The sequence below is a fragment of the Xiphophorus couchianus genome, chromosome 9, assembly GCF_001444195.1.
Source record: "Xiphophorus couchianus chromosome 9, X_couchianus-1.0, whole genome shotgun sequence".
NCBI classification, from domain to species: Eukaryota; Metazoa; Chordata; class Actinopteri; order Cyprinodontiformes; family Poeciliidae; genus Xiphophorus; species Xiphophorus couchianus.
In genome coordinates, this window is record NC_040236.1 from 4,974,268 (window position 1) to 5,046,356 (window position 72,089).

Sequence of the window (72,089 nt, forward strand, 5' to 3'; positions counted from 1 at the left end):
CATGGCTATAAAAGCAGGTTTGTAACTGAAACGGTTTTGCAACGATTGGTGGCAAAAAGGTCATCAAGCTTTTGTAATAACAAACCTCAGTTCTGACTCACTCTCTTTTAATTTAATTAAAAATTGTTTTAAATTAGCCACATTGAAGGTTTTTTAAATTTTTTTTATCATGAATGGCCTGTTGAAGGTCAAGCCATGGCATCTGAATCACATTTAAAGCTGAACTTTAACTATGTCACTCTAAAAACTCACATTCTCTCTCGCTCAGATTTTTTTGAGTTGACTTGGTGGTGTGCTTAAGGTCACAGAATGATTGTCTGACATTACAGAATATTCTTTTAGAGAGCAGAAGACATTATTCTCTCAATTATGGCAAGTTGTTCAGGTCCTGGTGCAGCAAAGCAGCCACAAAACCTTACAGTACCTCCACTATGTTTTCCTTTAGTTCTGTTCGGTTCTAAAATGCAGCTTTACTTTTAAATCAGATGTAACAGGATCAACACCTCTTCATAAATTAATCATCTATTTTCTTGGGCATTTTTGTGAGCTTTGATCATTTTGGGTTCTGTTTGGTCTGCAGTGGCCTTTGACCTCTCTTAAGGATGTGTTTAGATGTTATATACAAAATTTTGCTTCTTTAAGTGATTTATTGAGTTTGCAGTTTAGAAAGTAATCAGACATGGATGTAATTAGTGAAATTAAACAGTTTTTGTGGTTAATCTCAGCTAATGTTTGATGAAACAGATCTGATCTCGTTGGTTTAGACAGCTTTTTTACTTATAATTTCAAAATTGCTTTTTGTATTTAACATTACCCAGGTTATCATTGTGTAACATAAAAATTTGTTTGATCTGAAACAACGAATTATGTAGAAAAATACAAAATTATAGACATTTTTAAAAGAGCAAATATTTCTTCATGCACTGTGTAATTATTTAAAAGATCAGCCCAAGCACAATATTTCATGTAAGATCACAACTCATGAACTTATAAAGTAAAGACATCCAAAACCATTAAGATGAGTTAAGATGAGACATTTTGTTGTCCATGTACAATGAAATGGAAACGGGACAAGCGGTTCCGATACAATTTCTAATATTTACACCAGTGAGTGTCTATATAACCCAATAAAATCGTTCAAAAGCAGTTTTATTAATATGAGTTTTCTTTATGGTGCCAAGTGACAGGTGCTAAGAGGGGAGGACTGGCCTGTGGTTAAGGTCAGTATGGAGAAGGGATGTTTCTCTGTGTTCATGAGGTAGAAAGCTCTTAGATAAAAGCTGTTCTTGAACCTACATGCTGCCCCTTTTGCAACTGGCAGACCGCAGTGGAGCAAGTGAGAAGGGTCTCTGATGATTGATGTGGCTTTCTGAGTGCGGCGCCTTATGAAGAGCTCTTGGGAGCCTGGAGCTCACGATCCTCTCAGTTGTTGTGATAGTGCCCTCAAGAGACTTTATATATTTTTAAGGTGCAGCTGGAGTACCATGCTGTGATGCACTAGGTGATGACAGGCCCAGTGGCTCACCTACAGAAGTTCACCAGCAGCATTTTTGCGTTTTTCAAGCATTTCAGAAAAGGACTGTCTAGATACATTTCTTGACTAGTGTTGTGGATTTGTTTGTCCAAGTCAGGTTGTTAATGTATGAGTTTGAGTCTGATCATGTTTCAACTACCGCATTTTGCTGACTACAAGTCACTCGAGAGCATAAGTTGCATTAAAAAAATGCATCATGAAGAGAAAAAATAAGTTGAACTAGAGTCTAAGTCATATTTGTTCAGAAATTGTCAAATGTTAGAGGGACCTTTTCCATGACATGTTCCAGTGACACGTTTTGTTCAGTTGCTTTTCAATAAACTGATTCAAAATGCCAACTTTGGCTTTAATGTTTGCTGGCAGTTTTTAACTCAACGCCCATGCTCTAATTCAAGATGATCAGGAACGACTACACTCCGCCGGTGTAGTGTGAAGAGGAGCGGAGACGCATTCAGTGTAAGGTCCATCTTTTTATGCTCCAATCAGACACAAAGTCTCTGACTCAACGATCTGTAAACGCACCACCATATGAATACGAATCAGAAATCCTGCCAGCGTAAACACAAGCCGGTCTGATGGTACACAGAAAGCTGCAGTGATCGCTGTTTCAGTCTTTTATTTTTTTCTGTACTTCTGATGTTTTATCAGGTTTAGGTACATTACTTTTTTGCGAATAAAAGATATTAGTTTATATTTTCCTCCAAGTCGTATGCGTTTTACTTTGCCACTGCAGCTCAGTTCCTGTCTGTCTCGGAACAAATTGATGTGTAGCGCCAAATAATATGGATTTCTGGTTTATCTTTGTCAGACTGTTGGAGGCAAAGTTGCAAAAAATCTTGAGCGTTCTGCAAGGTTCCATTAATTTTGACATGTTCTAATTGCAGCAACTTTTGGATTCTCAATATGTGGGCAAGCCTGCACCTTTATTGAGGAAATTTGGGGTTTTTTTGTTTGTGATTATTATGTATAGTGTTAACTCTGTAATCCCATAGCTTCCATTTTTTGGTTGGATGCCTTAGCAGTAGGTTTTCATAAATGTATTTAACTTCTTTAATTCCTTAAGTGCCTTTTTGCTGCATCTTTTAACATCTAGAAGCGATTTCTTTCTATTTGTGGTCATATGACATATTCCAACATGAAATATTAAAGCCTTGCTTTTCAAAAAGTAACATTCCTGGTAGCCCTGTTTAGTATTCCATGTGGAAAACGTCTCATCCAATTGCTTGGTAGCTTCTAACTCTGATAAGAGATGCCAGAGGTTGCCAATCAGATTTTAACTGAGTCTTATGACTCCTCGTCCCCCCCACAGGCTCTTCTCTGTAAGTTTAGTGAAAAGAAGACAGGGAAAGATATGCATGATGTCAGTCGACAGCCCTTTCCTCAATGTGCTTGTCTTTAAAAGATTCATATTTCTCTGGGCTGAAATTAGAAGCTGGTGTTGGGACTGTATCAGAACTATTTTATGGTAGATAATAGTGCAGAGGGGACCTGCAATAGAATCACGTTGCAGCCTTATAGCCAGAAAATGAGGGCCTATGACAGGTTTGAAGGGGATGGAAAATGTTCATGACCAAATAAGGAATCTTTTGTTTTCACAGCAGCATTTATGCAGTGTTAATGAGAAGCTTAAAGCATGCAAACACAAATGCAAACTCTAGAAATGCAAAACGAGACAGACAGATGGAGAGATGGGTTGTGATATAAGAGAAGGAAGAAAAAAAAAGAGAGGCAGAAATAGCTATCATCACTATGATGAATGAGGGTGGTGGCAGAAACCCCTGCGGCGACCACTCAGTCACCGATACAGGCTTCTCTGGGCCTAACTTCATTATCATGACACACACACATCAACACACCCCTTCAGACGAGCACATGTGAAAACGCAGCTCCACAGAGGATTCGGTTAAATGCTTGATGCTTAGTGAGTTCTCACAGTTGCAGAAGGACAACTCAGGCTACAGAGGCACATTGTGAAAGGTGTCATTTACTGGGATAATAAAAAATAAACTGAATTGAATCATCTCATTTTAAAATTTCACATCCCACAACTAAATAAATCTTGTTTGGCAAAATGAGGAGGAGATTGAGTGCTATAAAAGTGTGTTTTATAGTGTTCAGCTTTTTATTTGTGAAAAGCTTTGAAAACCACGAATCATCTTCTTTGCTCTTGACAACTTTGTGATAATTTATATTAGTCCATCACATAAAATCCCTATAAAATACACAGAGCTTTCTGTTTGTTTCAAAGTTCAAAGGGTATAAATAAATTTGCAAGTCAGTGTAAATGGTGATGAATGATGACTATCGAAGAGTGGTTGCAACAGGAGTATATATATATATATATATATATATATACAGCTAATTGTGGCTATATATATATATATATATATATATATATATATATATATATACAAAAAGAGAATAAATAAAACTAAAATCATGCAAGGAGCATTGTAAGAGCACCATTCCTACAGTCATGCACATTGAAAAGTGCAAATAAACTCATTTATAACCAAATGGGTCAAATTTGGACCTAACCAGCCCTGAGTAATTTTATATTAGCAACCTATCTCCAGCAGCCATTGGATGAGATAGTGGACTTTTCACTAATGATGTAATTAATTAATATGACTTTAGGTTCAGGACTACCTGGCAAAGCTCATGATTACCTGAGGTTTTCTCATTTTTTTGATTGATAATATGCAGGTAAGAGAGGAAGTAAATGTTATTTATATATGAAGTGCTTTGTTGGGTTAACAATATTCCATAAAGACTTTGACGCAAAACATACTTATTGTTGTGCCTGAAATACAGAAGATAAACAAGATCAAGTTAAATTAAAGTACGCTGTAATTCAAAAAATATCTGAATAACGTCTGGCTAATTTTTGTTTTATTTGATACATTTTTTATCAATCAATCAATATGCAGGGACCAAAACCTCTGCTTCCCTGTAAATAGTTAATCTTTGGTTTCCACCTGTTTTTATCGAGCTGTTAGTTCTTTATTTGCATTACAAAATGGGGATTAAATCAAACATCATGTTATCTTGATGATAATGTAATCCGCAGTTAGTCAAGGACTTTTATTTTTGCGGGGCCACTTCCTGTGTTGCCCCAAAACCCTGCTAGCTTATTTAAAGCCCCGCCTTCCGCGCGCACTCACCTGTTTCCGGTTTGCTGTTGGCGTCTTCCACACAAACTGATCCAAATCTTTGAACCTACTGATTTGTTTGCCTGGTAAGTCTGTTATTTGATAGCAGTGTTGCTTTTATATGTGAAACTTCTGCTCATTGGAGCGTCGTTTTGCCAGACTTGTTGGTGGTGTTACCTGGAACTCACCTGGATTCTATCACAGCTAATTGTGGCTAAGTAAGTACACCGCACGAGTTTAACGGGGGGAGGGGGGGGGGGGGGGGCAATATCAATCTACCAGTGACGTGCGGTGAGGTTCATAGCTGGTGAGGCACTGACGTCATCAGAATCAGATTTGCAAATAGATGCATAGATTGACAGCAGTTTACAGGTTATGTTTCACTTCTGCATCCTTACACATACAAACTGTAGCTCACAAAACACACATTTCCTTAAAAAACAAAACAAAATAAATGTTATTACTGTCTTACCTGCTTCGATTGAAAGTCCACTTGAGAAAACTTTTTTAGTGTTGTAATGTAGTCATCCATGTCGAAAGTCGGGATAAGCGAGAGGAAAAAAATCACTATCTCTATTATAATCTATCGCTGCACTTGACTTGCTTCCCGAATCGTTTAGCCTAGCTCGCTGTCACTTACTCGGCAGTTGAGGAGTGAACAAGACGAACGTCTGGGATCTTGAGCGCCCCCTGCCATGAGGCAAGAGAACTGCCTGCCTCACCTCGAACCTGTTCTCTGCCGTTTATAATCGCTCATTACACGAAACACGTTACACAAACACAGTTGGTGACAAAAAGCACTGTACATTATATACATAAGCTAAATTATTGGAAATAAGTTCACATATTAAATTTGTTTAAACCATTTTATTGACGCCGTACAGCAACAGGCTCTCTCCGCTTAGCAGCCAGCGCAGAGCCAGGGGTTGCGCAATCCAAGGTGAGGCAGAGCTCGCTGCTGCCTCACCGGCATCGCTTCCAAGCATTTGAATGGGAAAATAAGAAAATTCAGCGATTTTGAACAAATAAAAATCGAAATTGGTGAAGCTACATGAAAAATAAATATTTTTTAGTACAAACCACCGGATGAATATAACAATTTAAATTACTTTATGATTATATATTTTCTTTCTTTCCATGATGGCTGGTGAGGCACTGCCTCACCTGCCTCCCCTGACCGCACGTCACTGCAATCTACGTAGCAATAATAATAATATTACTCAAGTAAAAGAAAAAGGTACAGTGCAGTAAAACTACTCATAAGTACCTTTTTTCCCAAAAAGTTACTCAAGTGAATGTAACAAGTACTACCCACTTTTGAACATGGACAACATCAGTAGCCTATAGGCTACTTGTTAACAAGCTTAAGGTGCTGTATTGTTATTAGCTAGTCATCATTTAGCTAACACTACCTGCAGCCAACAGCATTACTCAACACATTCAGTTAGTTTGGGGGAAAACTGTGCGGAGTTCTTTGCGTTTTGCTGGTTTGCTGCCATAATTTTAACACGCACCTGTCTAGCTCTAAACAGCAGCAGCAGCAGGTCTCTTCCACAGGTGTAAACCCCAGTGTTGTAAAGTAACGAAGTAAAAACACTTCACTACTTTACTTAAGTATATTTCGGAGTACTTCATACTTTCCTCGAGTATGAAAATTTTTGATAACTTTCACTTTTACTTAACTATATTTCCGAACTTAATTGCATACTTTTACTCCGATACATTTTCAATGTGTGGTTTAGTTACAAATTACAAAAAAACGAGAGAGAGAAACGCAAAGTGTTTTGACCCCACCTACTGATTGACTGCAACAAAGTCGGTAGCCTACTTGCCTGGGCTTGTTCATCACCACCAATAGGATACACCTGTTTCGCTTCTCCCATTAAACACAAAGCAAGTCTCGCAATCAGCAGCAGCCACATCTAGGAGGAGACGGAGACCACAACGACTGCAACTACGTCGGACACGGCTCCAGGGGAACCACCAGCTGGTGATGAGAGCCCATGGCCTTATTTAAACACAATATACTCTTTCGTGGGTGTTAAAGATTTGTCGTACCGTATGCAGTTTATGTTATTCCTGCCTGAAGATGTGGAAATTCTCTTACAAAAACTCCCCGTCCAACTTGAAGAAACACATCGAGGTAACTTCTTATGAAATGGTTATAATCCTCTTGTTTCAGTAACTATAGCTTGGTCACTAGGCACTATTGAGAAATCTTGAGCATAACGTTACCTGTATAAATGAACTTTGTTTGGCATTGTTTCAGTTCCACACGTGGTGTATTTAGCTTAGGCCTAATGTTGACTGTAGCAGGCTACCTAGACTCCTCTGTTCAAGGGGGGACAGAAGCCATAGCGATAGCAATTTAGACTAAATTTAACGAATAATAATTGGTTGTAAAGCAGGTTAAGTTAACTTTGTGCTATAGGTAAAGCACCTAATTTTCTTAACTAAATGATGCCTGCAGGTATATCTATTAGCAGGTTTAATTTTGCCTGCACTTGGTTGTGTACATTATTTTAAGTGTATTTGACAAGTTTACCAAAATATAAAAAAAGTCATTCAAACTGCATTTGCCTTGTTTTACTTTTTACTTGTACTTTTCATTACATTACTTGAGTACATCCATTTTTACAGCAATTCCCATACGCAAGTACAAGACGTTTCAGATACTTTAAGACTTTAACTCAAGTAACATTTCAGTCAGTGACTTGGACTTTTACCAAAGTCATATTTTGGAGAGGTACCTATACTTTTACTTGACTCTGAGATTTCAGTACTTTATACAACACTGGTAAACCCTGCGCCCCACTCACTTTGAGAAGGTAACTTGTTTGCTGATTTTTTTGCGTGTTCTGGCACGTTTGCATTGATGCTCAGGCAGTGAAGTTTAAAAATGAAATTGATCAGAACAGAATGTAGCTACACCTAAGTTTGATATTGCGCAGTATATTTATTAAAATGTTTCTTTCTCTCTGAGTATTTGACAATTTATTTCATTTTTCTTTATTGATATATTGAAAGTGCACTTTAACTTTAAATTGATTAGCTTGACATATAATTGTTACTTTTTTAAAACTTTATTTAAATTGGTTAATTTAACCTGATTATTGAAATGTTGTTAAAATGATTAGAAATGTAATAATTGCATTTGCATTTAATATCCATAAACCAAATGCCTACATTTAATACTTATTTCCTTTGTATGTTTGTACATAATAGTTTTGGATAAAACACTTAATGGATTTTTCTGACCTTTTAGGTCGGGGTCCCCCCCCCCCCTGTTGGATCAGGTCCTCACCTGGATCTGAAGATGGCGAGCTCGAAAAAGGATAATGGACTTTATGATTTTGGAATAAATTCATTTTGAAGCAATTATCTTGTCTCTCATCATGCTGCTGTAATTTTCTGTTTTGATTCAAATCACTTAATATATAGACACCAGAACTAAAAGCACTGCCTCCTGTTTTCATTCACACCTCAGGTTCCTTAAGAAAAGAAAAAAATGTGCAAAAAGGAGTTTCGAATGGATTTTTATTCATCTCAATGACTCATTTTCTTTTACTTTTCTCCAGTGAACAATTTAAGAGAATGTACAATACAAAAATATGAAAAATAACCCATTCAACATTCAACGTCCGCAGGCTGTCACACCGGGTCTAACCGGGTCCTCTGGTCCTGCAGGTGGAGCAGCACAACATGCAGACGCAGCAGAGCTTCTCCCAGAGGATGGACGGCGCCTTCAGCAGCATGCAGCGCAGCGTGCAGCGTTACGGAGCCGCCCACGACCGCATGCTGACCGGCTCCGCCCACGCCATCGGTAGGTGGCGCCCTGCGTCCAGGGCCGGGCCGGGGTTCTGTGGGCTCATGTTTGCCTCTGTCATCCAGACGGCCTGCTGGTGGGGAACGAGGCCACGCTGCGGGGCGCCCTGGTTGTTGTGGAAACGCTGGTGGGCAGAGTCCAGGCGCTGTGGCGGACGGCGCCGCCCGCTGCCGGGAGAAGGTGGAGCGGCACAAGGCTCTGACCCCGGAGCAGAGGGAGGTTCTGCTGCAGCTGCTGGTGAGCAGAGCGCTGGGGTTCTGATGGTTCTGACCCTGACCCGCTGGTTCTGGTTCTGATTCAGGAGGAGCACCAGCAGGAGGTGCAGGATGTTCTGGACGTGCAGACGCTGCCGGGTCTGACCACCATCAGGGAGCTCAGTGACGCCCAGCAGGTTTCCATGGAGACGCAGCGGGATCTGGCCAATCAGGTGGGTCCAAACCCGGATTCAGGCCCGGTTCTGATCAGAGGAAGACTGGGTGGCACCAGGTGACCCAACAACATCTATTTTATGTTAGAAAATGTAATGAACACAAATATAGTTTGAAAAAATTCAAATTAAAACTTAATTATTCAGAAAATCAGCAGCTGAAACTTTAACCACCAAAGATTTGCAAGAGATTAATGTTTATCTAGACCTGCTGATGACCTCTGACCCGTGACCTCCTGACCCCCCGACCCTCTGCAGGTGGAGGCGATGAAGGAGACCGGAGTCTTCCTCAGGGCTCTGGTTCTGGACCTGGCGGCGCTGCGTCAGGACGCTCGGACCGGACTGAGCGCGCTCCAGGAGGAGCAGGAGCGGCTGAAGGAGCAGATCCAACAGGCCCAGCTGCGCCACCAGCAGGTGAGCCGGCCCGGTTCCATCAGAACCAGCAGGAGTCCGGGGGGGTTCGGCTGGGGTTTGGGTCCGGCTGAGCTTGGTTCTGGTCGTGTTTCTGCCAGGGGATGAACCAGACCCTCCAGTTCCTGCAGGACCAGATGAACCTGGTTACCATGGAAACCCAGCAGAAATACAGCAAGCTGCACTTGGCCTCCAGTACGCTGTGGGGCCTGGTTGAGGAGCTGCAGCAGAACCTCAGCAGGTCAGAGCTCGTGATGCTCTTCCTCACCGTGTCCCTCCTCTTCCTCATCTACTTCTTCCTCCCTGCAGCCGCTGCGGCGCGGTGGAGCAGCGTTCTTCGTCGCAGGCAGAGCGTCTGCTCTCCTCTTCTTCCTCTCTGGCCTCTTCGCTGCGCCAGGCGGCCCATCAGAACCGGGTTGTGCTGGAGGAGATGAGCAACCGCTGTTCGGACCTCCACGGCGCTGTGTCAGGTACCGGTACCGCCTCCTGTGATGCCTCGCCCACTCCAGGTGGAGATGAAGGTGATGATGATGATGTTCTGCTGCAGGCCTGGTGGACTGGGACGTGGAGTGGACCTCCAGAACCAGGGAGCAGGTGGCCTGCCAGGCCCAGGACCAGCTGGTTCTGATGGAGCAGCTGGCAGAAGAGGCCCAGAGTCTCAATCAGGTACAGCGTTAAACCGGGCCGCAGGCCGGGTTCTCCTGGGTTCTGCTCCTGCTAATCGACCCAACCCGTGTTCAGGGTGTGGAGACCCGAGGGGCCGCCGAGGAGGACCGGCGGGTTCTGACGGATCTCCAGAAGCAGATGGGTTTGGACCGGGCGGTTCTGGAGCGGCAGCAGGCGGAGCTGCAGGAGTAGCTGGAGGCGGGTCAGCAGCTGGTCCGAAGCTTCCTGCTGGAGGAGCTGCAGCAGAAAAACCATTAAAAATAAAAATCATTAAAAAGTTATAATACTAAATAAAGAAATCAATAAGTGGTTAAAATAAAAATAGTAAATAAAGATCCTTAATAATAATAATAATGTTGTTCTGTTTTGGTAGCCCAGAACCCGGACCGGTTCTGGTCTGTTCTTCCTCACCAGTAGGAACGTCCTGCTGCAGTAATAAAGAGAACAGACACATGTGGCCTTGTTGGACAGGTTCAACTAACTTCTGGAACCTTAAACTGAGTCCATGGTCCTACTTAGAACTAGCCATGTGCCGAACCGGTCTGGTGCTCTACGCCGGCGCCTGGATCGTCGAACCGGCAGGCCCAGAGGAGGTGAATATCCCACCACACCCCCACTATCCTCATGGTTGACATGGGAAGGGGATGATGGGACAAACACACCCAGATTGGGATCCTTTGCAGTTGAGGTAGGCAGCAGAGAACAGCCAGTGCCTCCACTGGTTGCATCAGAAAACAAACCCTGTAAATCCAGGTCACCGTCTGCAGTGTCCTCCTCTAAGGTTGGAGGTGGAACCTCAGTAGGTTCCCAGTGTTGACTTTGCTCCAGGACCCACACGTTGTCCAGAGGCTGCGGTAATGCTTTAGCTGGTCATGGTGGACGACTTTCACCTTGGACCTTGGGTTCTTTTGTATCCGGTAAACTAGATCATCCAGTTGGCCTAGGAGGAAGAATGGGCCTTCATATGATGGGAGGAACTTTTTGACTTTATTCTTGACATGACGTGTTCCTTTAATGAGATACCACACAGGGTCTCCAATTTTATACTGTGTGTGGCAGCAGTTTTTGTCGTACTGTCTCTTTGCACGTGTGACCGAGTCCCTCAGGGCTTCTCTGGCGATTTGGTGGGCCAGCTCCAACCGTTCCCGCATCTGCTGCACATATTCTGGAGCAGTGAGCTGGTGTTCCGAATCAGGGGGCAAACCTGCGACGAGGTCCACTGGTTCACTTACTTCTCGGCCTAACATCATAAAGTTTGGAGAGAAACCTGTCGCACTATGTTTGGTTGACCGGTACGCCATAACAGCATAAGGAATCATCAGGTCCCAATCCCAATGACAGCGTGCTGCTGTAGTAGCCAGGATCTTTTGGAGGGTGGCGTTGAAACGCTCGACCTGACCGTCTGACTGCGGCCTGAATGGTGTTGTGTGAGTCTTGTCTATCCCAAACAAACTGCACATCCCTTGAAACACCTCAGACTCGAAATTGCGTCCCTGGTCACTGTGTAGCGCTTGAGGGATTCCATAGCGGCACACCCACTCACTAGCAACGATACCTGCAACTGTCACAGCTCGCTCGTTCGGAATAGGAAATGCTTCAGTCCACTTTGTGAAGTAATCTTGTATCACAAGCACGCTCAGTCTCATTCAGTGGACCCAAAACGTCCAGTGCAATGCGTTCCATAGGGGCTCCTACCTGGACTGTTCCCATAGGAGCTTGCGGTGTCTTCTGGGGTCGAGCCCTGGATGCACAGCTGGTACAGGTTTTACACCAGAGGGCAACATCCTCCCTCATGTGGTACCAGTAATACCGGGTTCTTAATCTGGTCAGGGTTTGCTCTACACCAAAATGTCCACCCACTGGCCCCTCATGCATCTGTCTCATCACATCAAGTTGTAGTTTACGCGGCAGCACAATTTGTGGGTAGAATTGGGTGTCATCAAGGCAATAGAACCGACGGACCAGAACTCCATCTCTGAAGTAGAGTCGTTTCCATTGAGTCCAGTATGTCTTAGTGGCTGGGCTGCATGGTGAGACAACAGGCCATGGGGGGCGTTTATCACTAGCCTTCATCCAGCTGCGTATGGGTGCAATGTCCACATCAGCATCCTGGGCCTGGCTCAACTCCCCCATAGCCATGAAACAAAATTGTGTCAAGAGTCTTAGCCACATATATTTTCTCAGTCAATTTCACAGTGCATCCATCAGTTTGAACATTGTGATGCATTCTATCTGTATCAGTGGAAATGCTTTGGTCTAAAGTCTCTGTATCTGTTGTAAGGGTGTTTTGACTTACCCCCACTGGACAAACCTCTGTGGTGGATGGTTGGTCCTCCTCCCCCACTGAACTCAGCAACAGGGAGCTGATGTCAGAGTTCAACTCACACTGGACAGCCTGATGGTTGACAGGTTTGGGTGATGTTGAGAGGTCCTACACTTTACATGGGCAGGACTGGCGGCAGGGTCTCCTGGAGAGGCTGTTGGTATTAGTGTGCTGTCGACCCGGACGGTGGATAATCTCAAAGTCGTATTCAGCCAGTTTTTCAAGCCATCGAGCTAACTGTCCTTCTGGCTCTCTCATTTTGGTCAGCCAGCGCAGACTGCTGTGGTCCGTACGCACCTTAAACAACAGGTGTTCTATCAGATAGCCATACATGTCAGAATAGCATACATATGGTAAGAGCGCATGCGCACGTATGCGCATTCTGCAGGAGGTAATAACAAAGTGTATGATGATCTACGTCATGATTCTATGTTGCTGATTAAATAAAATCATATGGTAATGACAACGTATACATGTCTGAGCTAAGCGTATGACTATCTGACAACGTATGCTGATCTGACAGATATAGCCATCAGTTTGTCATACGCGTATGACGATCTGACAACACATGGCTATCTGACAGAACACCGGCCGAGGAGATACTGACGAAAATGGGATGTGAAATCCACTATAGCCAGAAGTTCACGTCTTCTTGTGCAGTAGTTTTGTTCAGGCTTTGCCAACTTGCGACTGCCATAAGCCAACACTCGTTCCACACCCTCCTGCCTTTGCGACAGTACAGCGCCGATGCCGGTGTCACTTGCATCAGTATCGAGTACCATTTCACCGCAGTCCAGGGGATAGCCGAGAATGGGGGCTGAGATGAGACTTTTAATTCGTCGAAAGCAGCCTGGTGCTCAGCATGCCACTGGAAACGAGCATTTTTCTTAGTGAGGTTGTGAAGGGGTTCAGCAATGGATGCAAAGTCTTTCACAAATCGGCGATCGTATGAGGCCAAGCCAATGAAACGTCGAACCTCCTGAATGGATGACGGCGTGGGCCACATTCGGACTTTTTGGACCTTGCTGGGGTCCGTAGCTACACCATGTTCAGACACTATGTGACCTAGGTAGGCCACCTCCCGGCGGAAAAAAGGCAGCATTTGGCAGGTTTTAGTTTCAGGTTAGCTTGTTGGAGTCTGTAAAACACCTGGCCAAGCCGCCGCAGCATCTCTGGCACATCCCTCGCCAGGACGACTAAACTGGTCTCCCACTGCATGCCAACCAGGACGCGGTCCATCAGCCGCTGGAATGTCGCCGGGGCATTACACAACCCAAACGGCATGACATTCCACTCGAAGAGACCCGTTCTGGCACAGAATGCAGTTGCTTTGCGTGCTCTTGGCGTCAGCTCCACCTGCCAGTAACCCGAGGTAAGGTCCAACGTGCTGAACCATCTGGCAGTAGACAGTGTATCCAGCGTATCCTGGATGCGGGGCAGGGGGTACGCATCCGGTATGGTTCGCTCATTGAGAGCCCTGTAATCAATGCAGAGCCGATATGTCTCATCCTTCTTACGTACCATAATTATGGGCGAGGCCCAGCTGCTGTGGCTGTGTTGGGCGAGACCGTTCTGCAGACTGTTGTGTATCTGCTGGTCGGCATATAGCTGCTTCTCTTTCGCCATTTTACATGGATGTTGTTTGATCGAGGCACATGGACGAAGTACAATATCGTGCTGGACGAGGTTGGTCCGGCCCAGGTCAGCAGGCCCAGTAGAGAACACATGTCCATAAGTAGAAAGCAAACGTTTAAGTTGGAGGCGTTCCCCATCATTGAGGTCTTTAGAGCTCTGAGTATAGAGCTCCTCTAGGTGCAGAGGAACCACCGGAGAGCTGACTGGCGAGTCTGCGGCTGGGGAGGCACAGGGAGGCTGCAGGGCCTCAGCTGGCTGGAGGAGACCAGCCAGGGATCCTTCTTTAATGGTCACAGCTTTATTGCCAGGAATAAAGAGGCGAAGGGGGACCGTTTTGGACGTCTGGGGATGAACTAAGACTCTAGCGAGGAGCACTTTGTGCTTCTCAATAAAACCTTTAGTAGGGCTAAGTATCATATCGCTGCGGGCTGTCCCACTTAGATGCATGCTGCCCCTCACAACATACTCCTGTCCTGGTTCCACCACCACAGTTCTGGATATTTTCACTGCATGCGACTTCAGGTTAGATTCAGGTTGGTAGTAGGGCACTTCTTCACCAAACAGGGTGATGCGGTGTCTGCCGAAATCAAGACGGGCTTCAGCTTGTGCGAGGAAGGGATGGCCCAGCAGCACTTCTAACCCTGCTATCTCTGCTACAAGAAAATCCACATCCACCTGACGGTTGTTGATGTGGACAGGTCCCACCCCAAGTAAAGTCTCAACATTTGATGGATACAGTTGAGGTCTCACGTCAGGGTGGATGGAATTATAGTAGCGCAGCGGCAGCACATTTCTCCGCGCCCCACTGTCCAACACAGCACACACCTCCACTTCGTAGATTTGCATGTGGATACTCATTTCTTGGCTTTGGTCTTTCAGGTGGAGCACAGTGGGTTCTTGGGTGTCACAGGGGGAGCTGCTGGATGTCAAATCTTTGGTGGTCTTGTGGGGAGAGGGGCACTGCTTCTGGATATGACCCCAACCTTGACAGTTATGGCAGCGGACTTTCCCTTTTGTAGAATTTTTGCGGTTATTAAAGGCCGAGGGTGTGTGTGTGGCAAACCAATTTGGTGAAGAACTGATTACAGGTGTAGTTTTGATAACTCTTTCATGTTTGTCATTTGCTCTGACCACAGCAGTTCTGGGTCGTCGTTCAATCATGCTACGGGCTCCTGGCTGCATGGCACTGGTGACATAAGCTGCAGCCCTTTTGGTGGTTTCATGAGCATGTGCTATTTCATATGCACGGGCGGGTGTGACTGGTCGTTGCGCTAATAGTTTCTGGACTATTTCTGCATCACCCAGCCCATTTGTGAAAACTTCGACAGCGATAGAGTCCTGTTCAACTTCTGCCCTGTCACCATAAGCCACGGTCACTTTCCCATAAATATCATCTCTGAATGCATGCAGGGCCTCTCCATGTTTTACTCGCTGCCTTAGTTCTACTGCCACTGCAGTGGCATGATCAGAGGATGGGCCATATGCAGTTTCCAGTTCGTCCACCAGGCGGCGGTAGTCCCACCTGGAAGAGCGAGGATTTCTGTGGACAATGGCCCCTGCTGCGCCAACCAGGTAGAATTTCAACTGCACTGTCATCGTCTTTTCGGACCAGTAGTTCGCTTTGGCGCAGCTCCCACCCGGTGCAGAAATTCTTTCCATGGTGTGGTGCCATCGTATTGTCCCGGACGCAAAGTGGGGACCCTCTCCCTAGGATCTCCATCCTCCTCACTGTCGAACAAAGGCTGCTGCAACATGAAACGGGTTTTATTGGCTTTTAATCGGGGTTGGGGCCATGCAGGGGTTTGCCTGTAGCTTATAGTTCCATCCAGTTTAGGGGTACATTGCACGGCGGGAAATGCCACAGGGTTAAATGGGGCCAGAATGGGTTGGAGTCGATACAATTATCTTTCATTTGAAATGTGGGGGCTGGGTAGTAATGCGTCCCGTGGCCTGCATCTCCCCCATGGGCATAACCTTGACATTCGGTAGGAACGAATGGGTTGGTAGAGCTAGCCTGTGGTTGAGCGGGGCCGTATTGCGGTGCGAGCATGTCCCCTCCTTTGGCGTACGAGCCGAAACAGCGTTCGTCACACAGAAAAGGGTTGTAATGTTCACATTTCCCCACTGCCACATCTTCAGTAGCTTTTCTACACTCTGCACCCTCGCAGGACATATCCAATGTCATAAACGGGTTGGAATAATCTGTTTCAAACCCATAGTTTTCACGGGAGTGACGAGTGGCAGCGTCCATCTTGCAGTTGTTCAGCAACGGGCTAATGCAGTCTCTCGGCTTTATTGCTAGCAGCTACTATCTCTCTGATTCAAAGCTCACCATTCGTCCAACAAGGCGAAGAAGTCCCTTCGTGGTCGCCAGTGTTAACCTTTCCTGCTCAGTCTTCTGACCGTGGTCGGAGGACACAGGGGAGCTCTTCCTCCAGGGCCGAAGTGAAGTCTACTTCGGGGTTAACTCCTTCATATGCCTTGAACATGAACCACACGGTGGTTTAGCTACCTCCTCCGGTCGTCGGCTACGCTCACCCCTCCCACATACTGTCTCTTCTTCGCTCCCCCAGCATCCCGGTTCTTCTTGTTTACAGCACGCAGCGCCCCCCTTCAGACCGGAGGACGGTTGCCACACATCTCGCTCACCTACACTCAACATACACACCACTTACTGAGCTATCATCTCATACAGTGGAGGCACTTTCCGCAACATTGGTGTTTAAAATTCAATTAAGCTGCTTATATTGGGGGTTTAGTGAAGACGGGTCGTTTTGACCCGAAGAACACAGGGTGTATACAGAAAATGAGGACAACAGGAGGGTTAAAAGGACACTCTTCTGATGCTGCTTTTGTAGCTGCTTTAGTTTGCTGCCTAGCCATAAGTGTTACAATAAGCATGACACTATGAGCAAATTTACACGAACAAAGATCACCACTGGAAATATACATTTTCTATAAGACCATAAAGGACATTTCCTCCTTTATGCCTTTTAAAGAATCCATTGCCAACAAACAAGCCTGTATGCCTGGAGACACAGTATTTATCATAATCGTAATTCATATCCAATTTTGCACCAGTTGTTTCATCTTTGTCAATTTGGTCTCAGGGGTAATTTTGCCATACATTGATTTCCGTCCTCTTGGGCGATTTGCAGCAATCGGAGTCTCATTACACAGGGTTTGATTGATGATGTGCTGTGGCTTTCTGCAACTTTGGTCTTTCATTGAAACTGATGTAGTTGCTCCTTTAAGATATCTTGACATTTCGAACAGTGAACACTATTTTGAGTGCCACAAAATATTCTGTGGCTTTTTATGGATGGAGTTGGAGTTTGCATATGAAATTGCTTGTTGAAGCTTTGCAAGGTCAGTCGTTGGGTAAACCTAGTTTTAGTGATAATTGGTGAGGGCTGATTTCAAGAAATCCGAAAAATGATTATAAAAATAATCTTCCGGGACATTGAGCTAAAAGACTGACATTTTTTTTGCAGTCAATTGAAATGTTGAAAGTTGGAATATAAAAGGGCCATATGAAATATTTATACAGTGAATTAGCCTCTTCTGAGATGTGAATAAGAACATAACATTAAAGAAGTGTGAGAAGATGGATCCCTACAAATTAACTTTGACCCCTTATTTTATTATACAAAATGGTGAAATAAATTATACACGTAGGTAGACTATTGTGAAAAGGAAAATGTTAAAATTGTGGGTAATGGTATGAATATTGAAATAATCCACAAAGCCGTGTGCCTATTTCTGGGACACTGGCATAAATTATGCACATTGCCAGGCCTCATTGAAGGCCAAAATGCCCTGCAGGGATGAAATTAACCACATGTTGCAGCCTTCATGTCTGAAGTGTTTCCTGACGAATGCTTTCTACATGCAAATGCACGAGAAGTGAAGAAATTTCTATTCCTTCAGTTATTCTTTGTTGTAACCACAATAAATGACAGTAAATCTTATGCTGTTGGAAAATCTGTTTATTTATAGTTGCTATATTTGTGATGTAGCAACATATCCGTGGGTTTGGCAGCAGAATTATGTATGTGGATTAAACAAACAAAATATATAATAAAAGCTGCCAAACCTTTTTTTATCATTAATGCTTATTTATTTACAGAAAGGGTCTCATGAGCTCCAGGGGAAACTGCACACAACCACAGTATGTCGCCATCTCTTCCTCATTTTGGTTATATACTGGTGTTGGATGACATCCCAGTCTTTAACTACAATTTTCAAACCCTCCTAAAAGCCTGCACAGCTGACAACAAAAGTGTTAAATGGTGCTGAGGTCAGGACTAAAAACACACTCTTACATCCTTTCCACCCCTTAAATTACAAAGGCAGTCTCTGGTAAATCCAGTCTGAGTGCAGTAAGCATGGTCCTCTTCCCCTCGTTGCAGAAACTCATATTGAACTCTCTCCCAATTATTAATTTTCCAGTCAGGAAAGGGTTTCCACCATCAAAAGCTGCTTGGCACTGGCAGAAATGATTTAGCAAGTTGCAACAAAATACTAAACTCTGCTGCACAACCCACACATTTTCCTCAGAAATGTGGCACCATTTATGGGGAGATAAGTTGGCTTTCTAGCAAAGTTATATTTATTGCCCAGAAGAATTGTTACAACAATGAAAAACATCAACTAAACTCACAGTTCCTTAGTTTTTGTGCCAAATCATGCTTGAATTCACAAAATTTAGAAAATTGAGGAAAGTTTGGCCTGATCACCACATCTTGGGAAACGCATTAACATGAATTTATACCTCTTTTTATGATTTACAGTCAGTTTAATCACAAATCTGAAAGAGAGCGAGAGAGAAAATACAGAGAGAATGTAAAACAGGTCAGAGGAGCAGTAATGCTGTCGGTCCCAGTATATAATTTTGATTAGGACCCCACACAACCACAGGCAAGCTCTTAACATGACAAAGACTATTCCATGTTTTATTTTGTGTTACATAAATGAGACTGTCTCCAAGTGGCAGCAACACACTGTGGTCTAATATCTAGACCTGTGTAGCAGGAAAGCACGACCGAATGGATCTTTATGCTGTTAGCCTCCTTACAATTAGATTTGCAAGAACTAACCATTTGTTCATTTGCTGTGTTTGTTGATTTGCTTTGCCTGGCTCTAAGTGGAAAGTTTTTGGAAACATAAACAATATCATGTCCACTCCTCATTTAACTGAAAAAGCATTCGATGGGATTTCCATAAGCAAATATTTAAGACCTAACACCCAAAAAACTCCCAACCTAATTACTGACATCTGTGGAAAGTGGAGAGGGGGACACCTTAGAAAATGCGATCTTCATAAAGCCAATGAGGCGCTCAGACCTCCCAGCTTACTTGTGGGAGCAATATTAGAGTTAAAATGTATTGGTTCCATTAAGAGCAGCTGTTGTTTGTAAAAGCTTAGAAAATTAAGGAACTCCGAGTAATCCAAGCAAGCTCTGCTAAGTGAGGAGAACTACAGAGACATAGTTTACAGTTCTGCTGGAAGTGTTGTGTTTTTGCTCTCTTAGTAAATAGCAATAAAGCTCATTGTTGGGAATCAGAAAGCACCAGTGATCACAGTAATGATTTGTTAATTAAAGCTATAAGTCTCAACAATGGAGAAGTAATGCAGATTTCTTTCCATTATGTCTTCATAAATCCTAATTAAAAATATGAATCTGGTAAAACTGGCTCATATTGTTTACGTTCTCTGGACCAGTCTGACTTTATGGTATACCAGTTCTAATCTGCAGAGCCTTGAAATGGTAAAAACTGAGCGCTTTCTCCACCCCGTCATGTTTCCCGCTGTTAGATTTAGGATTGTAGCTGATCTACAGAACAAAGAAAACACCTGAAAATAAAACATGAAAGGTTTTGAAGGAGTTCTCTTTGCTTCAAATATTGCCAATATGTTCTGTTGCTATAATAATTCACATTTTTTGTGACTTGAATATAAAATAGTATTTCCTCAAAATTACATATATACAGCTCTGGAAAAATGAAGAGCCCACTGCACCGAACCTCATTGAAAACCTCCTGGTTATTCCACCAAATATTGATTTCTGAAGACTTCCAGGAGTTAAAACATTGTTTTAACTCAGGAAGTTTCGATTGTTTCTAAATGAATATGAAAACTTGTTTCCTTTGCATTATTTGAGGTCTGAAAGAACTGCATCTTTTTCATTATTTTGACCATTTCTCATTTTCTGCACATAAATACTAAATTTTTGCTTGGAATTTCAGAGACATGTCATTAGTTCATAGAACAATGTTCATTTTACTCAAACATATACCTATAAAAAGTAAAATCAGAGAAACTGATCATTTTAAATGATCAGTTGTTTCCAGAGCTGTATTTGTAGAGAGAAATAGGTTCACCGTTGTGTTTCTGTTCTGTTTTTGGTAGAGTTGTGGATAAGAGGTGCAGTAAAAAATAGGGAAGGATTTTAATAGCAGTAGGGAAACCAGGAACAGATTGTAAATACAACAATTTAAGGGTCTGATATTGGAGCGACTGAACCAAGAGTTATTTATTCTGTTGAGTGAAATACGTAAACGCAACACAGGCGAGCAAACTGTGAAGTAGTAAAAACAAAAAAAAAAATACAACACACTCAAATTACAGAAACTAAGAATTTTACAGACAGACTAAAATAATCAAACTAGGCTCTAAATCCTTCAGATCACATTATGATATAGCAGGAAAAATACAATCTACAGTACAGCATAGCATGATGGAAAGCTTGTTTGACTATTTACAAAAAAAAGAAAACCATTTTCAACTCCGTTTGGAACTATATTGACTTAAAGAGGTTAGACTTTAATGAAAAATGTGTCTAATGTTTTCCTAGCAACACATGGCAGCATTTCACAGTCCTTGGAGCCCACTCTGATTTTTAGATGTCACTCTGTGTGTGTGTTTTTAACATATTTGTTTTAATTATACACTTTAAAAAAGGGACAAAACTAAAGCAACCACTACAGCTGGCCCTGAGAACATGGATAGCAAGGTATGCCTGCAAAACTCAGCGACAACAACAATAATAAAATAACAGATTGTTTATTCATTCTAGCATTTTGCGCTCAGACATTTGAACAAAAATGCAGTGAAACTTTAAATAGTCCTGAAGAATAGATCAACAACTGGGGAGAAACATGGACGACCAAATGACAGCAGTTCTCGTGTCATATACAAGACAAAAGAAAAAGCCGTTCATCTCCTCTGCAATGAACTGAAGTGTGGATCCTATTTGTGCTCTGTTCAAGTGTGTTTGGTAAATGTTATGTCTGGTTTGGATGAATTTCCGCACAGGGAGGCACAGCCTGAAGAACACAGAGAGACAAATAAATAAATAAGAGAGGGAGGCCAAGCTTTTAGATTGGGCCGGTGTCACAGCTGAGGTTGATGAGCGTGATGCATGGCAGGTGTGGAGCTGCTGCAACAGAGCTCAGCTAAGAAGAAAAACAAAACAAAGTATCGTGCGGGAAGGCTTACAGAAAATTAAGCTTCACCTTGGGACGGATCAACCTGGAGGGGAGTGTCGGATTTTTGCCCAAACTGAATTTTCTTATTTAAATTTTTAATTATTATTGTTTTGTTTTTGGAGAAAAGCCGTCTGGGCTGTTGGATTGCTGCACCGGGGAGTTTGCACGTCTGCTAGCTACAGGGGAAGTCCCGTTTGCTCTGTTTCTGGGGAAAGAGGGGGAAAAAAAACTATATCTAAAAGAGGAAACTTTTGAACTAAGCGTCTGGTGGACTGTAAGGGCTGGTGAACTTTTCGAGGAACTCTGAACCGACACAGAATAAGTTACGTACCACCTCTCTGTGTTTTCCTTCATGTGCTTGTTTTGTTTACTACTTTTTTCTCTTTTTCCTCTAATAAACACACCTGTTGTTGCTGCTCTACTTCCGGAAGCAGTCACAGTTGAAAGGCGTAAATCAGAGCCGTCCAAACGGATCACATCAGAATTACTTATAGACCAAAAAATATAGAATTTCTAAAATCACAAAGATTTTTTTACATTATGACCTTTTTCACCTGCTGAACAATAAATTAAGCATGAAATAATTAAAATACATAAAGTAGTAAGATATTTTGTATACCCAAAAATAAAAAAAAAGGATTTTCCACATTTCCTTTATTAAAAGAGAAACAATTCACAAATGTTTCTGGGCTTGTTTGTTTTAACTATACAAACTTGATTTGGGATGCTTTTTGGATCAAATTTTGTTTAATAAATTAATTACAAGCAGTTTTTGATGAACCAAAGTCTGCTTTTGAGTAAAAGTCATTAACTATGTCTCCATCACATCCAGCGATTAGACAACCAAGGTGGCTCAGGGAAAGGTAGACGGCACACGTCTGACCCAGTAAGGTACTGTTTTTCTTGTCTCAGAATCCTGGCGCTGAAAGCTGACATATTCAAAACTGGTTTCAAATCTTGGTTTCAGTTCTGTCTCAGTTTTACCTGCCCTTTTAGAGTAAAGTAGGTCAGACAACTTAGAAATAGGCCATAAAATCCCAAACTGTTTGCTGTTAACAGACTAACAAACCCTTGATAATTTTAGATTTTAATCAGTGGTCTAACAGTTATTTCTTAAATTTATAATAGTGGGTAAGTGATTAGCTTTTCCCCTGATGATTAATCTGTTCGTTGTTGCAGCCTGGCTCAATGACTGTAAGAAGTAGGACAGACAACATCAGACGCTAACATTTAGAAAAATATTTAAATAAGTACAAAATAGCATGTTTGAATCAGTTTCTCAGTGATGACTGATTTTGGTTTATAGACATTACTACCAACTAAAATGGTGTGTATTGCTACAGGACCATAATTTCTATAATATACTGTAATAAAATTCTTGTTTAAGGCAACAGTAGGACCTTTAATTATTCAGCAAGAAGGTGCTGATATATCCCAAGGAGAATATGTGCTTAACAGGACATAGCAAGCACATGAAAGTGCCAGAAGAAGCATTTAAATTATTTTTGTGAGCAGTGCTTCTCTACTTTAAACCCTGTCTTTGTTGAAGGCATCCAAAGCAGATCTGCCTCACTTCAGAGGTATAAATCCTGCTTAAACCTTGCAACCAAACAAGTGGGGACCAGCGAGACATTTTCTCGTTTTTTTTCCATGTCTGTGACAGTAACAGGAACATGTACACACAGCCAGGCTGAGGAGGCACATTGTGTGCAGCTGCGATTTGCTGTCTGTCTGAGAAAAATGGTTGTATGCCAGTCAATGGATTTCTGACAGCTAATGCAGAGCCTGTTTTCTCCTTAAAAAAAAAAAAAACATGAGATCAGCAGGGCCTCTAATCAAGTATTACTGTCAGGCTGAGGGACAGAGTCAAGACAGTTCCCCCTGTTGCATCTCAAAACTTAACAAGGCTCTGACATGTATAAGCCCAAAGTTAGAGCTTTTGTTGATTTACTAGCAAGTCCGAATGTTAGTAACAGTGAAGCAAGTTTAAGCATTGACCAGTTCCTGGTATGGAGGTAGGGCTGAGCTGAAAAAGTATCGCGATATAATCGTTTCTTCTCAGTCATTATCAATAATTATCGATTCGTTGTTTTGTTTTTATTTAATTATCTGAAATATTGCCAAGCTGATGGCATGACCATTTCACTTCTGTCCACAGTTTTCACTCCATGCCTTTTATTTTTAAGCACTTATGAGGCAAAACGGTGTTGAAACATTAAACTGCTGCTGCTCAACAGATTGTTGCTAGGTAACCAAAGAGCGAGTTAGTTGATGCCACCAACCTAAAGCCTTTTCTTTGCTTACATCCCCCACAATGCTTTGAGGTTCTGGATTGGAGTTCAGTGAAACTATTGAACATTCTATCAGACGTGTAGTCTATTGATATTGATCACATATCAATGGGGTTATGTTATTGATTTATTATTCACCACTATGTCAAGGTATGCCAAATATTTCAAATTCTTGCTATAAAACTGCTAAAATTTTCTCTTCTGCCTCTCTGATATGTTTCCAATGACTTTTAATGAGATGCCAGAAAACGTTCCAGAGTGACTGGAGATTTCTTATTACAGTAATGCCACATTCCTCCCTGCTTACCTGTTGCTTGTCAAACTCATTCAGTGAACAGCTTGGACACCCTCAGTTGTATGACTGATGGTCAAGGGCGGTGCTGGTGCAGTGAAAAGAACTCACCTTTGGAAAAAGAAACTAATTAAAACATAAATCAATTTTGTGTTGCTTTTCTAGTATACTTCAGTATTACTGTTGGACCAGATGAGACTAAATTAGTGCTACTAGTACTTTAGCTTTGGGCTGTAAATTTAATTAATTCCTGTTTGGAATCACTCAGCAACAGGAACTTCTGTGCACACAGTTTCAGTGAAGCGAGAAATAATATAATAATGCAGCACATCTTTTGGACTGGGACAGTGCATGATTAGTACAATAACTGCAGAATATGTCTCTTAAGGAAACATGTGCTTTAATGACCCAAAACTGGCCTCTAGGGATCCCACATCATGCATGTGCATGAAAACAACAGGTGTCTAAACGCTGAATTTTACATTTAAAGTATGAAGATCCTTTTTTAGCCAAACCAAACCACAGGAAGCTTAAATTTAGCATGTGTGTCAGAGTTCATTGACTGTTCATTGCATGACACGGGTTGGCTACAAAAAATGATGTTAAATGCATTGCAGCTCAAATTTGGAGCCCTCTTGATGGAGGGGATTGCAATAAGCTTTAAAACTGGAAAAATAAACGGTTCGGTGCACATTTTGTCAAGGGGAATCTGTAATGTTACAATCTGTCATGTAGTCTGTGTGTGACGTGTCTGAGGAATTTGCACAGGCCCAGAATTTACAGCCTCTCGAGCTAAAGTCTACAGGAAAAAAACTGAATCAAGCATGAGAGGAAGGTTTTATAGAAAGGACTGTCCTGACCCTCGATAGCAAAGGTTACTTTGTGCCTAACTTGCTCCGTCATGCAGGGTTGGTTGAGGTCAAGTTTAGTTTTTCATTTAAAACTCTTGAGTCAATGCAATCAATAAGAGTGTGATCCTGCGCTTCAGGTCATTGCATTATTTGAATAAAAAATTCTAATGCAGATAAATCTGTGTTGAACGTTAAGGTTATATTAAACCCACTCATCATGAGCCATAAGTGGGTGTATTCATGTTTACGCTTTGTTTTATTTCCTAAAAACAGAAGGAAATCACTAAAACTGCTGTGTGATATCTTCTATGCTGCAGCATAGCAGTCAAAGATTATCCATAGACAACACTGCAGTCACTTCTATAACGTCGCTTCACCTGATCCCCTTTCTGCAACACCTCTGCTAAGGTTACAACCATGAAAAGACCCTTGAGTGAAACACTGACCCATTGGGTCCACAGCTGAACAATTCCTCATCCCTGAAAGAAGTGAGATGAATTCTGAACAGGCAGGGCTGTGGGGGTTTGTTGCTGCTATCCAAGGTGAAAACGGCCAGAAGCCGAGGTGGGTGCATTTAGTGCTGCTCAACTTGTGTGCACCCTCCCAGCCTCCCCTCCTCTTTTTGACTTTATGCCAGTTTTGGAAGAAATGTTTTTCTTTTCAGCTAAGGACTGTAAAACCCAAACACCTCAACATGACAACAATGTAAAAAGTCCTTTGCTTCAGTGCTATATGTGATACTAAAAGAGGTGAAAACAAACTGAGTGTCCGGCCTGCTAATAATCACCAGAACAGACATATAGTCCAGTACAGACTTTAGAGAAGATGCAGAGAAATAACAAATTTTCTCTTGCCTCATGATAATCATAAACTTGTACTGATGCAAACTGACTGAAGGAGAAGTTGAACTCCAAACAACCTCAGACATAAAGCAAACATTTACATATTTAATCTTGTTTTCCCAGCTAATATATATATATATATATAACAGTGGTGTAAATATACTGATTTCTTATGCCAAACTTTGAGTGCTTGTCTATAGATTGTTACATTATCAAAATATTAATTAGTCAATGATCTCATCGACAAAGGATACATAAGAGAACATACACATTTAATGCAAAGAAAATGTATTTTCCCCTTACAGATTTATCCTTTTGGCAAACTAAAATGTTTCAGATCAAATTTAAATGTAAAAAAAATAAAATAACCTTATCAATACAAGAAGTACTTGTCATGCATTTTATTTATCAAGGACAAAAAGCTGTGAAAGTGTCAAAATATAGCGATCCCTACTGTTAATTCAGTTTGTGCCTCAATTCTTTGGATTATTTATGTAGCACTGATTCACAGCAAATGTCTCAATGGAATCTACAATGTAGACAAACACAATCTATAGATCTCAAGACAAAAAGGTTCAATCACATACATAGATTTGAAATCAATTACATGCGTTTCAGTTAGATCCTTGTTATAAAACAACTTTGTTTTATTATTCAAACTGATATAAAAATCGACAGGGTCTAAACACTTTTTTGTTTATTGTTCACCTGAACAATAAACTAGACTGGAGCAATAACTGATGCTTTTTATAGGAATGGTCAGAGCAGAGTAGACTTTTCTGTGAATATTCTTGTTCCCGTTTACCAATTTGCTACTGTGACACTTGAATTTCTCCCACTACAATAAAGGATATTTCTATTCTATACTTCTGTTCCATATTCAGTAAATTAGAATGCTGTAAAAGGTTAATTTATTCCAGTAATTCAATTTACTACAATAAATGGATGTTGTTGAGAATCATCAGTTGTCACCTTATAATTTCAGCTGATGAAAACACAACATTTAAGAATAGCACATTGCATCAGACCAGTAAAAAAACATTTATTTAGTGCAGTCATTCATGCTTAATTAAAATTTAGAACCAGTTCCACAAAAGGTCTGCTTTCTGTTCTACTTTTATAATAACTAATCTCAGTTTCTGGTTAAATTTGACATAAAATATATTATTGTAAATTCACCAGTGTGTAGTTATCAGTGCAAAGTGCAATATATATATTTTTTAGAAATAGTTAAATACGGTTATTTTCTGTTCATATTCACATCCCACATAAACCTATTTTAAACAGTTTGAGATCCCAAACCCACCATAACAATTATTATGCAACTTTGCAAATCCTGACAGATGGAAAGGAGCTTTGATATCTGCAATATTGCTGGACTAAATACTTTTTTACGTTTGAAGATCATTTCATGCAAAGAGGATTTACAGCTAATGAGATTGCTGCACAATCTGGAATTACATAATAACATTGATGGTGGGAAATTAGTCAAGACACCATTTTAGTGCTCTCACAAGGCTGAAAGCACCATCATACCTCTGAGTGATGATCAATTTAGCTGAAATTATTTAAATTAGCTGATCTTGGTGTGGAGATTTTACTGTAACAATAATTTTGTGTAAGTTGTAAAACAACCACTCATCATGTTATAATTAAAATGTGATAGCCCTTTCAACTTTACCGCATGATGAACAGTTGCTGCCACAATATGGATGTGAAACTGTGGCTCCTCCACACCACACTATCTGCCCGCCTGACATTCATTTTCTGTCCCCGACATTCATCTTGCTGTCTTCACTTTTCTATCTCTCAGCTGTCAGAAGCCTCCAGTCAGCCATCCCATTACTGTACATCAGCATTCATGAGGTCGTTTGCATGGACCATTTCTGGTTGAATGTGGGCTTTTAAAGGGCACGACATAAAGCAGTGAACTTTTCCAGGTGGCTTGGTACTAAAGAAACAAACGCAGAACATGTGCACAAGATTTTAGCAACCTGCTTGTTTATTCATTTATATGTAACTTGTGGAAAGTGGTTTGCCCCACTGGACACAAATATTTTGAATGTTTTATTTTATTTGCAAACTGCGTCCTAACACCTGACTTCATGTCACTTTGTTTTTTAGAAAGTACTGACTGCTTAACACTTAGATGAGGTTATGAAGACATTTTTTGACAGATTAGTTGTACGCTCACCGTCCACTTTATTAGGCACACCTTGCGATTACTGAGTTGGACCCCCTTTTGTCTTCAGAACCGCCTTAATCCTTTGTGGCATTGATTCAATAAGGTGCTGGAAACGTTTCTCAGAGATTCTGGTCCATATTGACATGATAACATCACGCAGTTGCTGCAGATTTGTCGGCTGCACATCCATGATGCAAATCACCCGTTCCACCACATCCCAAAGGTGCTCTCTTGGACAGAGATCTGGTGACCGTGGAGGCCATTCGAAAACCAGTCTGAGATGATTCACGCTTTATAACATGGTGCTGGAAGTAGCCATCAGCTGATGGGTGCACTGTGGTCATAAAGGGATGGACATGGTCAGGAACAATACTCAGGTCAGCTGTGGCATTATCCAAATTCAAATCCCAGCGTGGATAAATCACAATACTTACATCTAGAGCTTGTTTTCTTATGATTGATCATTAACTAGCAATATTTCACCTTTGATGCCTTTTTTATATGTGTGTTTAGGTAATGAAATCTGAACGGATGAAAGGTCCTGGAGGACAGAAGGAGTTTTGGATGTTCTCCTTTATAACAAGGTCAGCAAACTTTGAAGTCATGCTCTGAACAGAAAGCCCTGAGGCTCATGCTTCATTAAAGGTGAGGGGCATCTATTTTTAATGTTACCAGAACACTGTCAACAAGGAACCCTTTTGATGCGAGTCATCAGAGTCTTGTTTCCAAAAATGTAAATGGTGAGCAGAGGCTGGCCTAGGTAAATCGCATCACACTGGATTAATGTCTTATTTAACCACCGGGTTCATAAATTGTGCCGCATTCTGTTTTGTGCAGGTTTTAATGAAAAATGCTGTGCCTCACTTGCAGCACAAAGTAACCCTGCTTTATTGTATCTCAGCAAAAAAACGTTAGAACCACCTGAGCACGGGGTGTCCAAACTTTTTGTCATGTGGGACAAAATCATAGTCCAAAGTGTTTGAGGACCAAGAAAAAGAAAGTCATCCAATTTTTGTTTGTAGAAAACGGATGTTATTCTTTGCAAATCCAAAACTTAAGAAGAATTTTGCACATTTGCTGTATAAAGAGAAATGTATTTATTTTTGATCGAACAAATGTATTCAGTGGTCATAACAGAATTACTTTCTGTATAGCAATATAGCAATTGCTATATTTAGCAGAGATTAATAAATTACATAAAATCTGATTTAGGTGCAGCAATCTGGATAAATCTCTGTTTATACACTTGGTTCTACTTATTTTTAAAGTTTGGTTGTAAAGACAAATTATTTTTCCATTACAAGAAAATTACATTTAATGTTTTGTATGTTGATTTAAAAATAAAACACTCAGTAAAGAAATTAATATCATTTTAAACTGGAGGTGAGGGCCACAGAAAATCAGTCTACAGGCCAAATGGCCCTTGCACCACACGTTGGACCTAATCCATTTTTAAGCTACGTACTATTAGAATCAGTTGAGCTTTTATACCCATTTCTTTCTACCTGATGCCTGACAGTATCTTATTAAACAACATCTCAATTTTTATATGTTGTTATTTCCAGATGATCAGGCAATGTTGATATAAAGGCCTACTTTTTATTATAATCGCTTTTGGCAATTATTTGTAGTTATTCATAGCCAAACCAAACCTATTGTTGCGCAACAGTAGAGGGCGAGGATTAATAAACATCAGAAAGTGAGGCATCATTTATATAAAGACATATGGTATGTTTTATTTATGACAGGATTCGTGCTGGCTGTTAAGTTCTTATAGATTATTTTTGTTTGTTTATTTTTTACATAAGATCATCAACTGTGCAAAAATATTACTAGAAATAACACACATTCTGTCTCATTCTGAAAACAGATGATTTTAGTAGGTTACTGTGACTCAAATCATCCAGTTCTTTAAATTGTTCTTCCTGGATTAATTTTCTTTTGCTGCATTGTGTTGTAGCTATATAACACAAGCTAAGCTAACCCTCTCACATATTAACTGTGCTGCTACTTTTTTCTATTCGACCAACCAAACAAATAAACCCACAAAGCAAAATGACCAAATCACCAAAAAAAACCAAACATCCCACTTTCAATATGGAATACCAACAGATGCTCCCAAAAAGGAAGCCGATTTTAGCTTCTTGTATCTCATGATTTGGTCACACTGCATATCTTATAGGTGCAGTTTGGACATCAGTTGATGCACATTATAGGTCATGGCTTAAAACAATCACATTTGCAAAATCGAATATGAGCTCCTCAAAACGGACACTCTCCTCTCTATGAATATGTTAGAGATCCTGAACACTACAAACAGGACACAGTCATAATTCATGCAAATGGATTGTGACACAATACACAATTTAGGGTGATGACGAATTCACCACTAAATTCAATTCATCAATTCAATTCATCCAACAGTCATTGAGTGAAAGGCAGGATGAGAGGTTGCAGAAGAGACGAGCATTCATGAAAACATTAGGGGCCCATAATGGAAAAATAAAGAAGTTGTGACGAATTAGGTATGATTTTGTGATTGGATGATGTAGGACTGGGGCGTCAAACTCATTTTCATTTTGGGTTATATCAAAAATCAGAATGTTCTTAAAGGGCCGGTTGTGCCAGAATGCATTGATAAAGTCAATAAACTGTTAAAATATCAATGAATAGCTGTTTCAGCATTCAAGTGTTTCTTAAAATGAAATAATATTGATCATCTTTTCACACCGATCAGTCCATAACTTGACAACTATAACTATAACTTGACACCAAGTAAGGCTGAGGCAGCAGTCACTTAGTCCCAATGTTTTTGGTCAATTTTGAGAAAAATTTGCAGTTAAAATCAGAAAAAAATGTGGCAACGTTTTGATTTTGAGTGAAATTTGCGTATTTGTGAAAAACTGGAGGAACTTATTGATACAATTTGGAGTCTAGAGGGGCACATTGAAAAGCTACAGCGGGCCAGATTTGACCCCCGGGCCTCAGGTTTACACCTGATGTAGGACGACATCGAATAAGTACTAGAAAAGTACTAGAAAAAAAACAGCAGCAGTTCAATGTTTCGTTCGTACTACAGGTGTGTCATGCCTCCTCAGCGATTCTGTGAAGCTAAATACGTGATCCACTGTTGCACAGGAATAATGAAAGGCTCTCTGGACCCGTTGATTCATAAATCTGAGTTAATCACAGCCTCCTCTCCTACACCAAACAGTACATTTTCTCAGGAAGATTGAGAAGGTCCACATCTCTCCAGTCCCTGTTGTTGTTTTGTAAGTCGGTTAAAACTTATGATTTCAGCTCTGCAGGGAGTTTTTGTTTTGTTCCTGACTGCGTCAGACATTTGGTCATTGTCTCCCAGATCTCCGTCCAAACTGGAATCTTACATCCCAGTCTTTATGCGACAGCGGCCTGTTTTGTTCACTCTGCATCGTGGGTCCTGGCAGCTCCATGAATCCAGAGTCTGCTGCTTTGTTCTCATGATCAAAGTCTCTTTAAGTGTCCATGGTGAAATATACATTGACATAATGCATACAGCACGACTGTGCAAGCTGGCTGTAAAAAGATTCAGATGTTTGAATGCTCTTTTTAAGATAATTTTCTTGACAATACTTTTGATTTGCTTCAAAGCCATATTTCTAGAGTTTCTGTATTTCATGGCATTCGCTGATTTCTTTTCATCCCTGATTAATTTATTCATTTCGTCAAATAAATGCTAATAATTTTTCTCTTCTGTATTCTGCGCGTGACATTTTCTGTCCTTTTCAGAGTTTCCACTCTGCTAAATCAGGTATCTGCCTGCTGAATGGCGGAGCTAAAAGACTTTGTGATGGATAAAGAAAGGAAGTGCAGCATTATCAGCAGACGGGGACGGGGCTGGAGCTGCAGCTCCTTTGTGTCTTCTGGCAATGCAGAGAAAATGAGCCCAAGTTTGACAGACAACATAGTTTCCCTCAAAAGGCCTTCACTCTTGTACTAATAATGCAGTTTTGCACATTTACATATTGATGTATTTGTCATTGTATTATTATTTTCCTCCTACAGATAATACTTTGTAGTTCTGTACAACTTTCATTATGTCCTTCTGTTAGGTGGTTAAGTTGTGTCCATTTAGAGAGATCACCTTCAGTTTCTGAATTTTTAAGTTGTGCTTTTTGTTTCAGTTTGATTATTCTAGTCATTTCCTGAGTTTCCCTTTCAGCTGTGGATTTTTTCTCTTGAATCTTGCTTGGATTTTACTTTGGTTTTCACAAGTTTACCTCCTTCCTTGTCTCCTTAACACATTACATTGTGACAGCAGCTTTACCCTAATATTTTCTACGTTGAATCACCTTTTTTTTGGTCCAAAGCGAAGTTTGCTTTGGTAAATAATAACTTAAATGTTCAGTTGAAGGAATATTGTTTATATAAATAAATAAATCAAATTATAATACACAGTATATGTGATTTGTGAATTTATTTCTTTATGAATTTGAACACCTATGACTACTGGGGTCTGCTGGAATCACATTTTTGAAGTCCTGGAAAAAAACTCTGCTGAAATGTGAAATCCAAATTTGTAAAATCTGTAAAGACCATGAAACTCATGCAGTGTGATTCCAGGAGATTGTATAGTTTCATAAATTTTATTGCAGTGACATTCATTGTTGATGTAGAAACTCTGAGCTGCATTGATCACATCACATATTTTCTCTGTATCAGATGCTGCTTTGTGAGGACAAAAGACAAACAAATAGGAAATAAAAGACGATAAATTTGATGGTTCAAAAATAATTTGGTACATTTGATCCATTTAAACACTATTCGGATGTTTTGCTGTTGGTTTTGCACACACTCACTCCTCAGTAATAAGTAAGCTCTGCAAACATTTTATTGACAATGAGAGCAAAGATTACAGTGGAGAAGGAGCTTTTCTGTTTTTCTGGCACTGACTCTTGCTCTGTTGAGAATGACAAATGATGCAGATTGCAGCTTATAACAGCTGTCACCGTAACCCCCCTTGGCACTGGACAAAGAAAGCTCTCCATCCTGTCTAACAACGGGCTTTTGTCTGCCGTTTGAAACTGCTCAGTCAAAAATTCTCATCGTGTGTGCTGCACCTGTGGTTTTAGGGGCTTCTAAAGACTATGTTTCAAAACACGTTTACTAGCAGAACCGTCACACAGAGCCTCCCAAACTGACAGGAGGATGAAGTCGTGGAGGCCAACATCCCACTCTTTATTGAGCTCTGCAGGACTGGCTCACACTGTAAAGCCCCCCAAAATGATAAAGTAGCATAATCTTGTCAGAAAGTCATGCTTAGCACAAATCCTTTCTTCAGGAAGGCTAAATGCAATACCTTCCGGAGGTTTGGAGGATTGTTTCCAGGAGCAATAATTGGAAGGTGTTTCCTGTCCAGAGCTGTTTCCACACATGTTCTGAAGGGCCTCCGTGTGAATTTAATAGAGAACAAAACGACATCGGCTCCTCAGTAAGAGGTTCTGGGGGGGGAAAAGCTAATGAGACCATGCTTGACATGTGACATTTGGCAGATAATTTCATGGAAAGCAAGAATGAACAGTTCTGCCAGACTTGCTGCTCCGTACCGTTTTCAGCATATACATTGCTTCTAGTTAGTTCTACAATATTTCTGGGTTGACCAAAAGTTCTCCGGTAATGGTGTCCGCCTAGAAGCAGTCCTTTCTATGGAGCTTCATTTGCCATTCCTGACATGATTTTGCATCATGTCCAGCCTCATGTGAGCTCTGCTCAGGCACCAGAACTGCTCTTGCCACTGTGAGGTGAATGTGTGTGCAGGAAACTGAGCAGACATCCAGTTTAAAAAAAAAAAATATATATATATATATATATGCAGGTTCTTTGGTTTTATGTGTGGGGACAGACTCATTTAATTTATTTAGTAAGAACTTCCAGCCAACTTCTTCCTATGGGGTTTGTGGTCCAAATAATATCTACACAATGAAGATATTTTACAAGGGACTATTTTATTATTCATGGTTTATATTCCTTTGCAATAGGATTTTATTCACTTCTGCCTTATATTAAAACTTGGGTTGTCAATGTTAACACATGATTAATCTGGAATTTTAAATGTATTAATATTACACAATGCAACCAAATTACCTATTTTGACCTAAAAGCCTCTCTCCTGCAGAGGGTTACCTTGTTCGCATGTTGCCTCTTTGCACATGTTTCATATTAAATGAATGGAGAGGGACATTTATAAAATGTTTAAAACAAAATGACTTCCTTTAACCCATCCTGAATATAAAATCCTGGAAAACTGAGAGTCTTCAGACATGTTTGGTTTGAGGATATTTGTATCGTCTTGTCTTTTGTACATTTTTAATGTTGCTTCGGTTTAAGGGGAAACTCTGTTTATGACACAATGATATAAATCATGTGGTGTGAATTCATGCTAAGTCGGTAATTAGATCAACAGTCAAGAGGAAGGAGGTACGGGTGGGTTTGTAAGCTAGCTGTTTCTAGCTTCTGTAAATACCGCCGTCTATGATCCCCAACCAGGTGTGTTACGTTCACCGACAAATTAGCTCGATTTGAGCAAGTAGAAACCATAAACTGGCAAAAACAACTTGGGAAAACAACCACAGTCGCTCTGTTCAATACTTCAGATCCTCACTTCCGACATCCATCATGGAGCCTCGAATGATTAAGTGACGTAGTTGCAAAGGGTCAATATAGGCAGTTGCCTAGGATGGCATCAGAAAGGGGTGAGACACCCAAGAACCAGAAAATGAAATATTCTATTTGTCAGCTGTTCCCTTAAAAAGTTTGCTACTATTCTACATGTGTAGTGGAGTAAGTTTCCGTTAGTTTGTGTTGAGTACTGGGAGATTACGTTACCTGCTTTTTGCTACAAAAACAGATAATTGGTTGTATTTCAGTTGGTTAGTTGCCCAGGGGATCATTCCAGCAAGATTTATATGTCAAGCTTAAAAGTTAGGCACAGTGATTAATTACAGCACTAGAGTGATTAATCTGATTGAATTTTTTAATGGATTGACAAGACATTTTGATAAGATCTTGAGGTTACTACCTCGTCGTCTCAGCACATTTGTTTTTACAGTGAAAACCAAATTTCTTTTTTAACTGTTAGGAGTTTCAGGACTCTATGCATGGATGCCGTCCTGACAACGATAACTGACTCACACTGAAAATGTCAGATGGTAAAAAATGGATGGCCTAATGTCTTTAGCACTTACTTCGCCCACTAGGCTTTATTTGAGCTGCTGCTGGCGGAAGTAGAGTTGGTCATCCTGTCATCTTGGCCTAATATAATAAGAAAATGTCTGCCCTAATAACTTAACAGCACTCAAACAAGACCAGGCAGTAATGCTTTCACTTTTTTTCTTATTCTTTACAATAGAGGAGACAAAATTGTGATCCAATGCACCAGACATCTATTAAACAACTCTACTGACGTCATCACTTCATAACAGAAAAATATTTCAGTATTAAACAAAATAAACTTTTTTCTATCAAGAGAAAAAGTTACAAAACCGTGCTTTTCATTTTATTAATGTCTTAAATTCCTTCACGTTGAGCAAAAAGAGATGGCATAGATCATAAAAAGTGAACACGTATATCTTAAATTTTTATTGAGTTTAGTGTTTCCAATTTAGATTATGCCACAAGTAGTTGGTTACAAAACTCACTCAGCTTACAAAACAACACACAAGCTGTTTTTGTCACATTATTCTTTGGTAACAGATTAGAAACAGTGAGGAATAATTTTAAACCATGGTTAAGCACAAATCCTTTCTATGTAGCTTGTTTATATATACAGTACAGACCAAAAGTTTGGAAACACCTTCTAATTCAATGGGTTTTCTTTATTCTCATGACTATTTATAAGGCAATAAATCCCACTTTTTAACCTGACAGGGCAGGTTGACCTATGAAGTGAAAACCATTTCAGGTGACGACCTCTTGAAGCTCATCAAGAAAATGCAGTGTGTGCAAAGCAGTAATCACAGCAAAAGGTTGCTACTTTGTAAAAACTAGAATATAAGGGGTATTTTCAGTTGTTTTACACTTTTTTGTTTAGTGCATATTTCCACATGTGTTATTCATAGTTTTGATGCCTTCAGTGTGAATCTACAATGTCATTAGTCATGAAAATAAAGGAAACTCATTGAATTAAAAGGTGTGTCCATACTTTTGGTCTTTACTGTATATAAGAACAGAAACGGTTGATAAAAAGTCCTTGACACAGACCAGTGGAGCATGCAGGTAACCAGGGGGGTCCAGGTTGTTATGGATGATAGACAGCCGACAGTGCTGACCTGAAAGCCCTGGACATGGCTGTGTTTGACTGTCTGTGAAGTTCAACACCGGTGTGAGCAGCATTCCCACTGGCTGTGCAGACGCTCTCACCTTGACTGCCTGCTTTGCGCTGCCTGAGGTCTGCCGGCTGCATGCGAAGCCGTGGGCTCCCATCGCTGTCCAAGGTTCTGAATCGTTACAGGACGGCTGATGCTGCTTTGAGTGGACCGCTGGGAATACTTTTAGTTTTATTCACTTTGAGTACAAATATTATATTGATGTTCTAAGAAACTCTTTAACTATTTCTTCACATTTTACTAGCATTGAACCATATGTTGTTTAGAAATTAATGCCTGAATGTTTCCATCTATGCATCTGATGCTGTAGAACCGGGGTGTCCAATGTGAGGCCCTCCCTCATGCCTCTACTGCTTTTCAATAATTACAAATTTGACCCATCCAGCAGAAGCAGTTGACGCAGATGGAGACTTTTTATTTTTGATAATATTATCGATGTAATTTACTTACTTTGTGTTTAACATTTCCTTTGTGTTTGACTATTTTTTTAAACAAAGCTTTTGTAGTAGAACCACATTTTCAAAGAGAGTTTTGCTTAACAGCAGACTTTGCTGCACCTAATTCAGTTTTTTGATTTATCAATTGGCTAATATTTAGCCAATTGATTGAAATTGTATAAATATTAGCAAACGATTTGAAAGAAAGTGACCCAAATCCTGTTTTGACAATTGAGAATAAATTTGTTCAATTGAGCCCAACAGAAGATGTCTTTCTTTTAATATAGCAAACATGCAAAAGATCTAGGATGAATAACATCCCTTTCCTAGAAAAATACCCTCCCCCCTCTAAAACGAGAGGAAGAAATCTGACTAATATTTTTACTTGATTTTAGTTTTATTTATTTTTGGCCTATGTGATCAAATGCTTTGGACACCATTGCTGCAGAATGTGATTTGATCTCTGGCCAAGCCAATCTGCCACAGATACTTTAAAAAAGACAAACTCTTGTATCAGCAACCTTCAAGTTGCACAAATTCAACTTGTTGCCACTCGAAGATTTTAGCAATTGCCCAATGTCAACATGATTTAACTGTAATATGACCCCATGCTCTGAATAAACTCTGTTGAAGACTCATGCTGAAAGCATAAGGTGGTAGAAAGGACAGCATACCTGGCTTTAAACATTCTGGTTAAAAATAAATTATATCCATTTTTTAAAGCTTGTATACATCTCACTAATACTGAAAATGGATCATTTTAAGCCTGCTTCTCTCAGTGTCAACTTACTCACTAAAGAGGGAACCTTTTGGCACAGCCTGACGACTCTTAGGAATGTTAATAAACTTAAGTTTTGTCTGTATACTCCCAATACTACAAAAACTATTTCTCCTCCCTCATTTTTCACTTTAATTAAATAATGAACTAAGACACATGCTGTCATTATAAGTCACAAGACTTTTCATTCGTGGTTCCGGTTACAAATCTTTCCACCATTGACGTCTGATCATTTGCCACCAGCCATATATTAATGTCAACGTGTTTAAAATGAGCATTGAACTTGGACAAACTATTTATGTTCATCCACTAAGTTTCCTGTTGAGTGATCTGATGTGTAAAACATGACATCGCTGATAAAAAATAAAACCTAGCAGGTATTTTAAGCTGCATCCCAATCTCTGTTGCTTTGGTAAAACACCTTGAATCATAAAAACATGATTTATGTGGTGGGCACTTTAGACAGCTGGAAAGCTTTACATAATTTGTCCAAACCAAAATGTAATTTTTTCCAATTCTTTTGTGGTATGAAAGGTTGGTTGTATGTAGTTAAATTTGAGTTTCCAGTAGAATTATACAAAAGCAGGACATAATAGCAAACATGTGAGCAAAGATCAAAACTGAAATGTGTCTCAAACTTTTCTTTTCAGGCCTGTTTTAATTTTATTTAAGTAAAGAGGTGCAGCCTGAATATTACATTTAATCCAATATAAATTTGCAGCCACATCCTAAAGAATCTCAGTGAGAATGAAAAAGTTACTACAATCAACTTTTTGTCTTTGCTGAGTCATTTGTTTTTCAGAAATGTACACATGCAGAAATCCTGCATTAACAGGCAAACAACCACATTTATTACCTGAGGAGGCTTCAGATCTCAAGGATTGCTCATTTAATCAAACAGCAGACAATTGTTATGTTTACTTTCATTCAAACAAATAGCCCTGCTAAAGGAATGATTTTTATTCTAATCCACGCAGCCTTTGAATGCTTCCACCAGCTTTATGGGAAAATGATGAATATTTGACAGCAAAACCCCAGTGGAAGAAGTCTTTATCATCAAACTCATTTTTTTCCAGCTTTCGAGAGAGCTCAGCAATAATTTCACAGAACAATACCACCTTCATCTAGCATGACTGTTGTAAGCCACCAGACAGAAGGGAGAAATCAAGGATTTCAACAAAGGAGGATGACATCTATGCATCTCTGGAGAGGAACAAGCAGCTGTTAATTACTAATAAGGAAGGAAAAACTCACTGGGGTTTCAGACTCAAGGTCGACTAAATGGGACGAAACAAAAAAAAGAAGAAAAAGAAGCCCAGAGGATATATTAGCGTGCAATTAAACCAGACGTAATGAAAGTAATGGTATTGATTTAATTAAGATTATTTTAAATTACATATAGCCCATGAACTGTTGAGGTCTACATATAGTCATTGCTGTTATTCATTCTTTCAGCTGCAGTAAAACAAATCTCTTAATTGAAAAAAGGTGTCAGTGCAGGTTAAGAATCATTATTATAACAAGAGCCGACCGCACTGCAAGTAGATACTTAATGCCACTCCAGCAGTGGCACTAAAAATGCAATTAACTTTTTTTTTTTTCAGCAGTACAGTTTGTTGACATGATAACTAATGACAGTTATAACACTGTCATAAATTATTTCACAAAACTCTACAAATGCTACAATAAAAATACAAACTTTAGTGCACAGTTTCTTCTGAGTTATTTTGCTTTTAGTGCCAAATGAGATGTAAACTAAAACCAGAATGTCAACTGGCAGTAAACTAATGAGGCATATTGAATAAATGTTATATATATATATATATACCATAATATCTTAACAATGTAGTCTTTGGAAAATGTGCCTTAAAAGCAGACAGTGAAACATAATTTCATATATTCTGAATTATAAGTCATTTTTAAATTGTTTAGAATCTGTTATGTTTTTATAGACATGTGGAATGGCCAACAAATATTGTTGTATAACAATCTTATTTTGTTTTTGCCATCTTTTCTGCTGTATTCCTCAGTGTTTGCAATGCAGTTCATTATTTTTTATTTAACTAACTTAACAACTTTGCAGAACATCTGTATTTATATTGAAATGAAATTACCGCTAATGTCTGAAGATATGTGATTGCACAGGATTTTACCATTTTTCTCAGTTGCTTTAGTGTAATTTTCACATCCCTATTAACATTTGAACAGCAGCTACTGCATTTCTCAAATCAATTGGTACAAACTACAAAACACAGCTGATCACCTGCGAGTGCATGTCACTTGGTGAAAATTGATATTTATTCCTCTAAAAGCAAATATTAATTTAAAGGAAAATGACAACACCAAATTTCTTTGTCATGTTTTCTTTCTGTTTTCTGATAAATAATAGAGATCTTGGTGATACAACCTGAAAATGCCCAAAACAGACATTTGAAATACTCAGCTACTGTAAGTTACTGAATTTAGTAACAGAAATGAGAACAAGACACTGAAAACTTTCCATTTTTACTGCATATGCTCTTTGTAATTCTAACTGGGTCACAGTCTTGTGCAAAAGCAAACAACAAACTTATTTACAACATAAGAAACAACTTTTGGGTGAAGCTGTGCTCAATTGTAAACAACATCATCAGAGAAAGTTGAAGAGAAATTATTCCTTTGGGAGACATGATGGAGAAATTCATTCAATGGACAGATTCTGACAAGAAGTTCAATATTTTTGTGTGAAATGACTCAAGCAATGAAATGAGAACTGCTAGTTTTATAGGGAATGATTATTCAGCATTCATATGTGTAATTTACACAACATAGGCAAATGACAATGTTACAAAACAGCAGAGAATTGTATGGAAGCAATTGATGCATGTCGAAAGCATTTGCAACAAAAAGACTGCTGCTGTGACTTGCACAAATAACAAAATGTTGTGGAGGTTGAACTAGTTTTTAATTCTGACGTAAGAAATGCTTTGAAATAATTGAGGACAACTGTAATTAGTGTGAAATGAGCGCAAGGGGACAAACTTTTCACTACTTTATGATGGCCTTTATGTTGTGACATACAAAATATATAAATTGCAAAAGTAGGAGCAGGAAGAGTTTTGCAATGCTCTGTGTGGGCATCATGCAATCTCACCATGATAACTGATTCTCTGAAGCGTATTAGTGTTAAGCTTAAACATATTGCAGTGCTTGAAAAACGAAAAAGCACACAAACACCTCTAAAGCACTTTCTTAAGAGCCTTGTCAGGTTTCTAACCACTGAATGAAGCTGCTTCTGACGCTTCAGTGTTTTGAGCTGTAGAGTTTTCCTTCAAATCTCTGCTAATTAATTTCCCACTGAATTGCTTTCATTAGTTTCCAGTGTGTGGACTAGTATTGCATAATTTGATTAAAATGATTGACTGATAGAAATTCTTTTGTATGCTCCGGATGGGGGTGGAAGGGAGGGGAGAACGTCTCATTAGAGTGACAGATAAGGCACAAACACCAGAACAGTTAATAAGAGGTCTGCAGCACGACGCTTCATTAAAAAAAAAAAAAAAAAGAAGGCAAATTAAAAATCAGACTTTTCATGAACTATATCACGCAGACATCACTGGTGAAATAGGAATTCACTGCCAAGAGACTCAGTTTGTGAAAAGCATCAATGAAAGTGCTAAATTAGAATTTCTCCTGTTTTGTGCACCAACGTGCTCAAGTCATTAACATGGATGCTGACGTGATGCGAGGTCTGGACGCTAACAAGAGATGATGGAAAACACAATCTAAAGGGTGTTATATGGCTTCTCTTTGATCCAGGCTCATTATTTTGCAGTCATTTACATACCAAGAGAAGATATATATAATCTCCCTAAAGCCTTTGATGGATGTTTACTAATTTCACAGCCCTCTATATTAGTGAAGGGAAAGCTTTAACCTTTGACCTCGCAGTTCACTAGCTCACTTTTCTCAGTAATGGCTGTCATGGGAACATCATGCATCATACATAAACATGAATCTGTTCACTAACCGTAAGATTCTCTGTTTTTCTTTTTACTTAAAGGACTCTTCCTGCAGAGGCGTAGTGAATGAAATTCCCTTCCTAGCAGAATGAGTCTGCTTATTAGATTTAAGGTTAATTTGTCTGAGTCTGGATGCTAAGTGAGTTATGCACAAATTGTATGAATTTGTTGGTTGTGAATGGAAACCTCCTGAATTATGTATTTTTTTCATATGATGGTGTCTAACATGGTGGATACTTCAGTTGGCTAAAATATAGCTTTGGAAAAAAATGAAGAGATCACTTAAAATGATCAATTTCTCTTTTTTTACTCTTTATAGGTCTATGTTTTAGTAAAATGAGCATTGTTTTTTTTTTATTCTGTGACCTACTGACAGCATGTCTCTGAAATGCAAAATAAAAATGTTGTATTTATGTGCAGAAAACGAGAAATGGTCAAAATAACGAAAAAGATGCAGTGCTTTCAGACCTCAAAAAATCCAAAGAAAATAAGTTTATATTAATTTAAAAAAACAATATTAATGTTTTAACTCAGGAAGAGTTCAGAAATCAATATTTGGTGGAATAACCAGGAGGTTTTCAATGGCGTTCAGTGCAGTGGGCTCTTCATTTCACAATTAAGTGACCTGAAAGTTTATTTAAGCTTAATATTTGAGCTCAGGAAGGACAGAAATCGATACAAAAGAGCTCAGATAGAAAACTTTCAGCATCTGTTACTAAAAATCTGTGAGCTGAAATTGTTGTGGTGGAGTCATGCGTCATGAATCTCTTTTTTATGTGTTTATATCTGTTTGGCATCATTTTTTTGTTGTCTTTGAAGTCCAAGCATTTTGAGGTGTGGGTTACTGTTGCAGCTTGTTTCTGCCAGTTTAGCTCATTGTTGAAACAAAGAATAACGTTATAAATTAAGACAAATTCGAATAAGTTAAACCTAAACTTTCTTTAACAGAGACATATCCAAATGTAATAGAGAAGGAGTTAATAAACTGCAACTAAAACTAAGGAGCTAATGACATTCAGCTGTTTATTGGGCACTTCCAAAGGCATTGACTTAAAATTAAATTGGATATGTGGTGTTTCAAGCTTAGGATTTTTGTGCCAATTATCCTTAAACATCATCTAAACCAAAGATTATCTGTGGCCCCAACTGCAATTCAAATATCTTACAGAACATTAATATTTTAGGATGAAAAATAGAAATAAAATATCTTCTTTAAATGTAAAGTTTATAAAACATTTGTTAGCTATTGTTGTTGCTTTCATTTTAATACAATAATATGGCCAAAAACATTAAATAAATTTTACTCAAACGCAGATTGGTCCATTTATTAAGCCTGGCTAAATGTCGCAAGTATTTGGGAAGAAAGAATGACATTTATCCTTTTCTTATTGCTGAAACATTTCAAACTTTTTCCAGAGCAGCAAATGGGAAACTGCTTACCATCGTATGCCTCTCTAAGAAGAGCAAAGGGTCTCTTTTCCTACAGCTTGAATGATTTACAGATAAGTAAATCTTTCCAGAATTTGATGGTTTTGGCCTGGAAGGCAAAAAGTTTGGACACCACTGATTTATCTCTCAAAAAGAACTTTCAAAGGAGACCTTGAGTCTTAGTGGAAGATAAAACTGCATCATCCCATTGCAGTAAAATCTAATGTCATACATTTTAATTGAACCTGATAATATATTGACATCCCTGATGAAAATAAATTTCATTCACATTCCAAAAGTACATCCAGGCAAGGTTGCTGCTGTTGGATACTTTGGATTTTGTTTTTTTACTGATATTTTCAAAACAAGAAGTGAGAATCAAAATTAAAAGTTATGATTAGATGTGTGTTTTTGTTTTAGTTAGCAATTAAAACAGATTTGCTATTTCAACAATCACCCAAGCAACAAAAGATATGTTTAATTGTTATATAGTTTTGTTTAGATGCCTGACTCAAATGCACAAATGAGACCAAAAGAACGTTTTCTTTAAAAGGTTTATTAAAATATAATGATGAGGGTTTTTTTTTTTCTGAAAACACAGGACAGCAGAGTTGCTGAGGAAAAACAGAAACGCAAAGTAATATTGTCTCATGTTTGAGAAACCTGTCAACCATCTTAATCCCGTTCAGTAAAAACAATAATTATTAAAATAAATTTGTGTGCTTTAGATGAAAACAAAATTTAATACAGTTCTAGTAACAAACTGAAAGTGTTTCAACTAATCTGTCTTTCCTGTCAATACAAACAACAACAGTGTTAAAAAAAAAAAAAACGCTGAACTCAACAAACTTAATGGAGCCCTGCTGCTAAAGTGTTGGGCGGATTTGCATGACAAGGTTGCCATGAGATGTAAAGTGCTTTCCAATTAAATTCATGTTGTTGTGCTGAGTCAACATTCATGACCAGGCCCATCTATCCAGTAATAAGCCCAGAGTGCATGACAAATGAGTCCATATTAAGCAGGGAATGCTGTCTTTGACACATGGAGGAGTGTCTCAATGTTTCTCTGGACTAATTGTCTCTCATTAGTATGAAAAGCATGACAAGATGTGGTTTATGTTGAGAGGCAGCGAAGCGTGGTGGAGCTGTTTACCCAAATGGCGGCTGCTTCATTTGCTCTAATTTATTTTCTTTACTTTTGAAAGAGTTGTCATGTTTAAATGTTTGGAGGGCTCTCGAGCTTTAACATTTAAAACTTTACAGTTTGTGTGTAAAGTAAGAAACCATCAACTTCAACACAATATAGAAAAAATGTTTTGTGGCAGAGAGGAGAAGGAAATTTTAAAGAACAATGTATCAGAACAAGGGTGTCAAACTCATTTTTGTTTTGGGCCAAATCAAGATCATGAACACTCAAAGTGTTCATGAATGCAACAACACCATATATTCTGGTTGTGCCAGAATATATTGATAAAACCTGTTCACAAACTGTTAAAATATCAATTAATTCTTAAAATTAGAATATATTATTGAACATCTTTTCAATTCCTCCAGGATTTTGTAATTCTTTGTGTGATTTGTTGCAATAAAAATCAAAGTGTTTGTGGAACTAATTTGGAAATTTTTGTGATATTTGGGTTTATTTTTGACTGTAAATGCAGCTTTTTATTACTCACTGTGTAGATCATGGACTATAATCATCAATTAAGGCGGAGGCAGCTGTTTAGTAAAGTACGAAAGTTTTGGGGAATATTTGAGAAAAATCTGCAATAAACTCATAATTTTGTTGTTTTTGCTTGAATTTCCACAGTAATTTTCAAGAAAGCTGAGAAACTTATTGATTAATTATCCAGTTAACAGATAAAATCTGCACTGATTTGATTGATGACATAACATTTAAGCACATTTAGTGTTTAGTCTAGAATCTAGAGGGCCACATAAAAAGCTGTGGCGGGCCGGATTTGGCCCGCGGTCCTTGGGTTTGACACATGTATTAGAACAACCAAAAAGAGATTTTGTTTATCAGTGTGTGGAATAGATTTATAAAATGGATTAAATGATGAGTTTAAAAAAAGTACAAATAAAAACCAGCTTGAAAAGCTGCTTAAAAAAAAGCACATTAGGAAATATGTTGCATATGTTTCAAAGTCTAAAAATGCTATTGATGATTTTAAAAATGTATAAATTGTACATTTAAGGATGAGAATGTGAGATTTAAGTGTCACGCAAAGTGGAAATAACTTGATGATAAATTATAAGTTGATGAATCTGAGAGGGACAGGAAATCTTAAGATCTTGTATCTTCTACCTGCTCCTTTTCGAACAGATAATGTAAAATTGCATTTCAATTGGGCTTGATAATTTGTTCAAAATTGTAAATTTTTCTTGTTTTTACTTTTTGTCTGTTCAAGATAAATTAAAAAAATAAATAAGAGAAATATATTTCTGTTCTATTGTAAATAATTCAATGACATAGTAGACTGTAGCCCTTGCCCATGCACGGGTACTTTACTTTAAATTTTTGTTTTTCTGTAAAATTTAATGTTTTTTGTGACATTATTTTTTGGGGTATTATGAGACGTTGCTGTATGAATCGTGATATACGAAGCTTTCAAAAGATCAAAATATTCAGCATTGATGTTAACAAGTCACTGGTGATTTTGCAGGTTTGTTGACTATTGAATTCCTTTCAATGCGACAGACTTGAGGGAGTAGCTGTGAACATAATTGAAATAGCCACACATTCTAACATTTGTACTCTTGTTTGGGAAATTAATCAGCTGTTGTTCATTTTGGTAAAGGAAACCTTTCCTGTTATCCTTCCTGGTCTGGTTGCTTTGCAGATTTTTTCTTCCAGCTACCCAGAGGTCATTATGTTGTATTCAGCTTGAGCTGAGTTTTTTAATGGATTCTCATTAAATCCAGTCCCTAGAAAGCTCTGTCTCCCAGCAAATTCCCTGCAGCCTGAGTAGCTGTGCCAATATTTAAACAGTGGCAGGCAGCTAATACTTGAACTCTAAGATTTTAGAATTACAATACAACATTAAAATGCATAAATTGTATTTGTCTGCTTCCACTCTGGAAGTCATGCGGATCTTCATGGCTCATAAACATGAATAATTTTGAATAAATATGTATTATCTCCTAGAGCACAGTTGCTGCAGTATATTCATTTGGCATAGCTGATTGCCTTTTTCATAACCTTCGTTATCCTCCTGTCTATGTTTTGAGGCAAATAATAAAAACTAGGGGAAAACGGTTTGCCCCTAAGCACTGCTAAAAGACATTACATTCCTTTATCTCTCACTGAAACTGATTTTGAAGACTTTCTAAATTTTTATGTTAAAGTAAATCTATTTTGTTTTTCCTCAACCACACTTTCAACATTCTATTAGACTTCAGTAGTTGCTGAAATAATTGCTTATTGAATAGTAATGAAACATAATTTGAAGCTATTAACAGGCTCCTGTCACTCTGTAAATAGCCTTTCACAAGATCTAGTCAGACTCATTTTCTTGTTGGAGGTTATTCAAAAATGGACCCCATAAGGCACTGCTATTAGTTTATATAGATGACAAAATTACAATTTACATTATGGTTCTGAGGACAATATTCTGTAATAAAAAGTATTTTTGTCTTCTTTCACATCTAACTTTTTATACCTTCTTTAATATGCTCATGTGCGTTTCCTGCTGATAAGCCTGCCATGAATAAATTAATAGATTTGAAGAGAGTTCACTTTGGTCCCACAGTTACTCCACAGCATCAATTTAACGGGCCCCAGTTGCCGCATCAAACAGGGTCAGGCTAATTACTATTCGCCTTTTCTAGAACTAAATAATAAATAGACTAGATGCTTATATAACAGAGGAGAAGGAAGATAATTTCTGTCAATAACAACCATAAACAGACTCCTGCAAATAAGAGAAAATATAAAATTTTTAAATGCAGTGCAACCTTAGAGGTTGTTTTCATACGAGGATACAGAAACAATTTAAAATCACCATTTTGTGGTGAGAATATAACAAAAAAAAGTTCGGAGTTTTTGAAAACATGCCAACCTTTCTTCCTCTGCCTTTTCAACAAAACAGAAACAATAACATCAGAAAAGAATAATTTAAATCGAGCCCTGTAGATACAAAATGCTGGTTTGCAAACATAATTTTATGCTTTGCAGTTCAATTTCCACTTCAAATAAAAGCTGTCAATCTGCTCAATGAACTGAAAGGCTTGAGGTTTTTCCTTTAGACTAGTCGACTTCCTATTACTCACCTTGAACAAACAGACTGCCCATGGCTCCTTCACTAAAACACATGTTGCATTCAGTTTCTGGTCCCTCTTTGTCAAATAATCACCACAATTTTACCACCCATAACAGTTTAAAAATCACAAAACTAAAAAGCTGCTATGTTACTTGCAGGTGTATTTTTCTAAAAATGCGAGTTGTGGCTTTGATAAAAGTGACAACTTTCAAAGGGATCTGCAACATTTGGTCAAACCTTCACTGATGAGGCAGGATTGGACTCAAACGCAGACATGAAAACATCAGCCTGACCTTAAAAATTAAAACTGATTCTATTTTTGTCAGATGCCAGAGCGAATGTGGAGTTGATGTTAAAAGATCACACTGGAAAATGAATGAGCACAACATCCATATTTTCAAAATAATTGACCAATACATCTGCATTTTCTGGAAATACCAGAAATAATATTTGGGTATATTTAGGCCTGTCACGATAACACGTTTTGCTGGACGACAAATTGTCCCACAACTTACTGCAATCAATGATAATGTTGTTGTTTTAAGACCATTTTCAAGCAATATAAGAATAACAATGGCATAAAAATGCAAGAACACATTCTCAAGAACCAATAAACTAGAAATTCTAATAAACATTCAAACACTGGAACTGAAAGACATTTTAAATATCCTAAATAAATAAAAACAACAGAAGCAGCAAATAAAATGAATTATGATGTCTATGTAAACAACATTATTTAAAAAAATAGGGATAGTTAAGACCAAAGCACCACTATGAAGACTTTTATCATTCAGTTTTTGGTAAAAAAGAGAAAAACAATAAATCAAATGAATGAAAATTATTGATAAATGAATTATCATTCATTGATCAAGTGATTAACTGATTTATTGTTTATTGTGACCGGCCTAGGTACATATACTGTATTTACACATATTTGCAGGGGTGGTGTTTAACATTTGTGTTAGAGTTTGGTTTGACTTTAAATCAGATTCTGGTTGAGGCCCCACTCTACCTTAGGCCAGCATCAATTATAATTAACATGAATGGTGCAGGTACTCATTACTGAATCCTTTTTTAAACTTTTTAATTCTATTTTAGAGTTGTTGTTTTTTTTGTTTTTAGATATGGTGATCAGCTGATGAACAGTCTGTTTCAGTCTAATGGTTATTTGAAATACTGTCATTTCTTATTTTGAAGCTATATTTAAAACCTTCATAAGATCCAACAATGCAAAATGTGAATTCTCACCATTTGTCAACTGAAATTCAAATGTTAATTCAAATGAAAAAAAACATATAATAGTCACAGTTCATGAATCACTCTATTCTTTTAGTAAAAGCTGACAGTATTGATGCTACTTTGTGATGATTGTCTTTGAGAGCAATGTTAAAGTTTGATATAATTTAATATACAGGGATAATAGGCAGCAGTCACACATTACCTGTAAGGCAGGAACAAGACGACAATCTGAAAACGTGTCGGAGTCGTTTCCCTGAAGGAATGAACTGCATGTTCAACTGTCTTGGTGTAAAAGTATTGTCTTTACAATCAGATTCACAGAGCTCGGCTGTCATTCAGAGATTGTGCTCTGTTAGTCGCCTGATTTCTCTTTGTGCAGTAAGAACATGACATTTCTTCAAATTATCTTCATGTCATGCAGAAGTATATGCATAGAAAAGTGCTGAAACAATGACTGTAGAGCATCTTATAAGGTGCAGGCTGAGCATTCTTCAGTTTTGCTTTTTATTTTCTTTGAGAAAGATGCTTTCTTGTTTTTCTAAACTAAGGAAAATGTATGAACACTTAATGTTGTTTCCTTTCTCTTATAGCTGATTAAAGCTCTATTAAAGCTCTATTCTCTCCCATGTTCTCCTGCTTCTCCACTCTACATCTACATTCGGCCTTTATGATCCATTCCTCACCTGCTCGGCTCCTGTGGGTTTGCCTCGATGGAAACACTGTGACCCAAAGACCTCTAAACCAGTCCAGTAATCTTTTTTATCCATGCATGCAAGGTGGTATTCAGTGGCTGTGTGAGAGGAGTAAATTCTGCGATAGTATCTGGTGATGATATAAGGGACTGCACGCTTCATGCTCACCTCCTGGATGTCACCTTGCACAGATGGCTGGGCTGATCTCATGAATGAGGTGTAGGTCCGTGTCATTCTTTGCTTGAGGCAACTCAGGCAGCATAAAAACCTTAACAGGTGAGAGACACAATAAAAAAATATATACACAAACGGGTTAAAAATCAATCTACACAGCTATGTGGACATCTTTGCATTAGAACCATGCAGTCCGAGCTAAACCTTGATTAATTTAGAGCTAACACACCAACAAACCTCTTCAATGCAGTCCTTGGTTTTTAAAAATATATATTTCTACTAGACTGTCATATTAAAATAGATCATTTTATCATGCCTTTATTATTTCTGGTGTTGCTGTGTGAAGCATGCACTGATTATTTGGTGTAAATGAATGTGAACCGGTTAAAGCTAATGGTAACACTTTATTTGAAGGGGTATGCATAAGACTGACATAAACAGCTGTCATGAACATGAAGAGGCTTCATGAATGTTAATGACTGCTGTCATGAAGTGTCATGTGGTAAATAATCACAGTTTTAATGCAAAGTTGCATTAAACGTCAATTAAAAGTATAAACTGTGCATTGTTTAGTAAATAATGACAACTTTGTAGAAAAGTTGCATTAAAAGTTGTATTAAAAGTCAATTAAAAGTGAAACCTTTGCATTAAAGGGGTCATTATTTATCAAATGACACTTCATGACAGCAGTTGTAGACATTCAACTGCTGTTCAACATTATGTTAATGTCAGTCTTATGCACATCCTTTCAAATAAAGTGTTGCCAAACTAATTCATTCACTCCAAATTCCTGAAGAAATAAATCTGGTTTCTCAATATTCACAATTCATACTGAACTGAGGTATCATTGGATAATTTAACTGGTTCCATTTGTATATTTTACTGTTGACTTTTAGTAGTTTTTAGGTTTATAGTTTTTAAAATTCTTCTTAGTAGTTTAGGGAGTGTTACCAGAATATAATTTGCTCATTTTTAAAGGTTAAATTCTTGCACATTTGAGAGAATTTGATTGTATTTATTCCATACACATGTGTTGTTTGTTGCTGTTCAGATAACATCAATGCTGGATTTCTACCTCCATCTGTTATTACCAAGCCTTACCAGGCAGGTATTCATAATCAATAACTGAGACTGAAATATTTGGCTATTTTCTTGATAATCGGGTCGTGCCTGGACTTAATTTTGATGTATATTATTAGTTTATTAATAAATGCCTTAAGAAATCATTATAGTTGTTCATAGCCAAAGCCGGACTCCTATTGCTGCACAACAACTTTGACTGGGGAAATGCTTGTCCACACAAACAAAAGAGAGAAAACTGTTAAATCAAATACAGCAGCAGGACAAAATCCAAATACTTCAAACAAAAGATGTGCCTGATTTATGTTGTGTCCAGTTGTTGCAGTGTGAGGAGACATCCTCTGGCCATGCACACACCTGGGACTCTGCTCCATGGCATGAGTTTCAGAAAACGAATCTGACATCTACAGGCCCGAGCATACATGTTAGCATCTGTAGCACTGTGTGTCACTATGTGTCACACTCCGTTTCTGAGACAGATACACACACTACGGAAGCTGAGAGGCATCAGCAAATCTTACATGCACCCACGTATGTATGAGTATTTTTAGTATGTGTGACCTGCCATGTGAGTAATAAGCTTCTATTTTTCCCTGGCTATTGTGATAGATATTTCAGAAGGTAGTGATAATATTTATTCTTCCACATGTTCAAATCATTTTAATGAATGTGACACAAACAGCTGTGTAAGTGTGATCATTTTTCTCTCAAGTCATTGTTACTTTTGTGATATTTTTTCACTTTCATTGCATCAAATAACTAACCACACCAGTCAATTTAATACCAGAATTTAAAATCACACCAGGAAAATTATTGATGTCTTTTTAAAAACTATAGTTTGGATTCCTAAACTTTGTGGTTTAATTGTGCTCTTGGTTCAGTTGAAGTAACCGCAATAGAGATGACTGAATTGCAAATATGTGTAACCTGTCTTTGCTGGAAAAAACATCAAACGCAGGAGGAAGTTGATGCTTTTCAAAATAAAATACTTCACAAACTGAAGTTAAGACAAACATCTTATTAGATAAGTCAAGTCGCTGCGAGCCGCACAAGATAGAGAAAAGAGCGCTAACCACTTCTTCCCTAGATGCTATATACAATTTGATTCAAATATTCTCTGAAAATTATTGTTTTTTTTCTTTCAGGCCATGTTTGTCAACAGATCTTGCATGTAAATCCAAGGACTTTTTCTTATATCCATCTTTATAATTTCCAATAACCGGTTCTCAAAACACCTATGCACTACAAAAACTGTGTAGAGATGGAAAAAGCATATTTTGTTATTCATAAAAAAGCCTTTGCTTGCTCTGCAGGTTGTAAAAGTGACTTCATGGTTCTGAACCATCCCACTCAATTTCACATCAGTTCTTCTCATTGTCTTTCTCACGCCTCTCATTAAATTTAATTTGCATAAAACAGTAGAAAAGAAAAGTGTGTTTCATTTGCAGACTAAATTATAAAGTTTTCAGTTTGGATGCTGTACACTGCAAATTAAAATCTTAAACCTGGACAAGCTGGTATCCTGTATGTTTTAGTTCTTTTGCTGGTTTGAAACACCTGGATGAAATGAAGGTTCATTAGCAGAACTTTGTCAGACACACCCAAAGGTTTCTGGCACTAATTCACCAACTCCCATGTTGCATAGGGAGGGTTTGTAGTATTTCAAGTGTTGCTGGAGTCTTTAAAACATCTAAAACAGACCAAAAAGAACTATGGATGCACAAAGTTTTTATTTTTTCTGATTTTCCATTTGTTTTTTGCAGTAAGATTAATATCTATATCAACTAATGTCTCTTGAATTTGCTCTTTTCTTACATTTTGAAGCTCAACCTACAACCCGGTAATCAGTGGTGGCTGGTGGTGATATTTAAAGGGTGAGCTAGTATATACGTATATACTGTATATATTATTACGTTTTCACATAAGAATGGTTAAAGTCTCGGACTTGGGCTAGTATATATATATATATATATATGTAATTCCGAGTGCTATCACGTTATAACGTGACACGTATCTTGTTTAAACGTGATAGTTATCTTGTTGTAAGATAACTATCACGTTTAAACAAGTTACGTATCACGTTATAACGTAAAAGCGCTCTGAATTTTTTATTCCTGCGTGATAGCAATGTACAATCACGCCGATAAAATTAAACAAGATACAATATGTTTTCAAATGAGGCCTACCTTATTTAAAGAGAAGCTCACTTTTCTGGGACACAAAATGGTTAAATAATCCACCACCAGACAGTAACGCTGAATGGGGCTGTCAGGCGGTTTGACACCAGGTTTGTTGAAAATTTAACAAAATGTGATACATTGTTTCTAAAATGTATTTATTTTTAGGCATTTAATTTTAAGTTGTTTATTTTAACAACTTTATTGTAAATGTCAGGGAGGGCTTAGCCCTACTAGCCCACTTATACCAGCCGTCCCTGTCGGTAATGATCCAGCGGTGCAAAATGTGAATACGTCAAACCTTTTGTACAAGTCCTATGCAGAGTTCATATATTAATAAATAAAACTCCCCAGGCTTTAATTCCTTCACAGCAAAATTGGTTAAAAACCAATAATCCCAAATCCTGACTATATGCAGCTGTGAAATGTAAATTGGACTGGGAGAATGTAGAATACAATAATGGTTCAGACTTTATTAAGTTCTTCTTTATTAAAAGAAGAAAAAAACCATCTATTTGAATTGTAACTTACAATGAGATGGAACTGTGTTGTATTAAAATGGAGGAAATAAAACAAAAAGTATTTTTCCTGTTAGACTAAATATAAAAATACAGTAAAACAAGATGAAATTTTAAGGATATCATACACTATCAGACTAATTAGAGTGAACTCAGCCTCTCTTCACTTCTGATTACTGTTGCTCATTTTGTTTCAAACATTGGGACTAACAGTGTCAGGAGGAAATTATGTCACTTCCAGAACTTCCTGCCAGTTCAACAAATCCACTTGCTGTTTCGTTAATCGCGCTGCATCTTGAAATGTACGATGATGGAGAAACATGGACACACACACACACACACACACACACACACACACACACACACACACACACACACACACACACACACACCCACACACAAAAAACACGGGACTATTTTGGTAATGGGGTGAACTGCCTCCAGCAATGTCACTACAACAGCTTGTTTGTCAGATATATGTCCTCATTCATCACTGCGCTGAATATGCGATTTTGTCATCTTTTCCTGCATCAGTAGAAGGTTGCTGTTCACATAAGGTGGAGGGGAATGCTGCTTGTGATGCCAATATGGCAGAGAGGTGGGAGACCGGTGGGGGGTCGGTATGGGGGATGTATAATTATCTGCATCATTGCATTAGCCTTTGGAAACAAACAAAAAAAAAAAAACGAGCAAGGACAGAGAGGTGAGATGGTGGAATCTGTAATATACTGAGCCAGGGAGAAAAGTGTTGAGCAACAAGAAGAGAATGACAACGTGAAGCAAAAGATGTGATATTTCTTCATAAATGTAAAAGCTTAAGCATATATCAAGGGCAGAATTTTCCAGTTTATAAAAACATCTGGACAATCACAAAGATGATGTAGTTTTCCTGTTTTCCTCTGCAATTCACTCACTAGCATGGATTTTAAGTCCTAACTGCTTGACTGTAACAAATGCACACCACACTTTTTACATTATGTCTGAAAAAATGAAAGCCATCAATCATTATCATACCATTTTGCAACAATGAACTTTTTGTGATGGTCTATAGCATATGTGTGAAACTCGAGGCCTGGGGGCCAAATCTGGCCTGATGTAACTTTTTATGTGGCCTTCTAGACTCCAGATTACATCCAGAGATCCTCTAGTGTTTCACAAATCTGCAAATTTCACACAAAATCAACAGATCCCCACATTTTTTTCAGATTTTACTGAATTGTTTTCTGAAAATTTTCTCTTCAAAAGATGCATTTATGCTCCCAAACGAGCCTCACTTGAACACATCTTCCAATTTACTGAGGTGTACCTGAAGTCGCTGCAGCACTTTAATCTGTCAGAGGCAGCCAGGAGCCTCGAAGCAAATCTAGGCATTTTGTTAACTCAGTTTGGGAACATAAGAGAGGAAAATCAATCAAGAAAATCAAAATCAATACTGAATTATTTTCTTATCGACACTGGAGCAGATGTAGCAAGAGACACAGGTTTGGATTTAATGGTTTTGTTCTCATGGTTCAAACTGATGAACAGTCAGTGACAGCATTGGAGTTGGGTGGAAATTAACATCTAATCAAAGCAAGACATGATTTTTATTCGGTGAACATGTAACCACTGCTGAGCCACTCTGTAAGCCAGCCGCAGTGTGTAGCCTGCAGCCAAAGATAGCACCATTCACCACCGATGACATGAGATTTGGAAAAAACAAGCAGAAATCCAAATGGCCTGGAGATAACACTGTGCCTGTTGTTCACAGTAATGTTTCTTGCCACAGCAATGAGTCCAGGAGAGGAAAAGACAATCCTTAACAATCCACAGGCAGCAGTATCAGGATTGTTATCGGCAAATGCAGAAGTCCAATGGTTTATATTTATCACTAATGAGATAAATAATACAGCTATTTGTCCATAGTTTAGGCCTGGAGAACTACATTTTTATGTGCAAACACAAAATAAAACTGAAAGGGAAAGATGCCACAAATACAGATGGGCCTCATGCAGGTAAACAGCAGAAAAAACCCTCCCACAGGCATGCTCACTGTAAAAATACAGTACTAAAATACTAAAATCATGTGGGTGGCCACACTGTAAAATATCTGAAGGTGGTTTAACTTGAAAATGAAAGTCCACCTGCTGCCTTGAAAATACAATTTAAGTCAACAAAAAAATTGTTTTGCTTTTAACTCAGAAATTAAACTTCATGAAGTTGATTTAACAAGAGACAAGTTGTTGAAACATTGTTTTCTAAGTTCATTAATCTTGAGTAGTTCCCTCTCCTGTCTTTTTCTTCTTTCAGTTTTTTTAATCGCTAACCCAAAAACTCTAGTTTATTAAACTCTTGGATGTTTGACAAAATTGATAAAAAGCTAACACAACTTAGCTTTTGTAAGTTTGTCTTTAGCAAACTCACACATTTAGTTTCAAAATCTAAAACTCACTAAATTCATTTGACTTAAAGAGTAGAGAATAGTAGACACAACAAAATATGGCTCGCATGTTTTACAGTGCAGAAAAAAAAGACTGCAAAAATTACAGGAGTAATATTACCTGTTAGCTTTCAGATCATGTTACAGGTGACTGGGTAGCAGTATGTAAATAGTTAACATCAAATTGCACCTGGATATACCTCAATTATTCCAACAGCTGCCACTTATGTGACTGATACATGTGATGAAACCAGTAAGAAGCGGAAAGCAAATACTTCAAGACTTTCAGCTAACACGTGCATCTCTCTGTTATTGCCTTGGGAGCTGAAGCTCTGCAAAATTTCAGCACATACAAAGAAACACAGAAAGCTGTCAGAACCATTTGTGGGTGGGATCCGTGTCTGTTGTTCCTATAACAAGCTCAGTGTGTACCACGTTCCCCACAGATTACAGCTGTTACATGCTGTCTTTTTTTATTTTCACTTTTTTATTTTCTTCTTCTACGCAACTGTTACTGCATGTAGCTGTTTAATGGGGTGCTTGACATGCAGAAGGGCTAGAACACTTTCCAATTAGGGTTGGGACTTTAATGTATTAATTTTGAATATCAATTACATAGATTTTAATGCGCTTAAAATTTTACTGCACATTTGTGCCTGTATGTTACGCGTGTTAATCTGACGCACAAGTGACATCTTCAAAAAGCAGTGATGGACAATAAAGCTGCTTGACTTGGTCCACTGAGGTCTAATTGTTGCTTCAAAAACAACCAGATGAGAGGCTGAAAAAGAATATTATTGTGTGCAAGTTGTGGAAAAAAGGAGTTGGCCTATCACCAAAGCTAATGATCAAGCTTAAAATTATGCAGCAGCAGTACAGACGTCCCCAAAGCTAATGTCAGCTTTTTAAAAAGAAGTTACTTGAATTATTATGAAACACGTAAAAGCTGAATAGTTATAATAACACTTTCATAACAGATAAAGACAAAAATATCTTTGTTGGAAAACTCATTTGTCTGTTTTCTTTTCTTACTTTACCTCACGTTTATGGGGGAACTTTCCTGCCATAATTTGAGAGCACACATTTTCAGTTTGAAAGCAGGATTTCATGTCTTTCTTCTCAAAACTTGCAATGCTTGTACCCAAAACTTCTGCTCTCTTTCAAATATTCACTGTGATTTCTCAAACCTTTCTCCTTGCACTCAAAACTTGTCTCTGCTCAGATCAAATCTCCACTTGCAAACCTCTCTGCTCGCTTGCAAATCATTTTCTGCTCGTGCTCGGAACAAAGAAGTACCGTCGCCTGGCAACCTCTCAGCCAATAGAATGAAAGTGTTATTATACTGGGAGCGCCTGTTTCCAGCTAGTGGGTTTGCATGACATGCTTAAAGTGGACACATTTTAAGCATATTCACAACTTGTCTGATGTGATTCTTTGTCTCCATTTTAAGTTTTTAATCAAATCAAGGCCTTTACATACAGCTGTATATTTAGTGAAATAAGATGACTTTCTGCACAGGATATTCAGGAGTTTCAGAGGAAATCACAAATTCTTTCTTGCCCAATTCAAATTGTTGCACTAACATTTAAAGGTATATCAGATAAAATCTAAATAATATGCTTGATTGTTTGTTTTTATGTAGTATACTCTGGAAAAGTTCAAGAGGTATGACAACATAAGTCTATTTCCCAGGCATGCATAATTTCAATTGACTATATTTAAGTAAATTTACTACCTTTATGGACGTTGTTAGGCACATAAGGCACAGAATAAAAATAAAAAACAACAAAAATACAGACTATTTCAGTGCATACCAGATACCAGATACCAGATCAAAGGCATTCAAGAACAGTAGCTGATATGCTGACATCTTTAAGAGCTTCTTGCTGGTGTGACTGAAGTAAAAAAAACAAAAACTTTACTGAAACCTGCTGGAAATAAATTAAAAAACCTTCTGCATCCTGTATGCAGTGGTGTAGTCGTGTTCTCCCTGAGCACATATGACCTTTTTGTGGCGGCTTGGCCAGGTGGGTAGACACAGGACCAATTTATTGGCAGGAAAAGGCTGGGGAAACAAAATTAACCAGCCGAGGACCAGCCCATCCAGAACAAAACCTAATTTCTACACAGATGTATACACGCTTCGCACCTCTGTGGCCTCGGCCTTTCTGTTTTCCCGGTTTCATTCTGGATGTGTCCTGACCTTCAACGCTGATCTACAGCATGCGTGAGCCGGCAGCAGCTTAGTCATGCAAGTCATTACCCTGTATGGATGTTTTATCTACTTGTAGTTCCTTCGCCTGCAGGAAGGAGAGAAAATGGCAATCTTGGGGCCACAGTGTGTGTGTGCTCAGGAAAAACATTTCTTTTTAAAAACTCCACTTTAACACACCACTGTCCTTTTTCCTTTCTTGCTTATTAGACAAGGATATGAGGGATCAGCATCTAGGGAGAAAACTACAGATAAAGAAGAATAAAACACCGGAAGTGAGGTTATGTTTTAGAATAAGTTCTCCTTTTGAACATTTTGATGAGTATGTGGACTTGGGAGATGGCCTGTAGGTCAAATGCCTTGTGGCAAAACCTTTGGCCACAAACTGGAATACTAAAGAAAAAATAATCGCAGGAAGTGGCTCCCCACAGTATTCAAGTATAGAATAAATTCTCCAGAATGACAATAGAATATTGTAAAGCAGTAAAGTTTCCATAGCAGTCATTATTTTTTAAGGTAAAAGATATGAAATGCACAGACAACAAATGCTTATTTTTATCCATATACTGGACACTTTGTTGGAGACATCAGTGGAGAGTTGGACCCACTTTTACTTTCAGAACTGGTTTAATTATTCATGGCATTAATTTAAAAAGGCATCTAAATAGATTATGTTCCATAATTACGTGACAGCATCATGTAGTTATTGAAAATTTGTCAACTGAACACCAACGGTGCGAAACTCCAGTAGTGGATTGAGATCTGGTGACTGTGTAGACCAGGAGCGTCAAACTCAATTTCATTTTGGGCTAAATCAAAAATCTGAATGTTCTTAAAGGGCCAGTTGTGCCAGAATGTATTGATAAAACCCATGAAACTGTTAAAATATCAACAAATAGTTTTTGTTTCTGAATTCAATGTGTTTCTTAAAATTAGATAATACTGAAAATTTTTTCACACTGACTAATCCATCCTGGATTAGTCCATGCACAGATTTTGTGGTGCTAATTTAGAAATATTTTAAGGAATTTTTATGACATTTGCTAATGCACAATGTTAAAAAGTGGCTTTTTATTACTCACCATGTCGGTCACAGACTATAACTGAGGCTGAAGCCGCAGTCAAATAAACCCAATGTTTTTGGTCAATTTTGAGAAGATTTGCAGTAAAAAATGGAAAAAAGTGGGAATTTTATGATTTTGTGTGAATTTTGCAGATTTGTGAAAAACTGGAGGAACTTATAGATATAATTTGGAGTCTAGAGGGCCACATAAAAAGCTACGGTGGGCCTTGTGTTTGACACAGGTGGTGTAGGCCATAAGAAAACAGTAAATTAATGAAAAAAATTATCTTTGTGTCCATCAGCTGGCACATAAACAACTGTCTTTAGTATAGCTCCCATTCAGAATGTAAACTGTATTATCCATTTTTATTTTCTTCCTCAGGAACACACAAAGGACTTTGCCCAACCTTTACCACTGTGGCAATTAATGAGAAAATACACAAACTGTGTACTTAACGGTTATATGCCAGACCAACCAGGATCTAAATAAAAATCTAGTGACTACAAAATAGTCTCAATTAACTGCTTTTGAAACATCCTTGTTTCAAAAGTGAAACTGAAATAACATATCCAACAAACAGACTCCACCAGTTTTAACTCAGCATTAAGTTAAAAGTTTAAATGATTTACATGTCATGATCGAATTGTATATGATCAGGAGGAATTGGTGCAAAGTCAATGCTTGACCCAATCAGCATGGTTTCCATAGATTTATGTATAAATAATAAACTGAACTGTACTGAGTTGTGGTGTAACTAGAATCTATGCAAATATGAATCTTTCTGTGTGATTGAACTATGCTAACTATATACTGTATTTCTGAGTATAAACTGATTCTGCTTGCCTTTTTTAAGGGTCTTGAGATAAAAAATTTTGTGGGATGGTTCTCTGCAAATAGATTGAAATCAAATTAAATTACAAATACATTTAGATAAGCAACCCAACCCTTTGGACCATTTCATGCTCAAAATTTCTTTCTGCTCGATTAAGGCTGAATATCATTATTTAAGATCGACTTGTTGTCATGATTTGAATATGCTGGGTTTAACTGTATTTTACTTTCATGGATTTAGTCATTCATGCGTTGTTTTATGATTTAGTTTTTCTAGTTTCTGGTTCCATTTTCTTCCTTCGTTCTGTTTGTCATATTAGCATGTTATCTTCACTGATTAAGGTGTATTTAATATTGACAGAGCATGCAGCTGCTAATATCTGAAGCACAGTGTAAGAATCTTTTCCTTGTGGATTTCCATGGAGAATCTTTACTTTACAGAGCTATAAGCGGTGAGAGTAACCTCCCACTGTTTTCAGATAAAGTGTGGGTTGATCAAATTATAACACATGACCAAAGATATTCTGCAATACTTGAAAGTCCTCTGACACTTAATAATGTTTACACTGAACCACATCACGATGAGAAATATACCTGCCTCCACACTTTATCAATAAAATGTATTGCCTATGAGGGCAATGTGTTGTGCTTTAGTCGAACGCACGCTCCAGAGGACAAGAGTCATTTATCCTGGACCCAAAGCAACCTGAACTCCCCGTTTTTGTCTTCCAGAGGTGCAACCTTCTCCCTGGTCTCAGTCAATGAGAATTTGATCAAATGCACAACGCCTCTGCCACCATGATCAATCTGTGTCATCTTTTTTCCCCTCACAGTTCCTATTTGCCGCCCACTAGCATCCTGGCATCCCTGTGAGGCTAGCCAGCTGACAGCAACATAAGTCACATAGCTGTATTAAAAACACATTAGACCAGCGGAAGAAATTAAGCTTAGGTTTATCTGACAGAAAATACTTCCTCTGGAAGAAACTGAGAGTGGGCATCTTCATGCATCACCATTGCCACTCTGACAATGTTGTGACTTATGGACTCTCTGAATGCACTGCCAAGCACTTTCTGAGAGTCTATTCAATATGAATGTATTGGAGTTATGAGATCTCAAAGAATTACTGCAATGTTTTCTCCCTCTGTGGAAATAGTAAAGATACCTTTGGACAAAGAATGGAAGAGGCAGATGTGGGCACAGTGGCTGGTTTTCTAGCACCCTGTGCACACATTTCTGTACCCATATATCCTCTTTTAGACAAATTCATATTTCCTGTTGGAAATCTAATGATAATAAATATGCAAACTTTCTCCAAAACACAAAAATATGGATTGAACATGCACCATGTCTAAAAAGAGATATGAATACAACCCAGAGACACCTAATATAATACAAAAGGTTACCCTAACCCTAAAAAACTATAAAATAAGACACAACATAATTTAACCTATTCTTATTTGGATGCAAACCAACACTTTTAACTTTACTGCTAATGACTGTTTAATGTTTAATGATCCAGTGATTCTGTGTTTAGCTGTCTTTCTTTCCTGGAGCCCCTGAGGTAGAGCTATCAAACTCCAATTTGCAACAAATGTCATCATAATGAAGCTAAAAAGACAGAGTTAATTTATTTACAGAAATTGTCAATTAGTTAAGAAACAATACATTTAAGTTTAGCTTATCATGTCTCATGGTAAAATAAAATGTTGCAACCATTAGACTCCACAGAGCTGCTTTTGCCCTCAATGCAGCTAAATAATGTTTTGCTGCATTGACCTAAACAACGCAGTGTAACATTTAGAGCCTCAAATGTTACACAATCTTAGTTTTTGATTAAAAAAAATCCGACAAAATAAGAAGAAACAGCATTTTTCTTCCTTAAGGTTTTCAAATAAAGAGGAAAAAAGGATATTTTTTTTCTTTAGGGTTGATATTTGTGGAATATTATTTTTTTTAAAAAGTATTTCAATCTTCAATCTAATGTAATAAAATAGGTAAAATAGTTTGCTAGTACATTTTGTGTCAATGTTGTGTAAAGTCTGCAATTTTTCCATTAAAAACTGTTGACATTTGCATTTGTTACTATTCGAGCTGTATTTAAAAATATGAGCTGAGCCTTTGTGGACGTTTCAAAGAGCCATTGTGGTAACAGCTTGTTCAGGGTAAACAATTTGTGTTATGTGGACAAGTTAATGCACTCGACTAAAAAAATGGCTTACCGTAAATTATCAAATGAATTTGCCTCTGTTGTTTTGTGATAAGACTTTAGTTGGACCGATGTGTCCTGTTTGTCTTGTAAAGTGTCTTGATATGACAGTCCTTGTGTATTGTTGCCATCTAAATAAAATAAGCTAAATTAATTTTGTCCGAAATAATGGTAAGTAAACAAATATAAACAGATTCAATTTTCACCGGTGTTCCTCACCATTTGTCCGAGCCTTGTTAGATTTAGCCATAAAAGTAAAAGAAAGAAGGTTTGAAATCTATAACAGCTGGGAAAAGACATGATACGTTATCACCTGCCTGATATGGTCTTTGACCACAAATAGACTGCATTGTAAAAGGTAGTATTGTAGTATTGAAGAAGAGACTTTTTATGTATCAGACAAATCAGATATAAAGATTTTTATGAGTCAGTTGTTCAGGAAATGCTGAAGCCACATTAAAAAGTTAAACACAACATAATAGTTCATACAGGATTTAAAATGATCTGGTGACCAGAAACAGAGGATAAATACATCCGCGTCCCTGAATCCCACTTGCAATTCAAGGTTCCAATTTAGGAGAAACAGGCACCAGAAAAAGCCAAGAGGAAGAGAAATGAGCAGAACGGGAAACGGGGCACATGTCTGGTGATCAGAGTGAGGCTCCTCTTGAGCTGTAATTTAATTTCATGTGGCTCATGGTGCACTGCAGTGCAGGGGGAAGGTCATAATGGCAGCCATATACCATCCATTATTGCAGTGCTGGAGTGCAGTATGATGTGTTCAGGGTGGATGAGCACATCTAACCTGCACTTGGCTCCAGTAAATTTCTAGCAATGTTGTTCATTAGTCACAGAACACAGGATATATGGTGATGTTTAGGTTGGCTTTAGGTTGAAGACAGATAGCCACGGTGGTGTTTTCATGTCAGTCGAACATGAAGATTGTTGTTAAGCTGTTTGCATGAACCTTGGATTACTTCAGTGCATATTCTTATATCACTAAATAAAATATCTCATCCATTAAGAGCAGTGTTTCTCAAACTTTTTCAGGCCCATTTAACTCACGGACCACCTAACTTGAAATTGCACATGCAATAATGCAATATCTTAATATATACAACCTGAAATTAAATATTAGTCTCTTTACTCATTGTCTTACAATAAAACCATGAACAAATAAAATCGATTATGGATTCTAAACTTTTCAATGATAGAAAGCACATGGTAATCGAAAAAGTTCTTTACTACAAGTGCTGTGTACACTAACAACTTTTAAGCTCTATTTGTAATTTGAAAGCATAATAAAAATATATATATACTTGAGTTATGTTGGCAAAAAGATTTTCTTTCAGGCAGTAGATACCCCAACATAAATAATTTTATTTTAGGTGTTAAGATGCAGTTAGTCAGTGTGGGGTGCAGCGCTGTTCACTGCTTAGTCGCCATCAAATCACATTCAGCACAGCCACAGACCTAACCCTGTATCTTAATAGTGTTCAAAAACAAAAGCTCTGAAACTCACCCTGTGAAACTTTCCACTGATATCTGATATATTTCTTTTTAGTGACCTGGTCTTAAGCCATTTAGCCATTAATATTTTTAAACACAATCCTTTGGTAAGCTAACTGTAGCGTCGCACTTTGAGCTAATGTCACCACAGCAAATAAACGGTTGTCTACATGCAGTAGCTCACAGACCACCAGGAGGAGCCCACGGACCACAGTTTGAGAAGGATTTATTAAGACTTTAGAACAGCAGGCTTTTGTAAGTAAGGAACCCAAATAACAGTGCAAACCATTAGTCTTCATCAATATCTTCAGACTTATGTTGGCGTGAAACACAGAATAAAAATAGGTTAAACCATTACCTATGAAATGGGAAGCAGTCTTAGTACCATCACCAATGTTTCATTGTTCCAGTATGTTTAGCAGGAGCAAATATTTGGGTATAAAAACCCAAGTGAGATTAAATGACATTTAAAAAAGTGTGAAAGAAACAAAGTGAGAATTAGACAGCCGAGCATAATGCTGAAAGTTAAAGAGTGATGGTTTTACATCACTCTTCAGTAACTAGGACATCAGTACAGCGGTGGGTTTCCTATGTATATGAGCAACTCCTTTGGGAGATACTCATCTGCCATCTGACCTTTTATATTCACCATGCAAGTTTTTAATAGATTTGAGTGCAAAAACAATAAATGCCACCTCACCTTGAGCAGCTGTTTTGCTTTTTACTCCGTCAGTAGTCTCCTCTCGTGCTTTTCTCCTTCCAGCTGAACCTGAAGCTGCACTTAAACAAGCGGTTCACAGCTAGCCTCAGGCCTGTTAACGGGGCCATGCAAATTTTATCCTTTACCTAGCGGCTTCCAAGATACTTACACACCAGAGAAAATCTTCCATTTTGCAAAATTATAAATTTTTACATTTCCAGGTTGAGACCCGCTCAGTGCAGCACTGAGGCTCCCTAGCTAACGTCAGAGCAGAGGTCCCAGGGTGACATACAGTTTGATTGATACCACCACACGGCCCTGCCTCCTGAAAACCAATCAAGAGCCAGTAAACTCTTGGTTGTGGGCGAGTAGGAGTGGGAACCTTTTGAATTCAAAAGGTTGAATGCTGACATGTGTTTTGCTCCTGCCATCAACACAGTGAGACGGAAACTTCTCATTCATTCATTCATTCACTTCTCATGATGTTACAATCTGGAGGTTTGGAATCTGGAGGAATTACAAAAACATGCAAAATGTGAATTTTGTATAATACGTCCTGTTTAATGTAATAAAAATAATTTGAAACAGAACATTTTTGGCACCATCCCATCCCAACAAGTGTTCACTTAAATTGTGTTTTATTCATTAACCCCTTCCTGCCGGTCAAATTGGAATTTCTTGGTCTGAGTCAGTCATCTTAAGTTTTCGTTTGGCTTTCAAACAATAAAAAAGAGGCAGACAGTGAAGGAGGTCAGCAAACTGACCGTCTGTAGGCTGCAGTTGTGTTAGTAAATGTCAGTGGATCGGCAGTGGCATTGTAAATACAGATAAAATGGTGGATAATGACATGTCTTACAAGTAAGGCAAATAGTTGATAGAAAACAGCTGCAGCTGCCTGAAGGGAATGGAGAAAAAGATTAACAAACAGTGATAGTACAAGCAATAAACAGAAAAGAACATTTTAATCTAAGAAAACTAAATCGAAATTCACAAATAAAAGATAAACTCATCAGGCAAAATCTAAGAAAGTAAATAAACAGCAAAGAAATAGCTAAAACATTAACACAAAACATGAAAAACTACAACACCTAAATATAATAACAAATGGACTAGATATGTTTGGTTGTACCACAAAAAATATATATATATATATACCTGTTTGAGAAACTTTTGTCTGTGCAGAGACAATAACACTGTTCAATGGGCATTTATTAATGCCTAAATCCTGAGTATTATTTAACCTTCAGTGATAAATATTCTTAAACTACTGGGAATAAAAAGTGCTTCCGCAGGTCGACTGACTGAGGATTGTGGCAAAGACAACAGGACAGAATACAGATTTCTTGTGTCCATTAGGAAGTATTGACTTTGTCTCTTTTAGTGCTGTAAGGTGTGATTGCAAATGACATATTCCTTCACAAGCTTTGTCCTGAGATGCCAGGCTCAATTCTGATGCTTGTTATTAATTCTGGCCAACAAAAGGCTAATGAGGGTGTGACAGACAAGCAAAACAAACAGACCATGTAATTAAGAGACTACTTAATCCAGCCTAAGCCTGGCATGTTCATAAGATGCACAACCCCCCACCTTTTTCATGATTCTCTAAACACTTTGCATAAACACATTGTTTGTAGCTCCACATGCAAACACCTGTTTTCCCTTTTAAGGAACTGCTTCATTATGATACATAAAATGCTCAAACTATGTGGTAAATTTTCATTTTTCAACAATTCAGCTCCTATGGTAATATAGGTTATGGCTTCAGATACAGTCAGAGACGGTTAGCAAATGCAAATTTCCAGGAAATCCCTCAAACACAGAGGCTGATATTCTATACAAGCCCTGTTTTCTGCAGTGTGTGTACAGCAGGTGATTATGTCCCACTGCTGCAGCTCTCCTCCTCCGCACTGAGTATTTAAAAGAACAGAAGGAGAAACTCTAATTACTTGCATTCCCCCACCTGGCAAAGTGAACACGGAGGTTTTGTGAAAAGACACCAGTAATTCATGCTGATCTGACAATATTTATTCAAATTTTTATCTACAGAAAATTAGATTAAAGTCCTGAGCATTACTTAATTACGTACATCTAACCTTTACCCTCATCCTGATGACGAACAGTTCCATCTTTACTGATCAGAGCTGTGGCTTGTTCTCCACATGTTCAGATAGTCCTGCTGGTATATTAACAGATTACAATTGATTGATTTTCCTTCCAGTAAATGTAGCAATGGCGGGCTCCAACACAGCAGATGATAAATGAGTTTCAGAGTTATCAGGTAGATGAATCGTTGTGTGGATCAATGGCAAAATGCAACAAGGTCATTCTTGCCGAAGATAAAGCATTTAGTATGCAGATTCATTCATAAGATCCTTGATGTGAGGCCCAACTTTTCACTTTCAACTTTTAAGGTTTTACCTTTACTAGTTATTGCTTTTAGCTTGTGTCCTTTCTTCATTGTATATTTTTATAATAAATTCCTACCTCATTTAATTTCATACATAGTGTATTTATATGAAACAATTTTAAATGAACACTTTTAAAAAACAGAGCTGAGTCGTCTTCCAAGATCTACCTGAAATTTTCCAGTCAGAACAATTTAAAACCTTGACTGGAGCCCTAGTTTCAAAAAGATAATAGCCAAAGCTGTGATTCTCAAGCAGATCTGCTGTTAGAGAGAACAAACAGGAATGGAAACGGTCGCTGTGTTTTTGTGCAACACGCTAGTACAGAATTGCACAGAAGCGTCCCCGTTACAAAATGGGGCCAGAGATCACACTCATCTCTGCTGAGCACAGATGATGGCAAATTAGCAAATCTAATGTTATCAGTCTTATGCCACGACTAGGTCACTCCAGTTATCAAAGGATTGTCAAATAGCAGAGACTGCAAAACGCTCAATACAATCCAGACAATGTGTTGGGGATGAATACAGTATTTCTAGTATGTCGGGGGTATCAAACTCGTTCTCATTTTGTGCCAAATCAAGATCACGACGGCTCTTAAAGGGCCAGTGGTGCCAAAATATATTGATAAAACCTGCTCACAAACTGTTAAAACATCAACAAATTCTTAAAATTAAACAATATTAGTGAACATATTTTCCCTCCAGGATTTTATGATACTTTTTGTGATTTTTTTACAATAAAAGTCAAAGTGTTTGTGGTACTAATTTTAAAATGTATGTGCTTATTAAGGATGGTAAATGCAACTTTTTATTACTTGCTGTATAGACTGTAATCTGACATCAGTTAAAGCTGAGACAACTGTTAAGCATAAGCATTTGTTAATTCTTACATTGTGTGTGAATTGTGAGACAGTTATTTTTTGTTTTTAAGCATATGCACCGACTGATGGCACCTTTTAAATTTTGTTGTCCTTGTGACAATGACAATAAAGATTTATCTCTCTCTATCTCTCTCTCTCTAAATAAAATAGTTTGACAATTTTGAGAAAAATATGCAATAAACTCCCAATCATGTATTAGCACAAAAAAGTACAGGGATTTGTTGATTTTGCGTGAATTTCCACAATAATTCTCAAGAAATTGGAGGGACTGATTGACATAATTTGGCAGTAAACAGATAAAAGCCGCATTGATTTGATTGATAATTTTATGTTTTAGCACATTTAGTGTGAATCTAGAGGGCCACATAAAAAGCTATGGCGGGCCGAATTTGGCCCATGGGCCTTGAGTTTGACACATGTGCGGTTATGAGTTGGTACATTTCACTTTGTGAGGCTTAAATCTGTAAATGTATGGATTATCCTGATCTACGGAGAGCATCTCCAACCCTAGCACATCCTCTATCTTCCTGCAGTGACTCTGTTTTTACCTCTGACAGAATATGACCACAGGTTTTCTTTCTGAATAAGTTCTTGTTAGCTTTAATATGATATCCTTGCTTGTAAGTTGCTTTGAATAAAAGTGTTAACTGAAGCAAAAAATGAGTGATTGCAAGTTCAAAAGGCAAAAAAATCGAGTCGTGCTGTGAAACTTAATTTATTTAGGATTTTTGCAGCAGATTGAACTGAAACCAATAAAGCATATTTTAGAGTGTCGGGTTCTGAAGAGATCAAGCAACTCCTTAAAAACTTTAAGAACATTCTATAATTATATGAAGGAAACAGCAATTTTGGCAATGTTTTTACGCTAGACTGAAGTGGTTTCTCGACTGTATCAAAATTGGTGTATTTCAGAAAGCTGCAATGGGAAACCTTTTTTCATGTCATAAGAGTTGTGATCAACAAACAAATGTTACAGCTGGTGGAAAAGATGAAGAAGACGACAGGAGGATGTTTTTTAATGACTTATTTTATGAACAAACTTATTCACTTGCTATTTTAATTGTGGTTTTTCCTTTTTATTGGAAACACTGCAATAGCTAAGTTGTGTTTTGGCAGAATAGCTACAAAGTTTTCTGCGCATTTGTGATGGAAATGCATCTCGGTGGGGGGAATTACATTCTTAATAGCATTTCTAAACCATCTCCGTTGACTGGGGGTAGATGCAAACCATTCTTCCTCCAGATTCTTAACACATTGGTCAAGCTTGGCGAAGATTTCTCTTTGCACCTTACTCGCACTGAGAAATAGATGGCTCTTTTGTGCTGTGAGTTTATGCAGCATCAGAATTTACACCAGAATTCAACAGAGAAACTTTAATGCAATTTGAATAATGCAAACAGTTTTGTTATGGCGGATTTCAGAGTAATTAGCAATTCGCATGTTATACATAAACATGAGTGGGCTTTCCAGTGGATAGATGCATAATCACTGAGAAAATCTGTGAAATCTAAGAATTAAAATACTGTGAATCAAGATGTGGTTGATGACTGAAGCTACATGTTAGAGGAGGTCTGTGAAGAACCTTCAGATCCAATTCTGATTGTATCATCATATCCTATTTTTGTTTCTTTATTACAGTCTATGTTGTTTAACAGGTTTTCGTCAAATAACACATTTGAATTATTTATGGCTAAACATGTCTTCAATTTGGTGTTCATGCTGTCATATCATCACCTCCTGCAACAATGTTTTTTTTTTAATCTTGGGAGTGATGAGATAATATCTTCCTTGCCGAGCCAACAGGGATTCTGCATCAGGGAGACTGAAAGCAATGTCAGTATTCAAGACAGCAGTTTCCTTAGATGACGTTTCTTACATTGAGCACACTGTCCTGCTTTGTAGTGTTTTAAATGCAAAGCAAGGTAAAACTGAGGGAGATCCCATGAGGGAAATGCAGTGCAGCTTGAACTCCTCCTGTTGAAACAAAGGACATGAGCCTTACAGAGTCATTGGCTTATCTGGGAAATCTGCTTTATCTTTTAACTAGAGAGTCAGAAATGATCTGTGTTCAGGTCGACACAACCAAACTCAAGACAGAAACCTTCACACTGACTGAAACAGCAAACAGGTGGCGAGGTTGGCTTATGCAGCAATCTAAGTTGAGGTCTCTGAGGTTTGCAGCAATTTCATCTTACATGATTAAGATATTTAGATTACGCTATACCTTATTTAAATGTTTTAAACTACAAAAATGTTGGAGGCATAAATTAAAATTTTTTATTTTAACTGCAACCAATAACTGTAATGTTATTCTTGTAACATATACTATAGGGTATCTGTAATAAAATACAATTGCTAAGACAAAATGTCACTGATGAATTTGTAGATATCATTTCAAAGATAAGTTCATCTTTGACTCAGCTTTTTCTTTTAGGAAACTCTTTACCACCGATGAATGACTCGGCGTGAATCCCCAAATTCTGCGTCAAAGCCAATCATTCGCTTTCTATATTTTAATCTTCAGCAGCTCTATGTGGCAGTAACAGCCCTCTAGAGTTTACAACACAGTTTTAATGATGCTTCTACAAAGTAATTTAAGTCATTGCAAAAATATTTACACCCATTGAGCCTTGTAATATTACAACCATGTATTTTAAAGTGTTATTGCTAATTGTATGTGATAGAGTAACACAAAATAACTGTGGTACTTTTGTGGCATTCATACAGTTACAGCTGCATGTGTGTCAAGAAGTTTAATATTCATTCATTCACTTTTTATGACTTCCTTAAATCGTCAAGTAACCCATGTCCTGTTATCAAATTCTCTTATCTAAGCTGTTGATTTCAGTAGGTGGACTAGAGTTACCAAAGCTTTCACATTCATCAGTCTGATCAATATAGTGCAACTTTAGCTGGATGGTTGTTTGTTGGTAGATTTGCAGTTGTGCAATACTATTTCCACTTTCAGATGATGGATTAAACATTTGTTCCATGAGATTCAAAAGCTTTGGACATAATTTTTTAAACAAATGTTCTCCAACAAATTTCAAAGAACAACTGGGTTGTCCTGTGATTAGATCACACACAGGTGGAATCGACTGTCTTCTGAAGCCTTTGGGTGTCCGAGTATAAAGAGGTATAAATACATATTGTGTTTTTTATTTGTTTCATTTATATTCACTTCAAAGTCATCTACACTTTGTGTTGGTCTTTCATATAAGATTTTAATAACAAGCTCTACATTGATGGTGATAAAGTCTATAAAGTTTAGATAGACCATAAGTCTTGCAAGGCTTTGTATTTCAACAGGCAAAGTAAAGTAAATCCCAAAATAAGCTACACTTTGAGCTTCCTTGCATCGGTGAAGGAAATGCCTCCTAATTATTGCAAGTGAGGAAAAAGGAATAAGATAAAGGAGAATCAATCACTTTTCAATTGTACAGGGACTCTTTTTAAAGCTGCAGACCGTGGCTGCAGTATAACTTAGGTTATTTGTTTAACTCTGTTAATCTTAATAAAATGTGTTCAAAAGTTCAGAGATCTTATTGAATAGCATGGAGATGCAAAATACAAACAACAAAGAAGAAATTCTGTGTGAAAATGTTCTTTAACACCATGTCTAGATAGTTATTTACAGTGAAAACTATTAAACCTTCTAATGAACAGCAGCATCTGTTTTTATTAATACACAAATAACAGAAGAAACGTGAACAATAATATTTCAGCTACATAGGTTATTGTTATAGCTAATTAAACATAAGTAGCATAAAATAAGATCAGAATAAGAAGAGGCACTAAAACAGAAGCCATGCAATATAATTTGCTGGCTCTATCTTATTAAAAATCTTAGTTCATTTTGGGGTTAATATTTTTTTCAGGAATACAAAAACTAAATGCTGCTTCTCTGTATTTGGTTTTGAGTCTGGTGATTTGAACCAATAGTGTCTTTGGGAATGTGTTGTAATTTTCCCTGCCTTTAATTTGCATAAATTTATGTACATTAAAAAAATAAGAACGAGAAGCTGACTTTGTCAGGAGTAAATACATCATATAGAGGTAATAACATGAAAAGTTAGAAGAAGGTAAACAGAATATTTTTTTATTTGACAGTAACAGTTCTAACTAACTTTTCTCTGGGTTTTCTCTGAGTGTGAAAAGTGTTTTTCATGCATACTCCCCGCTTTTTCTGTCTTTTATTTAAAACCAAAATATTTACACAACCAGTTTACTAAAACCCAACTGAGAGCATGCTAAATAATTTCTAAGATGTATCTAATTTACCCAAAATCTTTCAGAGTTGCAGAGACTGCAGTGTGTGCTAGACTCCTAAAAAGTAAGAACTTAATATTTGAAAACTGAAAGAAAAAAATGTGCATGTAGACTCTAATAGTCGGGCAACAGTTGAGAATGTTGATTAAGTATCACAAGGTGTAAAGAAAAAAATGTGCAAAAGGTTTGCAACCAGGAGTAAAAAAAAAAAAAAGTAGCTCAACAGTGATGGAGCGACGTCTACCTTGCGAAATCTTTTACTAAGTTCACTGATAAAACAACTACCGTGTTCAAAACTCGCACTTTTGTGTCCTAGATTTTAAAATGTAACTAAGTACTTCCAAAGAGCTTGAGTTCAAAGTGAATACTGACTGAACAGCCCTCACAATTTATTTATATCTGCTGCACCAGGGTTCAAAAAGGCGGTTCAGTCTTCTCTTACATGAAAGGATAAAAGAAATTAGTATTCAGTAGGAAGAACTTTGGTTTATCCTTGCGCAGGGGCCTTAGTCT

The 72,089-nt window shown here is 38.1% G+C and overlaps 1 pseudogene; it reads left to right on the forward strand.

The window, feature by feature from the left end:
• Positions 1-4,234: 4,234 nt before the first annotated feature.
• LOC114150991 (kinesin-like protein KIF11) lies at positions 4,235-10,312 on the forward strand (annotated as a pseudogene).
• The last annotated feature ends 61,777 nt before the right edge of the window (positions 10,313-72,089 follow it).